The sequence below is a fragment of the Xyrauchen texanus genome, chromosome 23, assembly GCF_025860055.1.
Source record: "Xyrauchen texanus isolate HMW12.3.18 chromosome 23, RBS_HiC_50CHRs, whole genome shotgun sequence".
Classification (NCBI taxonomy): Eukaryota; Metazoa; Chordata; class Actinopteri; order Cypriniformes; family Catostomidae; genus Xyrauchen; species Xyrauchen texanus.
Window position 1 is genome coordinate 41700591 of NC_068298.1, and position 72089 is coordinate 41772679.

At 38.2% G+C, this 72089-nt stretch overlaps 1 protein-coding gene across 1 annotated transcript; it reads left to right on the plus strand.

Moving 5' to 3' along the window:
- The first annotated feature begins 3499 nt into the window (after positions 1–3499).
- Positions 3500–58842, plus strand: LOC127662984 (ribosomal protein S6 kinase alpha-6-like). The gene is made up of 22 exons (XM_052154344.1): positions 3500–3713; positions 17030–17086; positions 19251–19367; positions 19902–19983; positions 22134–22214; positions 22424–22503; positions 30098–30204; positions 30538–30575; positions 37042–37184; positions 43007–43077; positions 43288–43376; positions 43499–43563; positions 44112–44214; positions 44344–44468; positions 48087–48209; positions 48291–48380; positions 48467–48625; positions 49104–49265; positions 54257–54333; positions 54435–54552; positions 54751–54891; positions 56726–58842. The coding sequence occupies exons 1-22, from the start codon at positions 3648–3650 to the stop codon at positions 56852–56854; spliced, it is 2223 nt and encodes a 740-aa protein (XP_052010304.1). The 5' UTR covers positions 3500–3647; the 3' UTR covers positions 56855–58842.
- The last annotated feature ends 13247 nt before the right edge of the window (positions 58843–72089 follow it).

Consider the following 72089-nt stretch of genomic DNA (forward strand, 5'->3'; position numbering starts at 1 on the left):
CGCTACACCTGCCGACGTGCTGCTGAGGTCTATTTACCAGCGACGCGTCAAGCGGTGAGGCGGAGCACTGCAGGGGACCGGAGTCTTCTCGCTGCCTGATGATTCCGTCCACTGGCTCATGTGTGTTGACGACTTGAAACCTCGAGGACTTAGAGACTAGAGATGAATGCTGTCTTGAAGGAAGAAATTCTGAGGAATTGGTATCAGTGCACCTGTTTTTATAGCGGTCAGTTTCGTGCCAAAAAGAATTGGGGCTCAAACACCATAGCCAATATTAGAATATTGCCATTATTGAGAGGTTTCAAATAGGTTGTGTATGAAGGCACTCACCATATGCATTAATAAATGCAATGTCAAGTGGACTGAGTCGTAAGGGAAAGAGACTTTCCTTGTTTGATTCCTGACTGTTATTTCTCGATTTTCCTAGAATATTCACTCAGCTACTTCAAAGTTATATTTTGAAACTACTACACTTATACCTACCTGCATTGAGAAACATGTTATGTTCAGTTTTCCATTTCAGTTGTGGGCAAAAAGAGTTTCTACCTAGCATGAGTATGTATATCTGTTTGAGTTTCATTCCTCATTTGAGATTTTCGTTATCCCTGCTTTTGAAGAAATTTGATGCTTACCAGTGATACTAACCTGTCCTGAGTTCTGTTCTAATCCAAGGAGATGTTGATGATACGAGCCAGTGAATACTTACCTGTCATGAGTTTTGGTTTGTCTTCACCCACTGGTTCCTGAAATTACCTTGAATGCTGAGTTGACTTTTGAGAATCTCCTGTGGACATGCCTATGTTAAACTTCTGAACCATTCTAAAGACTGTATCCTGTTTGCCCAGTTTCCCTGCACTCTTTGAATAAAGCTCCCGCACCTGTGTTCATACCTAATACCCTGTCTATAGTATCGTTACAGCCTGATAGTATTTTGCCATCCTATTTCTACTGTTAAGTAATAAAAAAAAAATTTCCTTAAACAGGTCCTTTGGAAGTTACTGACTGTTCCTTTATCACTGACATTATGAAATAATTATTTCGGTGCCACTGCTGAAACTGACAGTGATACCATCCAGTGAGTCTGGAAGCCATCTGTTTATATTCTAGAGTACATTTTTTTTATTTATTTTTTTGATATTTCAATGTATGTTTTGAAGTCACATGCTCACATGGGTCTTCAAGAGCCTTAAATGTAGTCCCCTGGTATATTTGCCATAGTTTGCCTTTTTGGGTCTGCTGCTTTGTCACCATCTAAATCCAGTATTACTTGGAGTAAGCTATTTAAAGGAAGAATAGTAGCTTATATCTCTTTGATATATAACTTTGGACTGAATTGTTTTTTTTTTATATTATTTTTCAACACAAAAGCCGGTTCTTTTATGTAAGCCTGTTTTTAATAAATAGTGTATATAGTTATGCATATTATGATCAAATAAATATATTGTAGCCTATAGTAGTGGGGACCCCCCATAAGACTTGATTCAATTCAAGCACTGTGAGAGTGCATGTCTGCATCCAGACTGTGGACAAATACAGGTGAAAACTCGAAAAATTAGAATATCGTGCAAAAGTTCATTAATTTCAGTAATTCAACTTAAAAGGTGAAACTAATATATTATATAGACGCATTACAAGCAAAGTAAGATATTTCAAGCCTTTATTTGATATAATTTTGATGATTATGGCTTACAGCTTATGAAAACCCCAAATTCAGAATCTCAGAAAATTAGAATATTGTGAAAAGGTTCAGTATTGTAGGCTCAAAGTGTCACACTCTAATCAGCTAAACACCTACAAAGGGTTCCTGAGCCTATAAATGGTCTCTCGGTCTGGTTCAGTTGAATTCACAATCATGGGGAAGACTGCTGACCTGACAGTTGTGCAGAAAACCATCATTGACACCCTCCACAAGGAGGGAAAGCCTCAAAAGGTAATTGCAAAAGAAGTTGGATGTTCTCAAAGTGCTGTATCAAAGCACATTAATAGAAAGTTAAGTGGAAGGGAAAAGTGTGGAAGAAAAAGGTGCACAAGCAGCAGGGATGACCGTAGCCTGGAGAGGATTGTCAGGAAAAGGCCATTCAGATGTGTGGGGGAGCTTCACAAGGAGTGGACTGAGGCTGGAGTTACTGCATCAAGAGCCACCACACACAGACGGGTCCTGGACATGGGCTTCAAATGTCAAACGCCTTACCTGGGCTAAAGAAAAAAGAACTGGTCTGTTGCTCAGTGGTCCAAAGTCCTCTTTTCTGATGAGAGCAAATTTTGCATCTCATTTGGAAACCAAGGTCCCACAGTCTGGAGGAAGAATGGAGAGGCACACAATCCAAGATGCTTGAAGTCCAGTGTGAAGTTTCCACAGTCTGTGTTGGTTTGGGGAGCCATGTCATCGGCTGGTGTTGGTCCACTGTGCTTTATTAAGTCCAGAGTCAACGCAGCCATCTACCGGACATTTTAGAGCACTTCATGCTTCCTTCAGCAGACAAGCTTTATGGAGATGCTGACTTCATTTTCCAGCAGGACTTGGCACCTGCCCACACTGCCAAAAGTACCAAAACCTGGTTCAATGGCCGTGGTATTACTGTGCTTGATTGGCCAGCAAACTCGCTTGACCTGAACCCCATAGAGAATCTATGGGGCATTGCCAAGAGAAAGATGAGAGACATGAGACCAAACAATGCAGAAGAGCTGAAGGCCGCTATTGAAGCATCTTGGTCTTCCATAACACCTCAGCAGTGCCACAGGCTGATAGCATCCATGCCACGCCGCATTGAGGCAGTAATTAATGCAAAAGGGGCCCAAACCAAGTACTGAGTACATATGCATGATTATACTTTTCAGAGGGCCGACATTTCTGTATTTAAAATCCTTTTTTTGATTGATTTCATGTAATATTCTAATTTTCTGAGATTCTGAATTTGGAGTTTTCATAAGCTGTAAGCCATAATCATCAAAATTATATCAAATAAAGGCTTGAAATATCTTACTTTGCTTGTAATGAGTCTATATAATATATTAGTTTCACCTTTTAAGTTGAATTACTGAAATTAATGAACTTTTGCACGATATTCTAATTTTTCGAGTTTCACCTGTAGATTAAACTCTGCACAAACTCTTTTCACAACCTGCCTTCAAAATACAGCACACTGAATCACTAAAGCCTCAGGGCTGGAGAAGGGGCTTAGAGCATCCTTGTTTGGGTCAGTACAGACAGGATGAGCCATAAGCCTCTTAATTCACTTTTGCAGGAGGATTTCAGGCCGCCTGGATTTTAAAATACTCACTGGCAACCCAGTACCACGATTGATTTGCAATAATGAGTCAAAGTATTCTTTCTAGAGTTAGGTCTATGAAAGTATGCGTGAATTTCGCCCTAAAGGTGTCCGTGTTGTAATTATTCTTATGCGGCGGTCAATGATCGTGCCCTCCGATGGGGAAATCCTTCACTGAATTGCGTCACAGTGACGTAAGCGCTGTCGTCTTCAACTCGCGCGGACAGAGGCGGCCATATTTGTGTTAATACGCGAGGGGAACGGGTGGTTCGTATGGTCCGGTCAGTTACGTCGCGCGCGTCACCTGATTCTCACGCGCGTTAAACGGTCACACATGGCTGAGAAATGCCCCACGGAGTACCCCTCTAGTTGAACCATATGATATCTTTTGCCCCCGCGCAGGAGTCCTCGCTCAAAATGGAGGCGGAGAGCGTCAGCGGTGAGGTAAGACGCGTTTATGAGCGAATTGATTGATCAGTATTGATTATTAGAGACGTTCGCGATCAGCTTTGGGTGTTTATGTTGATGTGCGTGTTTGCGTGTGTCGTGCGCGCACGCCGTGTGGAGACTCGCGTGACGACAGCAGCGCTAGCTCGAGCTGTTAGCATGTTCATAAAGATGTCCCTTAATCGATCATGGCATTAGTGAATGTGACGCTCCATCACATTACGCCATCCCTGCGTTTGTGAAGAATGAAAAACACGACACATAAGTGTGAGTTGAATTTATGCTGAGGTTGATGATGGCGATGAATGTTAGCCAGAACTAGATTCACCATAGGACTGGAAACTGAAACAAACAGACTATATATACACATATTAACATATGAACTATATACCGCCACTGCTCTCTGTAGTGTCATCTGTACTCTATTGTGATATCTGTCAGTGAAAGTCACTGACTGAATTCTGTTTACTGCTGCAAGACACATTTCAGTACAGCATGTCTGTTTGTCTCGGTATCGAAAGGAAAAGCATTGATTCGGTGCCGAATCAGTCTGTGTAAATGCACCTTTTCATGGCATCGGCCTATATTCAGTTTGTGTGCCGCTTTTGCAGTGTAAAGGGATGACACGTTATCTATCAATCCATTATAGATGTTCATGTTTTCTGTACTGTTATTTGGGATGTGCGTCTCTTATACCTCAACATATCATGCACTTTAAACAGGGGAAGATTCAAATATTCAGCATATTGTTTTTAAGTAGGTTACATAACTGCCGTCATGTTGTTTGTTTAATGTGTTTCAGTGTATCTTCCTATAGAATGATATCAGCACGGAGGGATTTAACAGTACAGTTTTGTATAGTGTCCATTAGGTACTAAAACGAAAGGTTTTTCGTTTCGTTCTGAGCAAAAACAGTATTTTTTTCATTCTGGTTCAGAAGTTCTGCAGCCTTCTTTCCAAAAGGTTACCAGTTAGAACAAAATAAAAGAACTGTTAATTACATTCTTCATAAAATGACAGTACTGTGCTAAGATGTGGTGAAATGTCAATTGCGAAGTTGCCAGATCTCACAAAAGAAATGATCAAGCTGGTGTTGACAAACAAGCCCAAAATAAATAAATTGCTTCACCAAAATAAGCAATTCATATTTTTCCTGTGTGCAGGATTTATCAGCATAGAAATCATAAGCAGTTAAGTATAATTTTATTTAAATTCATATTCAAAGCATCAAATCTGTATTAATGCATAATATCTAACAATTATTCAGTGTGGACTTGGAAACAACTGAGAAATGTACTTTTTACCTCTAGTAATGTTTTTCTTGTATCTGTATTAGCTGTGCATGTACACAGCAATTGGCCAGTGCACATTTTACACTTTTCTGGTGTTTATATGAGTCCAAACCTTTCAAAATTGTTGAATTAAAATTATATAATATATATTATTTTACATCAAGAGAGTAAACATATAATTTAGTGTGATATATTACTCTAATTCAATGTTTAATTTTACACTGATGGGGTATATATACACTCCCTAGCACTAGGCCTAAGTCAAACATCTTCTGACCTGTAGCCAAGGCAGTGGAGATGTGTACTTGTTCTAACATGAGTGCCCCATAACATGTAACATCAATAATTGTTTATTAGTTAAACTCTGGGATCAATATAGGTCTATGCCTTTTTCAAAGTCAAACAAAATGCATAAAACAATTCCAAATGTTCCTTTTGGCCTATCCAGGTTTCATAATTTTCACTGTGCATACTACGGACCAAACAAATTATTTAAGTTCCCATATTAAAATGAATAGCTGTAGGATAAAAAAATAGACTACAATTAATGTACTACAATGTATTCTAATACGTTGACGTGCGCACAGCATAAAAGATAGAAAATAGCCTTCTTAATCAGCAGATTAAAAATATTGCCTAAACAGTCATTTTCTAGGTTACTTATTCAAAAGCATACCTTTTTTGATGAGCATAATTAACATGTCAACATTGTCCAGTGAAAGACGGAACTTGACTCACCTGTGGCGGCTTTCCTGCTCTTGAAAAAGCCAGCTCATGGGAAAATAACTTTAACAAGCAAGCACAGATTTAAAGAAGATTCAAATGTGAAAACATCCATAGCGACATGCAAGCCAGTGTTTTGGAAATCCGCTTCCCACACCACCACCAAAGTGATTTCATAGCTACTTTGCTGAGTTTGCTTGTCTAGTGAGAGGACATTTACAAAATTAAACTTTGTAACTGCTCCACAAATCCTCTTTTTTTTTTTAAATATATTTGTAATAATATTTGTAAAATGTGTAACATTCATATGAAAGTAAATTAAATGCAGCCTTTGTATAAACATAAAGCCAAACGTAAATGTGTAACAATGTTGAACATTTATAATGGGGAAAAAAATATCAGACTAGTAATTCCTGTGTTGACTAGCAGCATAAGAGCTGTTTAGCCTCGCACGTTCCTAGTAATCGCTAATCCATCTTGTGAGTCCCAGACAGCAGTGAAGCACCACCCCTCACTTTTCAATTTACCTCTGGCCTAAAACAAGAGTTTAAACTTTGCCATTTACGAGCAGCTTTTAAAGGAAATAACCGTCTGATTGTACATTGTGTCTGATATGAACAAGCAGTGACAAATTTGAAGCGCAGTTAAAGCAGGTACTGCACTCAAACAACAGAGACTGCTCGTAATGTTGCGTTTACGCTTAGATAAAATTTCAGCTGCAACTGGGTTAGTTTTATTTGTGATTTCTTTGACTTTTTTGCAGTTTATTGTCATGCAGTAACACAATGACAGTGATTGATGTATGTGGTCATGAAATCACAGGAGACGCATGGTAATGCCAGGTGTAAACGGGGTCCATGAGTTCTTTCTGGTCATCTACAGGAGCTCAGTCTGATCCAAGCATAAGCATCATCTCTTTGTGGAAGCTTTAGAAAAGAAGCATGTGATAACTTAATACTCATATCTTTTAGGGATGTCCCGATACCATTTTTTTGAGAATGCGTACAAGTACTGTTTTTTTTTTTAGTACTTGCCGATACAGAGTCAGATACCTGTTGTTGTTTTTTTTTCTGTACTCAGTTTCAGCAGTTTATTTCAATTTTATTATCAAATTTGTGTTTAAATAAATTAAAACTTTAATCATACGAAAGTATAACAATGAATTTTCAACATGAAATTGTATTATTTTGATCAAATAAATTGATTTTATAAAGAACCTCACAGCACAATCCTAAATATAACATTGGAGTTAAAATAAAGTGCTGCATAATTGAGCATCACAGATGTGAGATATTGCTTGAATTACAGTTACTGTTGATATATTATTATTATTAGTATAACAGTGAATATTACACTACTATACAGTAATGATCTATTTATGTCATACTTTCGTTTAAATTGAGCTTTTACTTTGAAGTGTTTCTGTGTTGCTAGACCAAGGAGCTCTGATCTAATCAGAGCTCCCAATCCAGAAAAGCTGGTTGCTATGTGAATCACTGATTTATTAAAGAGCATAAGGCTACTATTCAAATAAATACATATTTTGTCTGTATATGACTCATGCTAAATTGTGAATTAACACTCTGCCTGCTTGTCATCTGCTACAAACAGAACATGCGATGCTCATAAGTGTTTTCCATGTATGAGCCAAGGATCACTAAAGGTATGAGCGGTTTGTGTCTTTATGCCTAAGCTACACTCACATTTAAGAGCAAAGTATCTATCTCATTAAATTGCAGCTTATGCTGTTAAATAATCCCACTAGGACATGACATGATTTTAATCGGTGCGCTGCATGTTGGTATCGGTTTTTGGTATCGGGGCATTTTTACGAGTATGTGTACAAATATGGTATCCTGTATCCCTATTTTTATTGAATGTTACAGATATGATTTCGTTTTTTCAACAGTTCCAGTCCTGTAGTCTAGTTGGACAAGTGGTGTTGCAAGAGTTATAATATTTAGCATAACATCTCTAGAATGTTTTACTGGAAGTGGTATTAGGGAGGCCAGCAGGGGTTGCTCACCCTGCGGTCTGTGTGGGTCCTAATGCGCCAGTTTAGTGACGGGAACACTATACTGTTAAAAAGCCTTTCAGTTGAGATGTTAAACCAAGGTCCTGACTCTCTATGGTCATTTGAAGTCCCAGGGCACATCTTGAAATGAGTAGGGGTATAACACGTATGTCCTGGCCAAATTTATTCCATTTGCCCTTATCTATCATGGCCCCGTAATAATCTCCATCCCGGAATTGGCAACATCACTCTACTCTCCACCAATAGCTAGTGTGTGGTGGGCGTTCGGGTTCTATGGCTGCCATTGCATTAGGGTTGCAGCGGTATACCAGTTTCAGGGTATACCACGGTTTGAAAATTCACGGTTATCATACCATGTACAATGGAGAAAATGTCTGAGAGAGGTGAGGGGGTCTGACATGAGTGTGTTAAATCAGTGTTTCTCAACTGGTCTATTTGGACTGGGCCGCGGACAGCAGGGAAAGAGCAATACCATGGTTCTCCCATTGAAGATATTTCGGTGGACGCCCAAGTGATGGATTATTTAAGACTGCCAACTCAGATTTAATGATAATCTCGCAAACAGCTAAAGCAGACATTGGCAACATACGGCCCGCGGGCTGGATTAGGCTAATTTATCGTAAAAGCGTTTTTATTTTTCATTGGATATTTCAGTTAACTTGCATTGGGACGTAACGCGTCTCCACAAGCTTATAACATGCTCAAGGTTGCCAGATAAGAGACGAAACACCCATAGTTTGAGATTTATACTTGCGCAAATTGGAAATATTCTGCCTAATGTTATACTTATTTTGTGCAATCTGGCAACCATGCACGTCTCGCTTTCCCCTTTGAACTAATTTAGCGATCTGTAGTGCAATATTCTGCTCAAGGAAAAGTGTTCTACTGCTACTCCGTGTCCATTCTTGAGGCTGCTTGTGATGTTTGGTGCTACTAATTTTGCAGAAAGTAAGCCAGAGACGAATATGTAAATGTACTTTTTATTTGTGCAATTTAGAAATGTTTAAGTCCCTTCGCGCCTGTATGTTAATTAACTCTTGCAGTAATCATTTATCATATTCATGCAGTTGTGTTATTCAGTTGTGTACTGAAAATTAATCCATCGAGGTGACCCGCATCATGACTCTTAGCATGTAAACGGGTAATGTTTCAAGATGTGTTTCAGCCAGTATTTTTTTTTCATAAATACATTAATTTATTATTTTTATTATTACTATTATTTAAGACTAGCACACTGATCTAACCATGGTAATGAGGAGCCTTTCCTTCTGTGTAATATGTGTATAAATATGTAATATTAGGTAACAAACGGGATAATAAAGTAAATATGCTCTTCAGTTTTTAAAAGGGGGAGAGACAACTTCCTGTAGATTATGTTGTCGACATCAACAAAAATAATGTCACTTGATGCATGTCCTTGTACTGGAAAACCATGAACAAATCTATGCAACACAAAAGAAAATGCGACCCAGGATACATTAAATACAGGCTTTGTTTTAATCTATGGCATGTCGACACTTGAATTCCAATGTAAAATCTGTCCTGAAGCAAAACCAGTTGAGAACCACTGAGTTAAAGGTACAGACAGGAGCAGTCTGGCCTCACTGTCGCGCACCTGCAGTATATATTAACTGTTAATAATCATAGGACATTACTTGAAAAGCTCACATAACTGATGTTATTTTTCATTTAGTAGTTCATTTAACATGTAAACTAACATGTTATAGTTACATGATATTTATTATCATTGTAAGGGGGTTAAGATGGGCAAGGAGGCGGCGAGATATAAATCATAATTTAATGAAAAATGAAATTAAAAGCACAAACATAAACACACACACACGATGGACATGCCTGTAATTCTCTCTCTCTCTCTCGAACCATCTTCACCGGCCGCCTTTATCCGTCGCGTGCCCCTTCAGGCCGATTGGGGACCGGACGTGCAACATTCTAGCCCGGCCCCACCCCCCTCCGCTCCACACTCCTCCCGATGTTACCTCAGGCCGGGGTGTCTTGACCTACCCCCTTCCCTTTGGAGGGGCGTGCTTTGTGCCCCGTCAGGTCATCCCCGCCTTTCTCGACCTGGGAGGAGACAGGAGGGGAAAACCACAACACAAAAAAATAGGCGAGGGAAAAGGCCAACACGGTGCGACAGAGAGGTTCTCTGATGTACCGTTGCGTTGTCCTCGAACACTACGCCACACTCTCCGGCGGACGACAGCCACTCCTTTCCTGGCGAACCGGAGTCAAATCTCCGACCCCCAGTGGACAGAACGCCCTTCCGCTTTTCTGGCGGCACCTGGGGACATTCCTCCGCCCCTGGCAGCGTCCCTACCGCTCCAGGCGATCGGGGAGTTACTTCCCTCCTCCCCTCGCGGATGGCGGTCTTCCCTCAACCCCTCTGTGTTTCTAGGGGACGGCAGGGCACTCCTCCGCCCCTGGCAGTGGCTCCATCGCTCCAGGAGGTCGGGGAATCCAGTCCCCACTCGCCCCGTGGACGGCGGCCGTTCCCCGCGTCCGGGAGGTCTGGCTACGCCGTCACGCGGCAGATGGTAGCGGCGCTCCCCTGGGTGGATGGTAGTGTCGAGGACTCTGCAACGGGCATCCCTCCTCCTTCCTGGGTTTCGGCACCAATGTAAGGGGGTTAAGATGGGCAAGGAGGAGGCGAGAACCGGCTTGTCAATATAAATCATAATTTAATGAAAACTTAAACCCAAAGCACAAACATAAACACGCACACACATGACGGACATGCCCGTATTTCTCTCTGTCTCAAACCGTCGTCACCGGCCGCCTTTATCCCTCGCGCGCACCATCAGGCCGATTGGGGACCGGGCGTGCGACATTCTAGCCTGGCACCGCCCCCCTCCGCTCCACAATCATGTTTATATTTGTGTTCATTATAATTCTTTTAGCTTTCTTATTTTTTCTATTTATTTATTTTTAAAAGGGAGACTTTTTTTTTTACACACATGTACCAAGAGTAGACACCACATCATTCTTAAAAGTGTAACACATACTTCAATAAAATAAATGGTTTCAAGTTTCAATTATAATGAAGTATTTGCTCAAATACAATTAATAAAATAACCCTTCTGTTTTCACTAATAATAGTAATTGTGTAATACCGTACACCGTGAAACGTGATATTTTCGGAGACGTTATCATACCGTGAAAATCTCATATCTTTGCAACCCTACGTTGCAGAAATAATTGTGATGAACGATATTGTCATTTTAAGACCATTTTATGCCTCTGATGTAATAATAATAATGTAATGGCATCATAATGCAAGTACACCCTTTCAAAGAACAGTGAACACTTAATTCTTAATAATATATAAACATTGGCATTGGAATGTAAAAAATAAGCAGGAAGAGCCCTCTCCATGTCCAACTGCGGGTTTTGTTCCCAGTACGGAAAACTGGATGGGTTGGTTATGTTTTAGATAAGCTTTTATGTTAGTTGTATTGCCACTTTCATTGCCACTGTTTTAAAACAAAAGTCGGCATACCGGCTCATTCATGGTAATGGGCTCTCCTCTCTCATTCGGCTTAAAAGAATGGTTCACCCAAAAATTGTATTTTCATGATAATTTACTCACCCTCAGGCCATCCAAGATGTATCTCTCAGTTTTTTTCTTCATCACAACAGAATTTAAGACTTTTAGGATTTCATCTCAGGCCTCCTCTAAACAATGCAAGTGAATGTAATCCATTTTTTGATAGTCCAAAATGCATATTTAGGGTGCACCAAAATAACACACACTTTCTTCTGAACCCAAACGATTTATTTATTTTTTAGAAACAAAACAATACTTTTGACAATATAATATACAATAAACAATATACTTTTTAACTACAAATGTTCACTTCCGTACATCTCTGACACGCACGCGCTCATGAGAGGGATGACGTAAACAGTGAAGCAGAATGATTAAAATTGTGCTCAAATTGAGTTATTGAGATTTTAATGCAGCTACTTGTCTGGTCAGGGAAGTAAAATTATCTTTAACTAGCCCGTTCAAAATTTATTAAAACGCCTATTAGCCTCGAGTAACACTTAATCTTCGTATATGCGTGTGGATGATTCTCACGAAATCCAGATTTAGAAGGTGTCCAGCATCAGAATTTTTAAAATGCCCTTAAAGCCAATTTTCTTTTTGCACATATAAGATTAAGGTCTGAACTTACTATAACCATTATTTTTACAAGATTTAAAAAAATATTTCCTAATATAATTATTTACATTTTTAGATGAAGTCCATAAAAATTTATCATCACCGCAACATGACATTACATTAAATACATGGTTAAAAATTTGTATTTTTGGCTAATGTTAAAGTAGACTCTTATTACTCGTGCTCAAAGCTATGTAAAACTCTGGAGAGATTACTTTTTCATATTTATTATTTTTTGTAATTTCCTTATTTTCTCTCATTACCGAAACATACGTGATGATTTACAATTTCTTTTATTTAATTGTTTTACTAAAAGATAACATACACATTTGTTATGTAGCAGACCTTAAATAAGTAGTGTTGTGTAATATGTATATACATTTTAAAACAAAATATGATTATCTAATTATTACTTAATTTGTAAAATAGATACATGTTGCGGTAATGAAACTGCCATTTCAGTAATGAGGATCAATGTTTCGGAAATGAGATTTAGCTCACACATCAACTGTTGACAAAGGGGTTTGATGCCTAACCCTATTTTACATATTTAAAACGCATACAATTTTTAAAATAATATTTATTTCATGAACAGAGTTTCATTTTCTCATTTATCGTAATCATCACAGTACCATGCCTTGTGTTAACAAGTGTTGTGTATATAAGTTACAATGTTATGCTCATAAAGAATCATGTCATGTAGCCTACACTGTAGTACTAACAAATATGGGTGATTCTCACGAAATTAGACATATGAGGTGTCATGAAACATTTTGATGATAAAAGTAAATGCTATCAAAATAAGAAGGATACAGTTATAAACATCTCTTCATGTACTATTTTGCACATGATTTCAAATGACAACATAAATACCAATTTTGTTGTTTTTTCCACATTTAAGGGGAAATTTTCATTACCGCAACGTGTCCATGACTGGATTTGTGTTCTTTGAGATGGAAATAATTATAATTAAAAAATATAAAAAATAAAATGCTTCAGTACATGTTATACTATAAACATTTACAGTAAAGAAACATGTGGTATTTGGTGATCATTGGTAAATGTAGTGACAATAATAAGGAATATAAATGTGTCCAAGACTAATTTTCTCATCCTCCGCAACAATTTTCAATCATTGTTTAAGTCCTCAAGGAACTAACATTTTCAAGAAATTTTGTTGGAAGGGACATAATTGACTGTGACACTCAAGATGGCTACCAGGTAAGCAGTTCTTATTTTTTCTCTCCAAATAAAAGTTAAAATTTTGTTTGTCATAGTACCTACACAACTTTTTAGTTCTCATTACTGAAACATGAGTTTGTGAAGTTTTAAAAAATGTTGCCGTTTTAATTTTTTGATTACTGATATACCCCATTATGGTCTAAATATTAAAAGAGAGGGAAAGTTTAGCTAACCCTCATTTAGCTTCCACAGTTAGCAAGAATGTTTAAGGTCGCTCATCCTCCATAACACCATTATCATTCACCGCAACAATTGAAGGCCTGTTGCGGTGGAGATACTCAATGTTTCGGTAATGAGAAACAGACTTATGAAGGAGGGACATGCACTATAACTCTTGCTCATTTCAATATAACTTGATATTTGCCTTAAACACTTCTTGAACAAATTGCGTAAACCTTGCAGAAATGTCACCTCCTCTGCTAGACATTTCTGCATTTTACCTGACATATGGGCAAAACATAAAAAACGCTCATGAATGAGTTACAGTTGGGGGAAAACGTGATTGGTACAAAGTAGAGATGCACCGATTGCAATTTTCTTGGCTGATTTCGATTTCCGATTTTTTGTGTGACCTGCCGATACCGATTTTTTTCCGATTTTCTTTCTAAGAACTATTATTGACCACATATACAAACAAAATCTACCTTGCTTCAATGCTAAATTTTATTTTCATAATAAAATAAATTATTAAACATTACAATTTCCCCCAAACTGCACTAAGTTACAGGATCTTCTCTCACTTAAACAACTCTCAAAATAAAGTGATCTGTGACTGGAAGGGGGTAGAAATAACAATTAACTGCAAATTAGTTGCTTTATATAACAGATGTCATTGTCCACTATTTTTATAAATGGACCTTTTTCACTTTATTACTCGTCTAACAAAACAATTCCAAAGATCTGAAAAACTGAAGTGTCCAATACGCTCAACTTACATTAGATGTACAAATATCAGTTGTAAAACAGAGCACTGCTTCAGGAATGGCTTGCATACCTGTCAACACTCCCGTTTTTCCCGGGAGTCTCCCGTTTTGTTATTTCTCCCAAAAAAACTCCCGTAATTTGTATGGCCCAAACCACGTTATATGAATAATCACATCAATATATTATTCCAAGGTGGTCCAGTTGCCAGATCTTGAATGAAACGCATCCTACTCACACAATCGACACATCATACAAATTACAAATCATGTATGACCTCAATCTGGCAACCTAAAACCCAATTGCACTGTTGATATCTGCGCAGGTAGTAGACGCGGGATGTTAAATCAAGCATCACTGGTAGATGGGAGGAGAAGAATCAGCTGGTGCTCCGGTGAAAAAACTAAATATACACGTAAATTTAACAACAGCTGGATGGAAGAATTGAATTTCATATCCCGAAGCCATATCGACAATGCCCACGCCTTTTGTAATGTGTGTCGCACTGATTTTAATATCGGACACGATGGGAAAAATTACGTTAAATCACAACGGCACAATTTGTATAGTATTTAGCCTGCCTCTGCCATCCAGCACCCCCCTTCCCCTCTCCCGGATTTGTGTACCCAAATGTTGACAGATAACAACAGGCTGCGTGTGTGGCATGACACGAGATTAAACAACTCGGGCAACGCGACGTCGGAAAGTACCTCATACTCTGTATCGAGGAAATTTATCAGATTTCTGAACCCTTTGTCCTCAACTATGGAGAACAGCTGGTCATCCAGGGCCATGAATTCCATAATTTTCCTTGAAATTGCTTTGGTCTTTTCGCTGCTCATTCCAAGGAATGATAGGAGAGGCTGCTGACTTGTGGCTGGCTCTGAGCCCTGGCTAGCTTTAGCCGCTTTCACTTTTTAGCTTCTTTTTAAAATGGGCATTTTCAGCTGGGTGATGGTGTTATAAGTGTCTAATTAGGTTTGTTGTTCCGAAAGTTATTGTGGTGGTTCCCCCACGGTTTACTTTGGCCTTACAATTATTACACATTTCAAACTTTATATATACTTCACTCACACGGTGAAGATCTCCCACGCCAATGACATGTTTACATGCGGCTGTGACGTTATTGCCTGCGCCACTGGCAACAAAACGGACCGGCTTGGAATCAGTAAGACGTGAGGCTGACCGGCCGGTTACCGGTCCGGGCCGAGCATGCGGAAAATCGGCTAATTCCGGTCCCTGGCCAGTTGATCGGTGCATCTCTAGTACAAAGCAGTCGTTCCAGTTGTTTGTTTTAGTTGTTTGACCAACTCATAAATAGAGTTGCTGCTATTCAAGTTCTTCACATGAAATTATTCTCAGAAAAAGGCTGTGTGGTTGAATGTCAGGACCAAAGTGTTTTAGCTAAACTAAAATCTTTTTACAAGAGCACATGATGCTGTTACATTTAAATGTTTCTCAGGACCACATGATAATATGTTACATTGAAGAAGTTCTCATGACACATGATTACATATTATACTAGAATGATAATATTTATTCTAATGGTTGTGCGCGTGTGTGTGCGCGTGTGTGGGGCTGCCTGAGCCCGACCTCTGACAAAGAAATTAGCAGACGACTGCAGATGCAGAGCTGCTGGCTAAAATGTTGGTGACATGAATTCTTATGTAAACAAACACACATACAATCACAATGGGCAATATCGAGGTCAGCAAGAAGGATCGAGGTCATGTCCATATCGTACATTAAGTCGATAACGTAATTATCATGACAGGCCTACAGCCATCCCATCTGATGTTCATTCATGTGTTTTTTTCTCTTGTTGTAATTTGTAATTACGAGCAGTGCTGATCGGAGGAGAGACACTGTGCTTCCGTTTGAATTGACAGCAGCTGAATTGATTTGACACAACATATTAAAGTGCATAAAAACAACATTTCTAGTTTGAATTTCATGATAACATTGACATGAGTTGAAAGCTGAGACTTTGTTTGATTAAAAACTAGGGATATGTCCTGATCAGCTTTTTTGACTCCTGATCTTGATATTTAAATATGAAATATCTGCTGATACCGAGTCCCTATCCGATACTTGTATTTGCCTTGATAATCGAGCTGCAGACTGTTTTTTTTTGTTTGTTTACAAAAATAACTAAGAAAACAAAGTAACTAAAAGATATCCAGCTTAACGCATTTTCATAAAACTCGCATATAAAATCAACTTAGAATGGTGTAATGGCTTATTTTAACTTTTATTTTTCTGCCTGAATATTAATCACAAATCCACTGAGTTCTGTATGGATAAATAGAAATCTTACATACACTTACAAATGGTGTAAACAGCTTGACAAAAAAAATTATTCTATAAAAACGTATTATAAATTTCGCAATTCCACTTAAAAGTGGCGTAAACAGTTACACTTGAACAGGCCCAAGTTCAACAGTAATGAAACAGTTGTTAATAGTTCTGTTGTCAATATAAAAATGCCAATGTGACATACTGACAACCAGTAAAAACCATGAAAGCATCACACACCGCAGAGATGCATTCAAAAATTAGACAAATATATTCATAACAAGTGTATGTGTGATTGCCTGCACGCTGCAAATAAGATCGGCCTTAAATCTAGGCACGATTGACCAATCACAGATTTAAGACGAATATCGGCAGATTTTGATCGGCGGGACATCTCTATTAAAAACAATAAAAAATCACGTTTTTCACGTGTGATTTGTGTTAGAAGTGTAACACATCTCAGCTGGGTTGAATTTATGACATTAGAGATCTTCATGTGGTTTGAGTTTCACGTCAGGTTTATCACTTATGAGCTTCTGTTGTCATGCTGTGACAGAATGATTCTGTGTTGGTTTATTGTAATGACCAGCTCATGTCTACAGTGAAAGTTTTGACTGTGTTTCAGATGAATGGGCATCAGATGATGGATGAGCCGATGGAGGAGGAGTCCTACACACACTGTGTGAGTAAGAGAGTATGTGTGTGTGTCTCTGTCTGACACCTCAATGTTCATTTACCCCCATAGCACGCTCACTGTGACTATAAAAAATGAGGGTTGTCATCAGGGGCGGTACTAGGGTCATTGGACATTCTGTGCTTAGCCCAGACCTCTGTTGATATGGGGCAATACTTTGATGTAATATCAGAATATAATACACTTTATAATAAAAATATGTATACATCAATGTGTCATTTATATAGTAAACTAATAAGTCTCATTAACTTTTGTCTCGGCCTTCGATACGCTCGAAGATTGCTTTAAAAACTATACTTTAACAAGTGATTTAAAAAAAATATATATATATTTTGTCCATTTCGGCTTTCCGTATTTTTACACGGATTGTGTACGGCTGTATACAGTTTTCATTGATTCGTCGGGTACTTAAGTTAATGTGCAAGAAAGCAGGTTGTAGATAGGCTTAATAGGTTCTAGTAGGTGTGGGCGATATGACCAAAATCCTATATCACAATATCAGTAATTTTATATAAAATTTTCTGAAAAATCTATAAAATTCTTTTATATATTAAGCCATCTTGCAATGTGTAATTGAGTAATCCAGTCAATAAATTAAAACTTCATCTTATATAATGTTGAACTTGACAAACATAGTCAAAGTAAAAAAATAAAAAATTATAACTGCCACATTTCAGTCTGATGATGTGCACCATTTTCCTTCTTTTTCTTTTTATTATTATTGTTGTTATTATTATAATTATAAAAGTTACATGAGAGCTGGGAAGCAGCTGTTGCCAAGACAGCTCGTGTGTACTGAATTGAGTCTGTATTTGGTGTTATCAATACTGTAGAAAGACAGGAATCATTCATTTAGATACAGAATATTACCCTAACTTTAAAATGTAATACTAAAATAATAAAATGTAATATGTTTTCATATCAGCTTGATACCCAAGCACTGGTAATTATGATGTCACTACAAAAAGATGATCGAAACATTCGGGGCTTAAGCCCCGATAGCCCAGCCCTGGATCTGCCCATGGTTGTCATGATGATACCAAAATTTTGTAGTCCGACTACTAGATTAAAAATGCGTCTTTAAAGAAAATTTAAATTCTCTCATAATTTTCTCACCCTCATGCCATTCCAGATGTGTATGACTTTCTTTCATCTGCAGAACACAAATGAAGATTTTTAGACAAATATTTCAGCTCTGTAGGTGCATACAGTGCAAGTGGTTGGTGATCAGCACTTTAAAGCTTCAAAAAGAATAGACGTCATAGTAAAACTAATTAATACCACTCCATTTGTTAAAGGTGCACTCAGTAACATTATGTATGTTGTATTGTCCTCACACTGACTCTTAGAGGCCTGGATGCAGCATCATTCAAACATGGCAGCTTTCAGTTACTGATGTCATTGTAAAGATCACTAGTCAAAGTCAGCCATAATTAATTTAATCCTTGAGTGAAAGTGTCCAATACAGAGTGGTTAATGAGATTAAGTGAGTTCTATTCAGCTGGTCATGTGATCCTTCTTATACATGCGCTTATACAACTTCTTCAGGTGTAAATCTCTTTAATGAGTAAAAAATTAGTGAGTGCACCTTTAATGCTTTGGGTGAGAAACAGATCAATATTTATGTATCATTTTCACTATAATTGTTTGTTTCCAGTCGCTGTCCAGTGCGTGCCAATGAGGGGAATCAGTTCCCGCTGCCTCTCTCATGACATCAAGTCATTTTAATTATATAGCGCTTTTTACAACACACATCGTTTCAAAACATTTTTACGGAAAATCAAGCTGCAACAGAAAATGAAATTGTAATATCTATAAAGTCTTGGAGTCATCATTGTGTAGAAAACGTGCTGGCATCTTAACATGCCAACGCACTTGCGTCATGCGAGAACAATTGTGTTATCTCATGGACTGGTCGCTCAGATGCGGGACAGAATATTCAGCTGCAAAACACCAAATGTCTCTGTGATTAAACTTGTTTAAAACCATATTAAACAGCACTGATAAAGAAAACGGGAATAAATGCTGTTACACACAGACATAAATTAGTAGGCTTTTCAATCCACACATCACAAATGAAAATTAGCCAATTATCAGGATGTGTTTGTTCAGTTAAGTGCATTAATGTGTATGTGTGTTTGTATGTGTGCAGGATGAGGGGCCTTATAAAGAGATCCCCATCACTCATCATGTGAAGGAGGGCTGTGAGAAGGCAGAGCCAAGCCAGTTTGAGCTGCTCAAGGTTTTGGGGCAAGGCTCCTTTGGAAAGGTCTCCGATTCTTTTGCATTTGTTTAAATTCAATTGAGAAATAAGGTGGGGGCAGTGGTGGCTCAGTGGTTGAGGCTCATGGTTACTGACCAGAAGGTTGGGGGTTCAAGCCCCAGCACCACCAAGATGCCACTGTTGGGCCCTTGAGCAAGGCACTTAACTCCAGGTTGCTCCGGGGGGATTGTCCCTGTAATAAGTGCACTGTAAGTCGCTTTGGATAAAAGCGTCTGCCAAAATGCATAAATGAGAAATCTACATTAGTTTTTTTTTACTTTTATTCATCCTCTTTTTCAGTCTTAGTACTTCGCTACTGGCTGATGTCACAACAAAATATGAACAAGAACACAGATTGAAATGTAGATGTCACATTATTAATTTATGATATACATTCAAAAAGCGCCTGATGATCTGATTCAGTTTCTTGAAAATTTTTAAATATTGTGTGAACTATCACATTCCGTGTTCATTTATTGTGATATTGGGGGCACGAAGTATGTGGAGTGAGAGGTGACCTGTGACATGTCTTGACCTCAGGTGTTTCTGGTGCGGAAGTTAATGGGTCCAGACGCTGGTCAGCTGTATGCAATGAAAGTGCTCAAAAAGGCATCTTTAAAAGGTGAGTGTTCAGCGCCTTATGCACTGACAGTGATTTGATCTCTGGAGCTAGTCGCTGTACCGTTGGTCACTATTAAGCAGTCATGCTTATTACTGCTGTCCGCTAGAGCATTATTGGTGGCCTGGACAACTGCCTATAGCTCTGTCCTTGTCATTTTACAAAGGAATTGGTTTTCTTGCTGCTGAAAATGAACTTCCTTGAGGGAAAAATTGTTGAATATAAAGTGCAGCAGTCATAAACAAAACAAATGATTATTCATGCATGAATCAAACGCTGACAATTTCTGACATTGTTCTTTATCTCTTTGACTGACTATTTGAGATAACCGATATATTTTGTGCTTCAAATTAATTTTAGTGTCCAAATAAAGGGAACATCATGTTTTTTTCTTGTCACATTTTCCTGCGTTTTTGCATTGAGCACTTCAAATAAACTCTTAGCGTGACATGTCATTGCCGGTTCACATACAGTGTCATGGTTTTTCCTGCATTGAGAATTTTTAGGCTGCTGCCCAAGCTAAAGCAAGTGTAATGAGATTCATCTTGCATTCTGCGCTTTACACGCTAAATATACTTCTCATTGAAGTGGTTCGCTCTGCTCTATGCTATGGACACAGTTCTCCTGCTGTTTCATATACAGTTTGTTCTGTTTAAGTTATGTTTAATATTAGGAAATAAACTGCCTTCAGGTATTCCTTAAAACTGATCATAGAGCCGATAAAAGGAAAAGGATGTCTGTTTTGGAGAAGTGGTCTACTCTGAATGTTATAACTTGTCCTATAGAAAACATGTTTAGTTGGAATTCACAATGCATCTTAAAGGAATAGTTCACCCAAAAAATGTAAATGCTCTCATTTACTCACCCTCATGCCATCCTAGATGTGTATGACTTTCACTCTGCAGAACACACATTAAGGTTTTTAGAATAATATTTCAGCTCTGTAGGTCCATACAATGCGAGTGAATGATGTCTAGAATTTTGAAGCTCCAAAACTCACACAAAGAAAGCATAAAAGTAATCCATACGACTGCAGTGGTTTAATCAGTGTTTTTGGTTTTGGGTGAGAACTGTCCAAAATATAACTCTTTTTCACTGTGTATCTTGCCATTGCAGTCTCTAGACACGATCATGATTTCAAGCTCGAAACACTTCCTAGTGCTTGACGCATGCAAAGAGCGTTAGATGGCACTATAAGAAGGAGACTGCTGTCAAGACTTGTAGTGAAAACGTAGTTATATTTTGGTCCGTATTCACCCAATTCCAATTAGTTCACTTCAGAAGACATTGACTAAACCACTGAAGTCATATGGAGTACATTTGAGCTTCTTTTGACTTTTTGGGGTTTTGGTCACCGTTCACTTGCATTGTGATGACTGACAGAGCTGACATTTTTGTCTAAAATCTACATTTGTGTTCTGAAGAAGTCAGAAATTAATTTTCATTTGGGATGCCATGAGGATGAGTAAATGATGAGAGAATTAAAATGTTTGGGTGAACTATCCCTTTAAAGTAGAAATATGTGTCAAATTTGAAAGGTTCCAGATGCTCAGATGATAAAAAATAATTCCTATTCAATGTAAACATAAAATGCAATTAATAACAAATAATTGCATTAATAAACTTGTAATAAGCATGTGGATGACCATTTACGTCAGCCACCACCGAATAGGATTTTTGACACTGGAAAAAACCCTGAGTGTTAATGACCACTATTAATGGCTATTGCTGTGGAGATGTGAAAACATATTAAAAACATGTATTGAATGCAAGCATACATTAAGTATACACAAAGTTCTTTCCTGAAAGTGAAGAATTTAAAACAGAAATATATTTCAGATAATATATAATTGAATGTAAAAATTAAAGATTATAAAAAAATACAGTCTGAATTTAAAGTTGACCAAAAAAAGAGAGATTTACAAGTATATTTTCATGTATTTTTCATGCAATTTTTTATGTTACTGTTCTTTATTGTGAAGCGTCCTTGTGCTCTGGAAAGGCGCTATATAAATTTAAACTTATTATATAGAACAGTGAAATCGCTCACAGTTACCCCTCCATCTTGCTGACACTCAATCTCTCACTGTAGATTTGTGCTCCACTTTGCTGCTGTCCAGTGTGATGAGTTGCATGTTTACACTGTGTTGCAGTGAGGGACAGAGTTCGCACGAAGATGGAAAGAGATATTCTGGTGGAGGTCAATCATCCTTTCATTGTGAAGTTGCACTATGGTAAGACTCGTGTGAACAACCCTCTATCTCAGGGGCATGACATGAGAATAAGCTGTTTGTTTTTGTATTCCTGTCCCTGTGTACTGAGCTCTTGTTGACACAGAATGTTTGACCTGACGTAGGTTTTTGTCAGTTTGTAAAGTGGATTCAGCCATAATAAGATTGACATCAACGTGTGTGTCTAAAACAGTTTTTCCTCTTATTTGCAGCCTTTCAGACAGAAGGGAAACTCTATTTAATTCTGGATTTTCTCAGGGGCGGGGATGTATTTACACGTTTATCCAAAGAGGTAAGCATTTCTAGCTTGTTCTGCTTGAACTTAAAAAAGCTTTCTCTGCCTGATTTAATGTATCTAAGACACAAACTAAACTAAAGTCTTGTGGTATCTTTTTTTTTTTTCTCCAGACCATAATATCTCAAACAATTGATTGCTTTTAATGAATGTCCATATGTATTATAACAAAGTCTAATGACTTTTGCCCCTCATTGATTTTGTTCAATTATAAATGTGAGGCCTATTCACATGATGAGCAATGTGACAAAATGGCAAAATGATTAGTTGACAATTATTCCTTTCTTAAATCACAGATTTATCTGCACCAAAAATATTCAGACTGATGCAAATTTTCTGCAGTCACCGAGAAAATGTACATACCTGAAGAACAGTGACGCACACTCCAGTTATTCACATACTTTTATCCAAAATACAGTCCATCGTTAACATATGGCTGGGTGATATGGCAAAAAAAAATTTTTTATCAGACTTATGGACTATACACGATTAGATTTTAGTTTTTTAACTTTTTTTGAATATGTATTCCAACATGATTCAACTCATTTTGTAAAAAAAAAAAAAAACAGCTTTTATTTTCAGCAAACTTAACATGTGTAAATATTTTTATGAACATAAAAAGAATCAAAACTAAACAAGGTTCACAGATATTTGACTAACAGAAATGGAAAGTGTCCCTGAATAAAGGGGGGGACAAAATGGAAAGTAACAGTCAGTAGTATCTGGTGTGGCCACCAGCTGTATTAAGTACTGCAGTGGATCTCCTCCTCATGGATTACACCAGATTTGCAAGTTCTTGCTGTGATATGTTACCCCAATCTTCCACTTGCAAGTTCCTGGACATTTCTGGGGGGAATGGCCCAGCCCTCACCCTCCGATCCAACAGGTCCCAGATGTGCTCAATGGGATTGAGATCCGGGCTCTCCGCTAGCTGTAGCGGAACACTGACATTCCTGTCCTGCAGGAAATCACGCACATAACGAGCAGTATGGCTGCTGGCATTTTCATGCTGGAGCGTCATGTCAGGATGAGAGGAGGATGAGGGAGGAGGATGTCTTCCCTGTAACACACAGCGTTGAGATTGCCTGCAATGACAGCAAGCTCAGTCCGATGATGCTGTGACACACCGCCCCAGACCATGACAGACCCTCCACCACCAAATCGATACCGCTCCAGAGTACAGGCCTCGGTGTAACGCTCATTCCTTCCACGATAAACGGTAGTTCGACCATCACCCCTGGTGAGACAAAACCGTGACTCATCAGTGAAGAGCACTTTTTGCCAGTCCTGTCTGGTCCAGCGAAGGTGGGTTTTTGTTCATAGGCGCGTTGTTGCAGGTGATGTCAAGTGGTTTTTATTGTCATTCATCCATATACAGTTAGTACAGTACACAATGAAACGAGACAACGTTCCTCTAGGACCATGGTGCTACATAAAACAACATTGGACAAACACAGAATCACATGAGACTATACAGACTAAATAACACCCATATAAAGTGCACTTGCAAACGTGTGCAAAAAGTACTTGACAGTACAATAAATTACTAAAAATTAACAGGACACAGTGAGAGACAGTGCAGCGCCGACCACTACATTGTAGTGCAAAAAGATGACAGTTTCTAAAAATGCCAAATGTGAACATAACCTACTATGAGATAGTGTTCTATGCACATAGCCGTTATTGAGGTAGCAGCCAGGTATAAAGTGACAATAATTAAAGTGCAACTCAGGACATGTGTGTGTCAGTCCTGTCTCTGAGTATTGAGGAGTCTGATGGCTTTGGGGAAGAAGCTGTTACACTGTCTGGCCACGAGGGCCCGAATGCTTCGGTACCTTTTGCCAGACGGCAGGAGGTTGAAGAGTTTGTGTGAGGGGTTTGTGGGGTCATCCACAATGCTGGTTCCTTTGCGGATGCAGTGTTTTTTGTAAATGTCTATGATGGAGGGAAGAGAGACCCCGATGATCTTCTCAGCTGTCCTCACTATCCTCTGCAGGGCTTTGCGGTCCAAAACGGTGCAAGTCCCAAACCAGGCAGTGATGCAGATGCTCTCAATAGTCCCTTTATAGAATGTAGTGAGGATGATCGGTGGGAGATATGCTTTCCTCAGCCTTCGAAGAAAGTAGAGAAGCTGCTGGGCTTTCTTGGTAATAGAGCTGGTGTTGAGGGACCAGGTGAGGTTCTCCGCAAGGTGAACACCAAGGAATTTGGTGCTCTTGACAATCTCCACAGAGGAGCCGTCGATGTTCAGCGGAGAGTGGTCACTCTGTGCTCTCCTAAGAGTCAACAACCATCTCTTTTGTTTTGTCCACATTCAGGGACAGGTTGTTGGCTCTACACCAGTCCGTTTGCCGCTGCACCTCCTCTCTGTATGCTGACTCGGCATTCTTGCTGATGAGACCCACCACGGTGGCGTCATCGGCGAACTTAATGATGTGGTTCAAGCTTTGCATTGCTGCACAGTCGTGAGTCAGCAGAGTGAACAGCAGTAGACTAGGCACACAGCCCTGGGGGGCCCCAGTGCTCAGTGTGGTGGTGGTGGTGAAGATGCAGTCCTCATGCCTCTGCAGCATGCCTAAGGCACATTCACGCAGATGAGCGGGGACCCTGGGCATCTTTCTTTTGGCATCTTCCTTAATTGCATCTGTAAGTCTGTAAACTATTAGTGTCTTAACGGCCGTTCCACAGGTGCATGTTAATTAATTGTTCATGGTTCATTGAACAAACATGGAAAACATTTTGAAACCCTTTACAATAAAGATCTAAAAGATAAGAAAGTTATTTGGATTTTTAATAAATTATCTTTAAAATAGTGTCTTGAAAAAGGGACTTCTCTTTTTTTTTTTTTTTCCTGAGTTTATGTTCTTTATTAGAATGCAAGGTAAACTGGTCAGAGAAGACAAGGTCTTTACATTATAGGAAAAAATTTGTGCAAGAAAAATGTACAAATGCACCACAGGGGGAAGGTGTCAACAGTGTATATGTAAAATATATTGAAATCTGATAAACCCAATGTTCAGAAATAATCTAATAAGAAAACTGTCAAATAATTCTTAGCCAGTGTAGGTATTAATTTGATCTAAACCAAGTCTATCTAGAAAGTACCCTGGTTAGGATCACATGATATACAAAGACTATTGTATATCAAACAATTTGTAAAACCCTGCAGATAGAGACGCACACGCCCTCTAGCAGTTGACGCTGAGCAGCACAGCAATATGAAATAATTTACAATTCAACTAGCAAAGTTTGACAAACTTGCCAAATGTCACAGAACAAAGCAATAATTAGCAATCTATCTGAACCATCATGGCAAAAGGAGCAGCGAATGTTTGTTCTCCCATATATAGACTCTCCATGATTTGAAATGAAGCGCGTAACTAACACATTTTTTTATAGGTAAAAAGAAAGGAGACCATTCATCAACCTGTACACGCCAAGGCCAGTTATGGTCTTAAGCTGGTGTATACCTGCATGATGGATGAACCTGAGCTACAATCACTGTGTACAATCGTACGGGGAATATCTTTTATGTCTCATGTTGTTAACCTGTCATGTTCATTTGGGCACCACATACTAAAGCTGATCAGATCGGGAGCAGCATAAAGACAAGCGCTATTAATTCTTTTTCTCTTCCTTATATTCAGCCTTTGGTGGATTTACAAAGTATCTAACTATAGCGTTTGCTATATTTTTTTTGCCAAATCTCGGTTTCTCGATTTAAAAATAAAAATCTTATCAAAATGCAAATTCGAATGAATCGGAAAAATCTGAAAACCACCCAGCCATACGCTATGTTGGAATATACTGGCGAAAAAAAATCTAGTCATGTACTCAGGATACAGTGTATAATCAGTAATGATAATTTCAAGAATATTGACAATAATAGTGGTATATGTTAGTATACCACTATATGTTAGTAATACCAATATTATAGCTGTTGTAATGATGTGTGTACAGCATTTCACATTACCATTTTGTCATCAATTGTTTTTCTCTTGTTGTTTTATGTTCTTGTACTCTGAGACCAACAATATCAATAGCCCTGTAATACAGATTCCAGGCACGCCACCTGATTGTTTTTTTTCCAGGTTTTAATAAGTGAACAACAAAATTGCTCAATGCAGTGGTAAAAAAGATGTAGCTTCATTCCAGAGTGAATTTTAGTTGTGATTTTATTTTACCATCTTTTCACTGCAAAAATGAATGCCACATTTGAAATAGGTTTGTGCTAACCTTCTTCATCGAGTAAAGGGTTGCAACGGTATGAGATTTTCACGGTATGATAACGGTCTCAGAAAATATCACGGTTTCACGGTATCACAGTATACGGTATTACACAATTACTATTATCAGTGAAAACAGTAGGGATATTATATTAATTTATTTATATTTGAGCAAACCCTTTATTATAATTGAAACTTGAAAACATTTATTTTATTGAAGTATGTGTTACACTTTTAAGAATGATGTGGCGTCCACTCTTGGTATATATGTGTAAAAAAAGTCTCCCTTTTGAAAATAAATAAATAGAAAAAATAAGAAAGCTAACAGAATTATAATGAACAGAATTATAAACATGATTAAAAATATAATGTAACTTTAACATGTTATATAACTAAAGCATGTTAGTTTACATGTTAAATGAACTACTAAATGAAAAATAACATCAGTTATGTGAGCTTTTCAAGTAATGTCCTATGATTATTAACAGTTAATATATACTGCAGGTGCGCGACAGTGAGGCCAGACTGCTCCTGTCTGTACCTTTAACTCAGTGGTTCTCAACTGGTTTTGCTTCAGGACAGATTTTACATTGGAATTCAAGTGTCGACATGCCATAGATTAAACAAAGCCTGTATTTAATGTATCCTGGGTCGCATTTTCTTTTATGTTGCATAGATTTGTTCATGGTTTTCCAGTACAAGGACATGCATCAACTGACATTATTTTTGTTGATGTCAACAACAAAATCTACAGGAAGTTGTCTCTCCCCCTTTTAAAAATTGAAGAGCATATTTACTTATATGAGACCATTATTATCCCGTTTGTACCTAATATTACATATTTACACACATATTACACAGAAGGAAAGGCTCCTCATTACCATGGTTAGGTCAGTTTGCTAGTCTTAAATAATAGTAATAATTATAAATTAATGTATTTATGAAAAATAAATACTAGCTGAAACACATCTTAACGAAAACTGCCACTGTTGATGATAAAAAATGAGGTCTAATAGATTGTACCTTTTAGATTATTTCATATGAAACTATAACATTTTGTCAAAATATAAGTTACTTTTACTCATGTAAAATCCTGAAAAAAATTTGTAAAGGTGATGTGTGTAATTATTAATATTTTTAACTATTTTGGTATGGGGCCACATCGGGCTGTATGTAGTGCATAGGAGGCCACATTCTATTACTTTTGAGATACAATGTTCTGCATTGATTTGGTTTTTGTATCTTTTAAGCCCAGAAATAGTTGTGTACTCAATTTTCTGAAGTGTATCTGTGACTAGTGAGACTATTCTGCAATTGCCTAAAGTATTATATTGCTCTACAAAGATGGATACTTTTCTATCAGGCATTAAAAAAACTGAATAAAGGCAGAGATTATAAATGTATTTTGCCATCTCTACTACCTGTTAATTTATTATTCAGTTTTAATAATAATAAACATTTAGAACTCTTAATGTTTGTCGCAAAGCGGGCAAGTTTACTTTTTTCTTTCTAAAACTACCCGTTTACATGCTAAAAGAGTCATGATGCGGGTCTCCTCGATGGATTGTCTTTCTGCACACTGAATAACACAGGCTGCATGACTATGATAAGTGATTACTGCAAGAGTTAGATTAACCTACAGGTGCCAAAGGACTTCAACATTTCTAAATTGCACAAATAAAAAATACATTTACATATTCGTCTCTGGCTTGCTTTTGCTCGCATGTCAATGATGCCGAGATATACTTTTATATTTAATTTAATCGCTGAGAAGGTTTACCTGTAAAATTAGTAGCACCAAACATCACAAGCAGCCTCAAGAATGGACACTGAGTAGCCGTAGAACACTTTTCCTTGAGCAGAATATTGCACTACAGATCGCTAAATTAGTTCAAAGGGGAAAGCGAGACGTGCATGGTTGCCAGATTGCACAAAATAAGTATAACATTAGGCGGGATATTTCTAATTTGCGCTAGTATAAATCTCAAACTTACATTTACATTTTTTTTACATTTTTATGCATTTGGCAGACGCTTTTATCCAAAGCGACTTAGTGCAATTATTACAGGGACAATCCCCCCAGAGCAACCTGGAGTTAAGTGCCTTGCTCAAGGGCACAATGGTGGTGGCCGTGGGGTTCGAACCAACGACCTTCTGATTAACAGCCCTGTGCTTTAGCCACTACGCCACCACCACTCCATCTGGGGTGTTTCGTCTCTTATCTGGCAACCCTGAGCATGTTAAATGTTTGTGGAGATGTGTTACGTCCCAATGCATGTTAACTGAAATATCCAATGAAAAATATAAATGATTTGCAATAAATGAACCACGGGCCACATTAAACCATGTGGAGGGCCTGATCTGGCCTGCGGGCCGTATGTTGCCCATGTCTGTTTTAGCTGTTTGCGAGATTATCATTAAATCTATGTCGGCAGTCCTACATAGTCGATCACTTGGGCGGCTGCCGAATTATCTTCAATTGGAGAACCATGGTATTGTTCTTTCCCTGCTGTCTGCGACCCATTCCAAATAGACCAGTTGAGAAACACTGCTTTAACACATACTCATGTCAGACCCCCTCACCTCGCTTCTCTCAGACATTTTCTCAGCTGCGTGCGTGCGTGCGTGTGTGTTTGTGTGTGTTGCAAGTTGACGAGTTTGACAGGCAGACAACGAATAAAGGAAATGCGCACGCGCATGTGAGATTCTCCGTCTGGTTGCATTTTTTTCTCAATATTGTAAATAAGCAAATGTACATGGTATGATAACCGTCAATTTTCAAACCGTGAAACCAGTATACCGCTGCAACCCTAATCGGGTAGTGCTGTTTTTGACCTTAAAGCAATTTCCTGTATATAATGTTTGTAGATTTCTTCTTGTTTTTACTTATTCTGAATGTGTTAAGCAGGTTTGGGAAACATTACTTTTAAATGAACATTATCATGTTACTCCCAATGAAAGTAACATCATTATTTTTTTTGGAAAACAGCATGTTACTTCTACATGAAAAAGATGTGTGGGTGGACAATTTCTGGTGTTTACACAGCCGTTTTAATACTTGAAGACGTCTTTAGTCAGACTCTGTATTTACTCGTAATGTGTTACACCCCTCACTGATTGTGAACATGCCGTCAGACATCAAACAAAAAGTCTAAATGTCACTTTGCTAACCCTTCTTATTTTTTTTATTTATTTATTTGATCATTAAATTAGTCCAAAAATCATCAGCTTGACCAATTCACATTTTAGTGCAAGCATCGGTATTTTATTACATTTGGCTTCTTAATTTTTCTTTGTGGTTCTGATGATGTGCATTGTTTTGTGTGATCTTTGATGAGAGAGTAAATTTGTCCAGTTCTTACTAGGTTATGTTTACAGAGGAGGATGTGAAATTCTACCTTGCAGAGCTGGCCCTTGCATTGGATCACCTACATAACCTAGGCATTGTTTACAGAGACCTGAAGCCTGAAAAGTAAAGTATCCCCATTCACCTCCTACCTCATTTCTTTTCTTTCTCTCTCTCTCTTCAGTTGTACAAGTCCATGTAACATGGTATGTAACAGTAAGTTAATTCCTAAATGGATTTGTCCTTGACAGAGTGAAACTATTTAAAGTAGAAACCGCAGATCTCTCTCACCGTTCACCCATTCTCTAACTTTGATATTTTATGAAATAAAGATGGACATATCTGACAGAACTTATGTTCAAGATTATATTATAGTGGACTTTTGAATACTCCCTCTTATTATGTTACTGTTGTTGTATTTTTGAATATGGATTGGAGAAATGTGGTCTTAATTTTCAGCATTTTGCTTGATGAAGCTGGACATATCAAGTTAACAGGTACGTACTGTTGTGTCACCTTATTATAACACCTCTCTACCTGTTGAATTTGTGCATGTAGATTTCAAGGCAAAGTTGATGTGTATTATATCTACCATTAGGTCCAAAACATAATATACCCAAGTATGTGAATGTATCCACTTGTACTGTGTGACACATTATGCGAGAAATATGTGGCACGCTTTGACTAACTCTATATACAGGTGAAACTCGAAAAATTAGAATATCGTGCAAAAGTTCATTAATTTCAGTAATTCAATTTAAAAGGTGAAACTAATATATTATATAGACTCATTACAAGCAAAGTAAGATATTTCAAGCATTTATTTGATATAATTTTGATGATTATGGCTTACAGCTTATGAAAACCCCAAATTCAGAATCTCAGAAAATTAGAATATTACATGGAATCAATAAAAAAAAAAAAGGATTTTAAATACAGAAATGTCGGCCCTCTGAAAAGTATAATCATGCATATGTACTCAGTACTTGGTTTGGGCCCCTTTTGCATTAATTACTGCCTCAATGCGGCATGGCATGGATGCTATCAGCCTGTGGCACTGCTGAGGTGTTATGGAAGACCAAGATGCTTCAATAGCGGCCTTCAGCTCTTCTGCATTGTTTGGTCTCATGTCTCTCATCTTTCTCTTGGCAATGCCCCATAGATTCTCTATGGGGTTCAGGTCAGGCGAGTTTGCTGGCCAATCAAGCACAGTAATACCATGGTCATTGAACCAGGTTTTGGTACTTTTAGCAGTGTGGGCAGGTGCCAAGTCCTGCTGGAAAATGAAGTCAGCATCTCCATAAAGCTTGTCTGCTGAAGGAAGCATGAAGTGCTCTAAAATGTCCCGGTAGACGGCTGCGTTGACTCTGGACTTAATAAAGCACAGTGGACCAACACCAGCCGATGACATGGCTCCCCAAACCGACACAGACTGTGGAAACTTCACACTGGACTTCAAGCATCTTGGATTGTGTGCCTCTCCATTCTTCCTCCAGACTCTGGGACCTTGGTTTCCAAATGAGATGCAAAATTTGCTCTCATCAGAAAAGAGGACTTTGGACCACTGAGCAACAGACCAGTTCTTTTTGTCTTTCCAGGTAAGACGTTTGACATTTGAAGCCCATGTCCAGGACCCGTCTGTGTGGTGGCTCTTGATGCAGTAACTCCAGCCTCAGTCCACTTCTTGTGAAGCTCCCCCACACATTTGAATGGCCTTTTCCTGACAATCCTCTCCAGGCTACGGTCATCCCTGCTGCTTGTGCACCTTTTGCTTCCACACTTTTCCCTTCCACTTAACTTTCTATTAATGTGCTTTGATACAGCACTTTGAGAACATCCAACTTCTTTTGCAATTACCTTCTGAGGCTTTCCCTCCTTGTGGAGGGTGTCAATGATGGTTTTCTGCACAACTGTCAGGTCAGCAGTCTTCCCCATGATTGTGAATTCAACTGAACCAGACTGAGAGACCATTTAAAGGCTCAGGAACCCTTTGCAGGTGTTTAGCTGATTAGAGTGTGACACTTTGAGCCTACAATACTGAACCTTTTCACAATATTCTAATTTTCTGAGATTCTGAATTTGGGGTTTTCATAAGCTGTAAGCCATAATCATCAAACTTATATCAAATAAAGGCTTGAAATATCTTACTTTGCTTGTAATGAGTCTATATAATATATTAGTTTCACCTTTTAAGTTGATTTACTGAAATTAATGAACTTTTGCACGATATTCTAATTTTTCGAGTTTCACCTGTAGTGCAATAGTGCCACCCACTTTTTCAGCCATCTTTGTTCCAAACCTATTTAGTATATTTCCCATAAATGTTTTCCTTTGGTATTTCATAAAATCCTACATAAAAGCATTCAAAGCCAAGAACCAAACCAGCCAGCACAGAGGTGAATCACAGCAAACAACAAACTTCAAAAATATTGATGGTACCACAGAGTATTTAAAGGGTAACTAAACCCTAAACCAACTTTTTTTAGTTAATGATCTGTAAGCATAGGGCTTTATTAGTACTGGTCATTGATTCAAGTAATTTTTTTGACATTTGTGTATAAAGTGTTTTAATTCTACAATATATGGTGTAAAAACGTCTGAGTGGTGCCCTCTTCAGGTTGAACGGTGGCTTCTGCAGTTGAATTTTCCTATTGGCTGTTGCGGTACTTCGTGACGTAAGCGGTGACAGCTGACGTAAGCAGGTTCCAGCTCACCACGCCAGATTCATGTACATGTCGTCTTGCGACCGTGTGAGGAATAATAATAACATAGAGTCTGACAGCAGCTGTCAATTAATCCGTCACTACGAGTCTCAGGTGCCCCCCCCCGCTCAGCCCCACACTCGGTTCGTTCCCTCTATCCCCGCCGGGGTCTGCCCACTTTTCCAGCATTTTCAAATATTTCTAGTGGGTGGAGTCAGACTCTGAGCAGGTGTTTAGTTACCCTTTAATAAATTACTGTAATATTCCCAGGTAGTGTACACATACAGTTGAAGTCAGAAGTTTACATGCACCTTAGCCAAAAATTTAGCCCATTTAAACGTTTTTCAAAATTACTGACATTTAGTCTTAGAAAACATTCCCTGTCTTAGGTCTGTTAGGATCACTACTTTATTCAGAATGTGAAATGTCAGAATAATAGTAGTGAGAATTATTTATTTCAGCTTTTATTTCTGTCATCACATTCCCAGTGGGTTAGAAGTTTACATACACATTGTTAGTATTTGGTAGCATTGCCTTTTAAATAGTTTAACTTTGGTCAAACATTTTGGGTAGCCTTCCACAAGCTTCTCACAATAAGTTGCTGGAATTTTGGCCCATTCCTCCAGACAGAACTGGTGTAACTTAGTCCTTGCTTACACTTTTTCAGTTCTGCCCACATATTTTCTATCAGATTGAGGTCAGGGATTTGTGATGGCCTCTCCAATACTTTCACTTTATTTATTTTTTATTTACTTTTTTTATCCCATTTTCTCCCAATTTGGAATGCACAATTCCCACTACTTAGTAGGTCCTCGTGGTCGTGCGGTTACTCTCAATCCGTTTGGCGGAGAAGAAGACTCAGTTGCCTCCACTTCTGAGACAGTCAATCCGCGCATCTTATCACGTGGCTCATTGTGCATGACACCGTGGTGACCCCGCCGCATGTGGAGGCTCATGCTACCCTCTGCGATGCACAACTTGTCATGCGCCCCATTGAGAGCGAGAATTACTAATCACAACCATGAGGAGGTTACCCCATGTGAATCTGCCTTCCCTAGCAACCGGGCCAAATTGGTTGCTTAGGAGGCCTATACTTGACTGACTTGTTCTTAAGCCATTTTACCACAACTTTGGAGGTATGCTTTGGTTCATAGACCATTGGTAGGATCCAATTACGACCTAGCTTTAACTTCCTGGCTGATGTCTTGAGACATCGATCAATATATCCACATAACTTTCTTTCCTAATGATGCCAGTCCCCCCTACAGCAAAGCACCCCCACAAGATGCTGCCACACCCATGCTTCATGGTTGGGATGGTGTTCTTCGGCTGGCAAGCCTAACCCTTTTTCCTCCAAACATAACAATGGTCATTGTACCCAAACAGTTCAATATTTGTTTCATCAGACCAGAGGACATTTCTCCAAAAAGTAATACCTTTGTTCCCGTGTGCAAACTGTAGTCTGGCTTTTTTATGGTGGTTTTGGAGCAGTGGCTTCTTCCTTGCTGAGCAGTCTTTCAGGTTATTTCGATATAGGTCTCGTTTTTACTGTGGATATAGATACTTGTCTACCTGTTTCCTCCTGCATCTTCTCAAAATACTTTTGCTGTTGTTCTGGGATTGATTTGCACTTTTCGCACCAAAATCTCTAGGAGACCGAATGCGTCTCCTTCCTGAACGGTATGATTGCTGTGTGGTCCCATGGTATTTATACTTGCGTGTACAGATGAACATGGTACTTTCAGGTGTTTGGAAATTGTTTCCAAGGATGAACCAGACAACTTGTGGAGTTTTTCTGAGCTCTTGGCTGATTTCTTTGTTTTTCCCATGATGTCAAGCAAAGAGGCACTGAGTTTGAAGGTAGGCCTTAAAATACATCCACAGGTACACCTTCAATTGACTCCAATTAGCATTTCAGAAACTAATTGGCTAATTTCCTAAAGGCTTGACTTCATTTTCTGGAATTTTCCAAGCTACTTAAAGGTACAGTTAACTTGGTCTATGTAAAGTTTTGACCCACTGGAATTGCGATTTTATAGTAATTTAAAAGTGAAACAATCTGTCTGTAAACAATTGTTGGAAAAATGACTCAGGTCATGCACAAAGTTGATGTCCAAAATGACTTTGCAAAACTAAAGTTTGCTAATATGAAATCTGTGAAGTGGTTAAAAAATAAGTTTTAATGACTTCAACCAAAGTTCATGTAAAATTCTGACTTAAACTGCAGTTTCGGTGTTCGGTTAAACTCAGTTGTGAATCACCATTTGCAGCATAGACTCTGATGTAATGGCATGTATCTGAGCCTAGTGCTGCTTTCAACTTGACACAGCGTTTTAAAATACGTTGCTTAGGGGTCGTTGAGACCGATTAGAAAGCTTGATGCAGCGGAACAAATATAACAGCGCAGGTGTATTGAGACGCCTTTCATTTCTTTTTACCCTACACAGTGTCTAAAAACATGATGGTACGTCTGTCTTTAAAGGATTATACGTTGTTAAAAAACAATTCACGTTTGTAGAAAATGAATTGGATCTTTTCTTCTTGAACCAGACTTGCGCGCTCTTACCTTCGTGAATACTGATATCTCTTTTCTCCACTGTAATGCAAGAATGTATGTTAAGCACGTATAGCAGGACTGCACGCTTGGCAACATGTTGGCCAAGTATTTGCATTTCACTCCTGTACTTTTGTAGAGTATATTTCAGATAGTGGCTGACCGATATATCGGCAGATATTCAGAATTTTTTAATTATCGCATCGACCGATACATTTTCCCATTTGGCCCTTTGAGGGTGCTGAGAATCGCCCCCTCGATTCTCAGCACCGATTTTATTTTTTGGAAATCCCCTTTTTCTCCCCAATTTGGAATGCCCTGTTCCCACTACTTAGTAGGTCCTCATGGTAGCACGGTTACTCACCTCAATCCAGTTGGCGGAGGATTAGTCTCAGTATCCTCCACTTCTGAGACCGTCAATCCACTCATCTTTTCACGTGGCTCATTTTACATAACACTGCGGAGACTCCCAGCATGTGGAGGCTCATGCTACTCTCTACGATCCACGCACAACTTGCCACACGAGAAACACTAATCACAAACACAAGGAGGTTACCCAATGTGACTCTGCATTTGGTTGCTTGGGAGACCTGGCTGGAGTCACTCAGCAAAACTGTAACTTTTAGCTCTATTGTCTAATGATAATAAAAGACAAATATCAATAAAACGAATAGACCATCTGCAAATATATGCATATCTTGTTTAAACAGATGTAATAAACCAATCTCAACACAACTTTAGTGGATCCAGCATCATGTGGAGCGCTCATAAATCTTCCTCTTAAGCACCTATTCTAAAAGTTTCTCCTCAAAAGTTTCCTCTAACTTTTCTAATGACAAAAGGCAAATATCAATAAAACTTCTATTATATACCATCTGCAAATTTGCAGATATATAGTTTAAACGGATGTAATTCATGGATTCTCAGCGCTCATCTAATATCTTTCTCTGAAGCGCATATTCCATCAGCCAGAATCAAAAACTTCAGGATCATGATCAAAGGTTCCCCTTATTCTGAAGCCGTTTAAACTATCAGGAGATTGCTGCTTGCTGGATCCGCACAAGCGCCTGAGTGCAATTTCAAAGTAAAAGTGCTTCACGTTTGCTATAAGTACATTTCTTATTCACTATGCACTGTATGTGCAATTGGTTTGATTCAATATAAATTTGATTGATATTTTTGGTGAAAATGCAATTGCTAACGTAAACAAGCCATCCATGGTTGCTGGCCTGCTGTGTGTACTGTTATTTCCTTCTAATATATTAACAATTTCTTCATGTGCAAGTAAATCAAAAAATGTGATAACTAAACAGAAATCAGAAGAAACTGCTATCTACCATTTTAAAATCTATAATTTTTTTTAGATTCTTTTTAAAAAAGTTAAAGTTTAGTGTGAAATTGATTAAATATAATGCTAAATAAGATTTTATACATTTTTTGCAATTTTATGTTTGTTATTTACTATACTCAATTTGTGAAATGTGATATATCGGCATTGTATCAGCCTATCGGCCACCCTGCTCTCTGGATATCCGCATCGGCCATTAAAAAACCCATATTGGTCGATCACTAGTTTCAGACTTAAGTGTTTTATTCAGACTGCTGAAATGTATGACAGTTGTCATCTTTTGATGTGGCCTAATTGGGTTGTTTGCTTAGAGCTTACTTTATGCAAATATGACTAATGTGATGTTGTGTTTTTTACAGACTTTGGGCTCAGTAAAGAATCTGTAGATCAGGACAAAAAAGCATATTCTTTTTGTGGCACTGTGGAATATATGGCCCCTGAGGTGGTCAACAGAAGAGGTCACACACAGAGTGCTGATTGGTGGTCTCTCGGCGTACTGATGGTAGGAGCCCATCACACACTGACCCTTTGCGATTTTTTTTGTCCTGTAATCTATATGATGTTTGGATTGGAAATCTGTGCTGTTACGTATGTGTCTCTGAGGTACCCTCAGTCCCCTTGCATACTAAATCATTGTCAACCACAGAATTAACCAGTGTCCATTCCCGAATAGGGCTGGGCAATATATCGAATATTAACAATATAATTGAGAATTTTGCTGACTATGCAAAATTTACCTGTATCGTGAATATCGCTATGATTTTAATGTACTTTCATTTGGCCATTAAGTGTCATAAAGAGCGCATGTGTAAACTAATTTCACGATTCTTCAGGGCTGCACAATTAAACAGAATAACATCAAAATGGCAAGTTAATCGTACAGTGGCATGCAAATGTTTGGGCACCCCTGATCAAAATTTATTTTGATGTGAATAGTTAAGTGAGAAGAAGATGAACTGACCTCCAAAAGGCATACAGTTAAAGATGAAACGTTCTTTTCAAAATTGTAAGCAATATTGGTGTATTATTTTTATTTTGTACAATTTTAGAGTGAATCAAAGGATCACCATGCAAAGGTTTAGGCACCCTTAGAGATTTGAGCTCTCGGATAACTTTTACCATAGTCTCAGACCTTAATTAGCTTGTTAGGGCTATGCCTTGTTCACAATCTTCATTTGAATAGGCCAGGTGATTTAAATTTCAAAGCTTTACAAATACTCTGACTCAGACCTTGTCCCAACAATCAGCAGCCATGGGTTCCTCTAAACAGCTGCCTAGCACTCTGAAAATTAATATATTTGATGCCCACAAAGCAGGAGAAGGCTATAAGAAGATAGCAAAGCATTTTCAGGTAGCCGTTTACTTAGTTCATAATATAATTAAGAAATGGCAGTTAACAGGAACGGTGTTCAAGTTGAGGTCTGGAAGATCAAGAAAACTTTCAGAGAGAACTCCTCGTAGGATTGTTAGAAAGGCAAATCAAAACCCCTGTTTGACTGCAAAAGACCTTAACCCTCTGGGGTCTGAGGGTGTTTTGGGCCCTGGAGAAGTTTTGACATGTCTTGACATTTGTGCTTTTTTCAGTTGCTGAATATTGATTGTAATTCACACCTGAGGAGTCAAAAGACACCACGTCTGAGCCCATCACTGTGACTGAAAGAGAATGAATGTGAGGAGACTTAATGATCAAAATCAAGTTTTAAGTTAAAATAAGTAATCTGACTATACATTTTCTTTACATAAAGACTTTACTATTTTATACCTACACTACCTTTTAAAAGAAGTCTCTTCTGTTCACCAAGACTGCATTTATTTGATTCAAAATACAGTAAAATCAGTGATATTTTGAACTATTTTTACAATTTAAAAGAACCGTTTTCTATTTGAATATATCGTAAAATGCAATTTGTGATCAAAGCTGAATTTTCAGCATCATTACTGCAGTCTTCAGTGTCACATGATCCTTAAGAAATCATTATAAGATGGTGATTTTCTAATAAGGGCATATTTAAAGTGCATTTTACCTGAATACATATTTGCAAGCACAAGCATTGTTGATGATAATGAGGCAGCATAAACACTAGATAAAATATAATCTAAACATTCATATTATTTTTATGTCATATTACATATCATATTTATATCATACAGCATACAATTTAAATACCTGCTTTAGACAAAACAACATTTACATGTAACTAAAACTTGCTTATTAGGAGTCATGTTTCAAATGTCAATACTCTGAATCCTGGCTGCCAACTAAATGACTTACTCGTCCGAAATTGTATTCTCGGCTGGATCAAATGCATAAATGTAAGTCTCTCTTCAAAATACAAACATTCATCGTTCTGCTCTTCTGAGGAAAATTGTAACTCTTCGTCACTATCCAGGAGTTTTCTCACTTGTGTATCGTGATGTCTTTCAAACGCACAGAAAAATGAACTAACTTGTTGTTTTTAAGACTGAGTTAGGGGGGTGCACCATTTGCATTGATCGTCTCATAACATTAGCATATGAATAGCACGCTCTGCTGGTGGGAGTGATCACATTAGAGATAATTCGCTGAGCCAGGAGAAACTGTACATCACTTTGTTTCATACAGATTACATTGCAGGAGAATATTTGTTTTAAATTTGAATTGTTTTATTTAAAAGTAGACATTTTAAGCTTTCTTTAGACATGCGTTTCATGTTTGTGTGATAAGTATTTGCGTTGTTTAAGTTCATTTTTGTGATGCTTTTCAGAAATGTGCTTGTGAACACAGAGACTGCTGAAAGCTCAATCTTTTTATTTTCTTTATTTTACAAAAACACAAGGTTTTGTTATTGTGAGTGAAAAATAAATTTGACAAATAAAAGTAGACCCTTTATAGTCTCTAATGATGTCTTACACTTATCTGTATGCCCCAAAGTGACAGAGAATTTTATGTTGTTTCCGCTGTAATGACGAAAAAATTCCAGCAGGACGCGACGGGGCGTCCGTCGACCCCAGAGGGTTGAGGAAGATTTAGTTGACTCTGGAGCACTGTTCTACTGTGCAGCGACAACTGCACAGATATGACCTTCATGGAAGAGTCGTGAGAAGAAAATCTTACCTGCGTCCTCACCACATCAGAAGTTTGCAAATAAACATCTAAACAAACCTAATGCATTTTAGAAACAAGTCCTGCGGACTGATGAAGTTCAAATATAACTTTTGTCCACAATAAAAAGGTATGCTTGGAGAAAGTGTTCAGAATTTCATGAAAAGAACACTTCTTCAAATGTTAAGCACAGGGGTGGATCGATTGGACTTGTGTTGATGCCAGTGGCACAGGGGAACATTTCTCTGTTAGAGGAAAGATTGAATTAAATTAAATACCAGCAAATTCTGGAGGCAAACATCACACCATCTGTAAAAAAGCTGAAGCTGAAGATGAAGAGGATTGCTTCTACAACAGGATAATGATCCTAAACTCATCTCATAATCCACAATGGACTACCTCAAGAGGCGCAAGCTGAAGGTTTTGCCCTCACAGTCCCCTGACCTAAACATCATAGAAAATCTGTGGATAGACCTGAAAAGATCAAGACGGCCCAAGAATCTCACAGAACTAGATGCCTTTTGCAAGGAAGAATGAGCAAAAATCCCACAAACAAGAATTGAAAGACATTTAGCTTAATAAAAAAAGTTTTTAAAAGCTTGGATACTTGCCAGAAGTACTGATCATTCAGGGTGCTCTAACTTTTGCTTCGGGACCTTTTCCTTGTTTGTTATTTTGAAACTGTAAAAGATGGATATAAAAAAGTGAAATTGCTTTAACTTTATGCCTTTTGGAAATCAGGCCATCTTTTGCTCGCTTAGCTATTCACAGGAACAGAAATTTTTATCAGGGGTGCCCAAACTTTTGCATGCCACTGTATTTGATTCTTAATAAACGATAGGCAGTGATTTAAAGACAGATAAACATGGTCTGTGTGTGATTCATAACAAACCAGTGACGCGCTGATCGGTGCATTGTGAAAAAGTAATGCAGATTCAAGCATTTGTGCAATTCCAAACATTAGTAACAGTTATAAGTAATACAAATCTACAAACGCGGCACAGAATAAAAGCAGCTGGAGATTACAGCATTTCAGGAAATGTGTAACATTGTAAACTGTCAAATACACAATGCCTTTTCTGTGTCTAAATAAAAGCTCCTTGTGAAGGAAAAAGGACAGAAATGTATTACTTTTATATAACGCAAATCTAATAATCAGAATAATAATGATAATTCTGAATGACAACATAATCATCAACCTGATGTGTCCCACAGTAATAATTTTGTATTATGCAGTGATCAACTGGGGTTTTAGAAATAAGTCAGTGAAGTAGCTTTGCACAGTAAAACATTTGAAGGTAAATAATGCTGGCAGGCCATCCCCGCCTTCCTGAATCTGGGAGATGACCGGGGGAGGGAAACAACAATAATTAAAAACACAGGGGGTACTCCCTGTAACAATGCAGTACCCCCTAAAAACCAAAGTGAAATTTAAAAGAGCGGGAAAGGCCAATGCGTAGCGGGGGAGAGAGAGAGAGAGAGAGAGAGAGAGAATAAAAAAATTTTACTCACTGGTTCTCTGATACGCTGTAGCTTGGTCCTCGGCCACTCCTCCACCCTCTAGCGGACAACAGCCGCGCCTCCCCGGGTGGGTCAGAGGCAGTCCCCTCTGATGCACAGATGCTCTGTGTTGTCAGGTGCATGTTCTGCACATTTAAGAGATGATGCTGGTATCTGGATCAAAGTGATGCTGTACAGTCCTGGCAGAGTATGTCAAATATGGTTGTCTGCAGCATCCTCTGCTATATAGCACTCTGATTTTGACCGTAAGATCAGAATTGGCTGTGCAAACTGCTTTTAGCAGCGATTTTTGTGGTTGCATCTGTGCCGTTGTTGATCTGCATAATTTCATTACTGAATTGGATGCAAAACCAGCACAGGGGTTTTCTGAATCAGAGGTGGTATCATCCATGTGCAAGTTCTTGGTATTAACAATGAAAAAAACATAACTGGTTATCAGAAGGTCGCTAGTTCGATCCCCACAGTCAACACCATTGTGTCCTTGAGTAAGGCACTTAACTCCAGGTTGCTCCGGGGGGATTGTCCCTGTAATAAGGGCTCTGTAAGTCGCTTTGGATAAAAGCGTCTGCCAAATGCATAAATTTAAATGTAAAAACAGAGTACAAGTATCCATCTTGCACACCACCTTGAGACACTGCATTTGCTCTGCCTAGCTAGCACCGGGCTCTACTTCCATATCAATCTCTAGTAAAGTAAAGACTAATACTGGGAATAACCAGTGGGCATAGTGAGCAGAGGGGCAGTTTATTCCAACACAGTCTGCTCAAGAATTTCCTCGACGTGACACTTGTTGTTCGAGAGTTGACCATCTGAGCTGGCGATAAGTTGCACAAACTGCATCAAGGCTCTGTGGTTATGTATCAAGCCAAAGCAGACTGATCGTGCTTCATGATTATTTTTATCGTAATGAGTCAAGCGCAAAGTATACTTCCTTTTTGACGTGAAAGCTTAGCATCTGTGTTAAACCTTTCAATCTATGCGTGCTATGAGACACTGGACTATTACTCTTCAGGAGTTAGACCCATAAAGATGTCTTTTATATTCCTTCAGACTCAAGTTATACAAATGCAGGTATCTCCTGACCTCCTCACCCACATGCTCCTCTTCTAGCACTTCTTTGTGACGGCAACTGCTTAACTGTTTTACAACAATGTTGACCAACTAAGCAGTGCAAATAATTCCAGACGCATGCTGCTCGTTCAGAGTACGCACTGTTACAATAAATTGGGGCACACTTGTTCAGTGCTTGAGCACTCTGCTGATGATAAAATTTGTGTCACACACTGACGCCTAGTGTTTGCATTTGACAGAAGTATACTTTGGGCTTGAACCATGAGGTGAAGCCGCCCCTAGCCCCTCTTAAACCCGGCCATGCTTTTCTTCCTCCTTCCTCAATCCATTAACCAACAAGACCTGGAAAGTAATGGTTCCAATTTAAGATATTGTTCAACTAACTAAAAAGTAATCAACAGCTGAATTGAACACATGCATTATGGCTAGCCTGTACAGAGCTAATCTGTATGCTAGCTCTATCTAATGTTTGTCAAAGCATAGGAAGTAAATGTTTGTTGATGGTAAATGTGTTATTCATTACCACTGTCATTTGCCAACCATCAGTAGGTGTGAAATCTAGTGCTATCTGCAATGCTGTGATAATTCATCCAGGTAAATGCAACTTGCTATTGCATATGATGGTTATTTCTTTCTCCCCCCCCTCCCAGTTTGAAATGCTGACTGGAACGTTACCGTTTCAAGGAAAAGACAGGAATGAGACCATGAACATGATTCTCAAGTAAGTGTTGCTGTTCAAACATTCCAGTGATGCTTAATTTGTCAAATGTTTTATGAGGGTGCCAGATTGAAAAAGTGAATTGACTGGTAAACTGACGAACCAAAATGGAATTTTACCACTCAAGCAAAGATAATTTTTTGCTGGCCATGATGACCATCATAAAATTCTGGTAACATTGCTTTTATTTTTTTGTGCCCTTTTTTACATCAGAGCAAAGCTGGGAATGCCACAGTTTTTAAGTTTGGAAGCACAAAGTCTTTTACGAATGCTCTTCAAAAGAAATCCATCAAATCGTTTAGGTAAGTCACCTGCATTCAGTCAAAAAAAAGACCAATGCTTGTAGAACTTGGAAAAAATTTTGTTTGATATAAGTGATACAACCATTAGTCGTCACCGTAATCTGACTGTTGGTGTGTTTCAGGGGCGGGTCCTGACGGAGTGGAGGAGATTAAACGACATGCATTTTTCTCCACCATAGACTGGAATGTAAGGATCAGTTATCCCACCGTTACATAAGCTAAACTGCACTTATGATCATGCCCTGTTCTCCATCGCTTGTGTGTGTGTGTGTGTGTGTGTGTGTGTGTGTGTGTGTGGCAGACAGCCAGGCAGAGTGCCAGATCTTGCTGTGTTTGTCTAATGACCAGCAGTGTTCCATTGACCTTGAAGGGGAGAAGAGACCCTTCCTAGAGAGAGTGTCATCCAGTTCACATCAATTACAGATTACATTTAAAATCAACATGAAATGACATTTTTTACCCTATTTGCTTTCTTAATGCACATTTCTGTTCTTGTTGTGCATGATTTGTCAGTGCAGATTATTTCAAAGAAAAAACATTTTGTTTACCCTAACCTTATTGTAATGTTCTGTTAGTGTATTATATGTTGAATGTCCTGTTTCACTCAGAAATACTAAAATTATTAATAACATTTTTAAATGAAATAATTTCAATCTTTACCTCTAAATGGGTAGAACACGGTTTCTTGTTGGTGTTTATTGTGCCTGTGTATGTTTTTTTTTTTTTTTTTTGCAGAAATTGTACCGGAGAGAACTTCAGCCTCCGTTCAAACCTGCCGCAGGGAAACCAGACGACACATTCTGCTTTGACCCAGAATTCACCGCCAAAACTCCCAAAGGTACCAACTCCCAAGTGATGATGACATTATCAGCTGTCTCATGCCCTGCCAAAGACAAGATGATTCTGCTCAGTTTGTTTTTTCACAGGTACTTGTATTTTGTTTTTGTGTGTGTGTTTCTATGAACAGACTCACCAGGCATTCCTCCCAGTGCTAACGCTCACCAGCTCTTCAAAGGCTTCAGTTTTGTAGCTCCAGCATCATTGGATGAAAGCAAAAACACCCCACTAGTCAGCATCCTCCCCATAGTTCAGGTAAACCACTAACCTTGGTACAACTATGATAACATTTCATTTATAGGCCTTTATATACAGTACACTATCAGTCAAAAGGATGGGCACAACTCATTCATATCATCATTGTTGTTGCTCAGGTATGCAAACTGCTCACCTTTCAGCGAAATTCCCGGTTTGTAACCAAAATGGATCACCTAATGGAAATAAAATCTAAATTGCGATTATCAAAACACGAGGGCTGTGATTTATTACAAAATAAATAAATAATTCTGAATGTGTTATCCGCTGTGCTGCTTTTCTGGGCACAGTTAAGTGCATGTAAATGGGAGTCAGTGTATTACACATACTCTAAGCTAGTGATGTCAAGGGTATCGGTGCTTCGGTACCAAGTCGATGCTAAAATAAAAATGCTGTAGCAATACCAGTGTTTCTGCAGTGTTTGTAGGACTGAGTGTTATGGGGCTTTTCCACTGCACGGGAACAGCTCGACTCTGCTTGCTATTTGGGGGTTTTCTACTGTGGATACTACCTGGTACTTTTTTAGTACCACCTCGGGCGAGGTTCCAAGGGAGCCGAGCCGATACTAAATGTGACATCAAAACCCTGCAGATCACTGATTGGTCAGAGAGAATAAGCAGTATAATTTTTTCAGGCGACTTTTGAATTGAAAAAAAAAATTGCTATGCACAAAACCACTCTTTGGTCAATAAACGAGGTGCAGACGTTCCTCTCGTTAGTGAAGAATGAAATGACAAAAAAGTATTTCACGAAGTGTCTCAGCTGTTGGCCACACATGGCTACCACCAGACCTAACAACAGTGTAGGAAAAAGTAAAAAAAAAAAAAAAACTACTAGAAAGCTTGCTTCTAAAACAACCAGGACAATTTAACTGTTACACTTGTGTAAAATCACCATGCAACAATTGCTTTATAAAATTGCTGACAATTGCTGAGAGTAGCATGAGCCTCCTCATGCTGTGAGTATCCGCAGTGTCATGTAAAACTAGTCACGTGATAAGATGCACGGATTGACCGTCTCAGAGGCGGAGGCAACTGAGACTTGTCCTCCGCCACCCGGATTGCGTTGAGTATCCACGCCACCACGAGGACCTACCAAGTTTGGTTCAGTGTACTGATATGTGCTGAACTCTCCAGATTAAATTTAATTGCACATTTGCATAATTCGACCTATGTTTGGCCGCTACAAGATACTGAAGTGGTGGCCAAAAATATTGGCACCCTTGGTAAATATGAAAAAAGAAGGCTTTGAAAATAAATCAGCATTGTTTATCCTTTTGATCTTTCAATTAAAAGGTTCAATTTTTGTGAATTTTTAAAATGAAGTAAAACAATTGAAAGTGGGGAAATATCTCATTATTAAATCGTTTTCTCCAAAACACGTTTTCCACAATTATTGGCACCCCTAGAAATTATTACAAGTAAAATATATCTGAAGTATATTCCCATTCATATCCCACCTACATCACCACAAGTTGTTTTGGAGGGTTTCAAGAAAAAAAGCCTCTGCTCTCGTCCAACGACAAACTAAAGCATTTTCAGTTTGCCAGACACTACTTGGAAATTCAAACAAAAAAAGGAGCTTTTTGGCAGCAAACAGCAGAGATGGGTTTGGCACACACAGAGATGAAGAAGTACCCAATGCCCACAGTTAAATATGGTGCTGGATCTTTAATGTTGTGGGGCTGTTTTTCTGCCAGAGGTCCTGGGCATCTTTTTTGGATAAATGGCATCACGGGACTCCACGGGACAAATACCAACAGATGAAAAAGCCAGAAAGCTTTGGTTGGATCTTCCAGCAGGACAATGATCCAAAACAAACATCAAAATCAGCACAAAAATGGTTCACTGGCCACAAAGTCAAGGTTCTGCCATGTCCATCCCAGTTCCCTGACCTGAACCCCATAGAAAACCTGTGGGGTGAACTGAAGAAGAGAGTCCACCTGCATGTACCTCTGAATTTGAAGGATCTGGAGAGTTTCTGTATGGACTAATGGTCTCAGATCCCTTACAATTTGTTATCTAACCTCATTTTGCTTTATAAGAGAAGACTCAGAGCGGTTATCATGGCAAAGAGAAGTTGCAAAAAGTATTAAATAAAAAGGTGCCAATAATTATGGCCAGTTCGTTTTGTAGAACAATATTTATTTCATTAGATATTTCAATTGTTTTTCTTCAATTAAAGGTTTGATTTTTGTAAATTTTTTGAATGAAAGATCAAAAGGATAAACAATGCAGATTTTTTTCACAGAGTTCTTTACTCATATTTACCAAGGGTGACAATATTTTTGGCCAAAACGGTATGCATAGCAATGCAATATGCAAGTTAAAAAATTATCGCAGAAATACTGTACATTACTATTGAATAATAATAATTGTAAAATAAAACATGTTCTGCTCATCTGGAGGTAAACCCTGATAATATTTCATGTAAACATTTCTATAACCAATGTTAGTATTTCTGAGTGACACAGGACATTCAACACTAACTAAACATTTAAAATAAGGTTAGGGTTAACAAAGTAAATAAAATTACAACGATAACTTAGATTTAAGGTATTACAGAAAACATGCTTTTTTTTTTTTTTTTTTAAATCATTCAGCTCTATATAAAGGTGTAAAAGTGTCATTACAATGACATAAGTATGTTACTGAAACCCATAATGATTATTATTGGACTATTATTGCTGTTTTTTTTTATTTTTTAATATCAAAGTCAGGCTAAGCATTTAGGAGGAAAATGATAGATAAGATTTGTTTAAACACTCCAATAAAGTGTCTTGGTAGATTTGTTGACAGGAATAAATAAAACGGACAAGCTTGTTTTTGGTTGTCCCAGTTGAACGACTCAGTGTTTTAACATTCATTTGAATTAGAATGATTAAGTGACTCACTCAAAGCACATAAGATTCTCATCAATCATATTTTTGCTGTGGTATCGAAATTGGTATTGAGAACCTTGAAATTTCAACGGTTATTGGTACGACTACTGAAATTTTGGTACTGTGACAACACAAAACTTGGTGAACAATTTCAAGAGACTTGAGGCAGAATTCCCACTAATAAAAGATACTGTACACACAAGCCGATATAAAATATAATATTGTACAAAGTTGTCATAATTTTAGTTTATTAAATGTTTCTTCTTTTTTTTTTTTAAAAGACTAGCTTGTGCTCTCTCGTTTGTTTTTATGTTTGGTTTTAAGATGCATGCCTTTAATTCTAATTCTGTAAAACTGCAGTTAATTTGCCATTCTTGATCATTAAAACTCCCTTGATAAGGGTGTTTAAGGTTATTCGGTTAATTCATGGACCTGTGTTAGTCTCATTTTTTTTGTCCCTCCATGAGTTTGCATCCCTGATTGCTTAACTATAAAGTTTTCCACATTTTATAATAATAGGAAATTGGTCAAAGCGATAAGTATGTTGTGAAAAAAATCTTATACTTCAATATTTTAAGGGATAATGGTCTGAATATTTAATTGATCACATTTACACTTTCATTTTCTTACCTATAAAATATTTTAAACTACATTTATATTAAATATGTTTTTGAAAATAAATATAATATTTTTATTATTTTATAAGCTGTGTGTAAGTCAGTTGTTTGTTGAGTCAGATGCACGGCGGCTCAGCTCAGTTCTCTGATGTGTACGAGTTGAAGGAGGATATCGGTGTGGGCTCGTACTCCATCTGCAAACGCTGCATTCACAGAGTGACCGCCATGGAGTTCGCTGTCAAGGTGAGACACACGGCATCTCACGCCAGTCATTTCTCCTGTTCCAGAAGAGTCTGTACGTTAAACATAAACATGTTCTGCCAGATTATTGACAAAAGCAAGCGAGACCCTTCAGAGGAGATTGAGATACTGATGCGGTACGGACAACATCCCAACATCATCACGCTAAAGGACGTGAGTCAAACACACTCTCTCACACAACACACCGTGTTTAGATGCTGGGTTCGAGTAACTGAAGTCTCAGTTGTGTGTGATTTCAGGTGTATGACGAGGGTCGTTTGGTGTATCTGGTGACGGAGCTGATGAAGGGTGGAGAGCTGCTGGATAAGATACTCCGGCAGAATTTCTTCTCGGAGCGGGAGGCCAGCGCTGTGCTCTACACCATAACCAAAACTGTGGACTACCTGCACTGCCAGGGGGTGAGACTCAAAATCATTGTCATGTGACCTACTGCAGCCACAGCATGTTTATTTACTGCAGCTGCAGAAGAAATGTGTCATTCTGCTGCACTTAATCTTTCAAGTTTTGTGAACTCTGACCTGCAAATCCGAATGACGAGAGCACGTGTAACCAAATGTAGAACTAAATGTCACTCACTGACTATTTGGCTCAATACATAGAATGCATAGTTCAAAGCTGTGTGATTTTATTGTTCAGTGAATAGATTGTATATGTTAACATTTTGAATATAATATTTGTGACTCTGTTTGGTCAACTGCTGTTGTAATTTTCTCAAGATGACTGGACCATTTTTATTTGCAGGTCCATATATGGTTTGATTTTTGTACAGTTTGATTAAATATGTGTTTTATAAAGTCCAATAGCACTTGTGTTCGAGCTGGTTACCTGTGCAGATACTTGAGGAGTGTTGACGATCTTATAATGTTTCTCATGCAGGTGGTGCACAGAGACCTGAAGCCCAGTAACATCCTCTACATGGATGATTCAGGAAACGCCGACTCCATCCGCATCTGTGACTTTGGCTTTGCTAAACAGCTGAGAGGAGACAACGGGCTGCTGCTCACTCCCTGTTACACAGCTAATTTTGTGGCTCCTGAGGTGAGACTCCCACTGCAAAACACAATCCGATCATCCGATCATCAGCCTGTGAGATATGATACCAGATATGATCACATGGTCATGATAAAACTAAAGAACACCGGTATTACCGCTGGTTGGACGCTAGGTTGTACTTTGGGGTAATTTTCTTTAAGCAGGGTTTGGGTTTAGCCTACACAATAAAGCAAGACACTTCGATTTCAAACTTTGAACTTTATTTTTATTTATTTTAACAAAAAATAGAGAAAAATAAATGCAATTAAAATGTGTGTTGTTGAACTTTTTGAAAGATTGTTTTACAACAGTTGTAAACATCTCTCTGACAAAGAACCTACTTCATCTGTGCATTCTCAACTGGTCAGATATTTAATTGTCCGGGAAAATACATCATGTGTGTGAATACATTTGTTTTGTTCCCTCCTTCACATTATATCCAATTCCAGCAACCCCCAGGCTGAGGGACTAGTGAATATTCTTGCTTTAGTGAATTTTGCATTGAAAATGTATTTATATAAAAAACGAAAAACTTAAACTCCAAATGAATAAAAATTAGCAATTAAAATAAAGTGATCAAAACAATAATATATACAGTGCATCTGGAAAGTATTCACAGCGCTTCACTTTTTCTACATTTTGTTATGTTACAGCCTTATTCCAAAATGGGATATGTGCCTTTTACTGAGGAGTGGCTTCCGTCTGGCCACTCTAACATACAGGCCTGATTGGTGGAGTGCTGCAGAGATGGTTGTTCTTCTGGTAGGTTCTCCTCTCTCCACAGAGAAATGCTGGAGCTCTGTCAGAGTGACCATCGGGTTCTTGGTCACCTCCCTGACTAAGGCCCTTCTCCCCCAATCGCTCAGTTTGGCCGGGCAGCCAGCTCTAGGAAGAGTCCTGGTGGTTCCAAACTACTTCCATTTACAGATGATGGAGGCCACTGTGCTCATTGGGACCTTCAATGCTGCAGAAATGTTTCTGTACCCTTCCCCACATCTGTGCCTCGATACAATCCTGTCTAGAAGGTCTACAGACAATTCCTTGGACTTCATGGCTTGATTTGTTCTCTGACATGCACTGTTAACTGTGGGACCTTATATAGACAGGTGTGTGCCTTTCCAAATCATGTCCAATCAACTGAATTTACCACAGGTGGACTCCAGTCAAGTTGTAGAAACACCTCAAGGATGATCAGTGGAAACAGGATGCACCTGAGCTCAATTTTGAGTGTCATGGCAAAGGCTGTGAATACTAATGTACATGTGATTTTATCATTTTTATTTTTTATAAATTTGCAAAGATTTCAAACAATCTTCTTTCACATTGTCTTTATGGGGTATTGTTTGTATAATTTTGAGGAAAATAATGAATTTAATCCATTTTGGAATAAGGCTGTAACATAGAAGTGAAGCGCTGTGAATACTTTCCAGATGCACTGTATCGATATATATATAAGTAACCACCTTTCCATTTACCGCCAGGCAAGTATCTGTCTATGACAAAAATAACAATTATGAATGTTAAAATAATTATAATGATGATAATAATCACTGAAATATAAATCATGGTTCGAGGTGAACGTGTTTTTGTATTATTTTATATATTATGTATTCATTAACAGGCTGCAGAGTTGCATTCACAATAAACTGCTTTGTGGAAAAAAAGTGAACTGAACTAAAAACACCTCCTGAGCTGAGATGTCTGAGGTCATTTGCAGCACTCGTATTCAGAATTTTCAGAAGACTGAAACAAAGAGTGAGAACCTTTTACATGCGTGTGTTCCATGAGACTGCACACCTCCGTACAAACAGCGTTTCATACATGCGCATAGACGCTTTTCTTGCATCTGGTCTTAATATAGTAAAGTGTGTATCTTCAAGCACATGTCTGTGTGTCTTGGGGCAAATAATAAAAATTGTTTTATACATTAATAGCAAAATGAGCCAAATATTGTCATCAGCTATTGGCAATAACTCTGATCATCATCCATCGGCACAACCCTTCAGCAGCTTGCTCGTGTATCTCACACTCCTGGTTCACCGCTCACGGGTGAAGTCCCTATTCTCTGTATAGTAAATCTGCTCCTGTGTTTATTATGCCTGGGGTATGCGTTGCGGGCAGTGAACAAGCGTGCACTGCTTCATACAATCAGTTTCTGTGCAAGGATGTGCAGTTGAGTCAAGCGAGTTCCAGTTTTAGCCACAGAAAGTGGGGAAAAAACATTAGTGAAGTTTTGACAATTGTACAAGGTTCTGGGTTTGTTCCTGTCAGGTAGCAGATGTCTAAACCCGCCCCCACCCTAATCTGAGCCTGTAAAGCTGAGTAGCCTACTAAGAACAACTCAGGACACCTTTCTCCTATTGTGTGATGTTTCCAGAATGAAAAAAAATGGACTGCATTAACTGTTAATTATTTAACAAAAAATTTATAAAAACAATTGTCTAAGCCCTAAAAATCCAAGCACTAATCTAATGCATTAATTCATGCATTTTTTTTATTTGTATCTAGGACTCCATTTACACCTGGTATGAAGATGTTTTTGGTGATCTGATCACATGTGGTCAGTGCTAAAAACAGTTTTTACAGTCAAATTGGGTCTAAAACGTTTTGTGATAGGATCACAAAAACCACACAAACTCTAATCCATCCTGAATGCGTCCCTGACAGTAGTGAAGCACCAACCTTCACCTGTCGATCAACTACTGCACTTAAATAAGAGTTTAAAAGTTGCCAATTACAAGCACTTTTAAAAGAGAATAACTGTCTGATTGAAAAAAAAAAAAAATCATGGATCTTCTTCAGGGTGCCTAAAATCAACATGCAGGGACATTTATGAGATGCATCAACATCTGCAGCTCAGGTTAATAATGGACATTTCTGCTCAATGTTGATTTTGTGCTTCGATTAAATTTCAGATGCATCTGGGAGAAACAGCATGCCATTTTTTTGTGCTTGCTTTGCCTTTTCTGACTTTATTGCAGTTTATTATAATGCAGGAACACACTGATAAATGGACTGATGTACTTTGTCATCATGAAAGTGAGTCCCTTCCCTATAAATCCAAACACAAGTGGTCACAGGAGACTCATTTGAGCGACCGGGTGTAAACAATCGCTTGATGTCTCACCTGACATGTGATCGGATCACTCGAGACGCATCTTAAAACCAGGTGGAAATGGGGTCTAGTAGCTCCTAATAAACATGCACAAAAACAAAAACTTAAAAATGTGTCCTCATATGTGGACAGATGGAATAAGTTGTGAAATGTTAAATAATGCCAAGCTATAGAAAGTCTTTTTTTTTTATCAAATTGTTTTAAGTTTCCAGGAGTGTTGGTTATTCACGTTACAGACATTACAGCTGATTTTCTGTAAAGGTGCTTTGGAAGAGTGTGTATTAGGAAAAGCACAAATAAAAAACTATATATACAAGTCATTTGACTAGATTTGACTTTTATATTACAATGAGATTTTGTTGCCAATTTAGAAAAAAAACACCATGTTTTCTCTTTGCACTGTCAAACAAACAAGTGTTAGCCTGTGCTGAAGCATTTTACCGATCCGAAATGAGCACAATTAATTCTGGTCACACAATGTCTGCGGAGGACGCAGGGTTACACGAGGTTTAACCTAAATAATTAATATCTTAACATATTAACTTTGACAGCCAAAAAAATATTATTGCTACCCTCAAAATTTTTGTTTTTACTTGCCAGACTTTTGACAACATGTAAGCGTAATGACATTGAAATCTAAAAACGATATTACATAAATTAAGAAGGGGCATCTTCACATATCTATAGTAAGAACAGTATAGTAAGTGGGATTGTACGGAGCATTTTATTTTATGACACTTTACAACATTTTAATCTATTTCTTTTTAAATTATAAATTTGATATTCTATCACTTCCTGTGTCATGATATTGCATTATTAAATAATGATATAAGCTGTTGTCTCTGAAATCTCATACACATTTTAACAAAATATTTGTGTTTATTCGTTTATAAGGTTTTAACCTAATAATGATATGCAATTACACATATAATGATTATATTCTGATAAAAATTATAATTTCATTGCTACTATATCAAAACTACTTTGCAAAAAAATTATAATAAAAGACCAAACACTTGCATAGATGCGGCACAAGCCTATTTGTTAAATTATTTAATTGTACAGTGTTTTCTGTTGTTTGTCATAATGTATGATTGTGCTGTTTAAATATTTATGTATTTACACATTTATTACACATTACATTAATACATTTTGTTGAATTCTTTTAAATGCACTTGTGTGATTTACATTGATATGAATAACAAGCGCAAAAGCACAAGTGTTAGCTATGCTGGAAAACGGAGCATGTTGTGAAAACAGTCCAGGGAAAAGTTCAGCCAAATAAAGTCAATTTCCTTCAGTGCACACTCCTGAGGCACAACGCGCTGTTAAAGACGAGGCTGAATCCAGATTCTTAATCACCAGTTTCTTATTCAGTAAAAGGATGTTGGTGCTTTGCCACAAGGACAACTCAATCACTAGTGAGGGAAATCTGAATATTTAGTAGCCAGTGGCCCTAAATAAAAATTACTTATTTTAACCAAACAGTTCAGCATTTTTAACATTGATTTCAAAAACTAGACATAACACAGTCAAGTTTTTGTTGTCGTTTAAAGCTAGACGTTATAACCTGCTTTTCAGTGGACGAGAGAGTTTGACTGATTGTTTAAAAAGCACTGCACCAATCAAGTGATTTAACAACCCTTTACACACACATTGGAGAAACAATTACCATTGGCTAGGAATTTTTTGGTTTTACCTGCCAGATTTTGACATAGCTGAAGTGTGTAATTTCTGTCACTAGTGCCACCAAACAGATTTGCAAAACTCAACTTTGTTTTTGACTTTGATTAATTGTGTTGACTGCATTATGTTGACCTGTCTGGAATGTAAAGTATAGTCCATCATACATGAATGAGGTCTAATGCTTGCTGTGTTGTAGGTACTGATGCGGCAGGGTTATGATGCCGCCTGTGATATCTGGAGTCTGGGCGTTCTCCTCTACACCATGTTGGCAGGGTCAGTGTCACGTTAATGATGAGACTTTACATTGTTTATTTGTGTGATTGAAAATATCTTTGATGACAGAATAAGTAATTGATTCATTCATGTTTGTGTAGGTACACACCATTCGCCAACGGACCCAATGACACACCAGAGGAGATTCTGTTACGCATCGGCAGTGGAAAATTCTCTCTTAATGGAGGCAACTGGGATTCAGTGTCAGACTCCTCAAAGGTAGCAGAGTTTTATGGGTTTGGAATGACATGATGACAGAATCTTTTTGTGTGGAGTGAATGGTTTGTCATTCAACTGTGTCTTTTCATGAGCACACCAAACACATTTATAAGAAACACCAATTAAAACCCATTGTTTGTCCAAAAGCTCAGTGCTTTCAAAACAAATGATTGTGAGAAAATGTGTGTTTATTTGCAGGATCTGTTGTCTCATATGCTGCATGTGGACCCTCATCAGAGATACTCCGCAGAACAGGTACTGAAACACTCGTGGATCTCCTGCCGGGAGCAGAACCCTCACTTTCAGCTCACCCGCCATGAAGCGCTGCATTTAGTCAAGGTACAGCACACGTCTATTGATTTGGATCAGGGGTGTCCAACTCCTTTTAAGCGGCCGTGTTCTAACCAGTGAAGAGTGCTTTCTTCCATGTTGTTGTCCTAACAGACCACGATAGGACATGCTATCAGTGGCTTTGTTTTTATTTCTGTGGCCACAATAAAATGTCATAGCTCTAAGATCCTGCTCCACTTCAATACAGTGAAGTTAAGTGTTTCACAGCAGTAAAATTTCAGTTACTGATACCAGTAACAGTAAAAAAATCTCATGATCCTCTGTACCGATTTTGATATTACATAAAAAATGAACACTGATTTCTTTATAAAGGAAACATTGTTTTTATTTCTGCAGCAATTATACAAGACAAGTAGTAAATTAAAAACAATGAAACAAATAAAGACAGAACAAACATACACGTCTAGTATTAAAGCTAGCGGTACTTCAGAAACACTTTATAATTGTAGTATTGACTAAGTGCTATAGATTCAATCTCGCATATCTTCTGATTGGCTGATTGAAGAGAAACACACTCAGCTGTTGGCTGGATAACTTAATTAGCTTTGTTATCTAAAGCTACAGCTTATTTTAATGACAGGCCTGTTTTCATCAAGCTCAAAGATAGCATCGTGATAAATATTTCTTAAACTCATTTCAGTGGAGACTTGGCAACTTTTGCTAAATGTTTTCTTTGTATTTGTCCATATTGTAGTTATTGCCGTGAGAGACTTGCAGTACAAACCCCTCACAGTGTGAAAATGAGTTGTGGGAAAGTTGTGCCCTTCAGATGCAGTTTCAGATGAAAAAAATCTTTTTTTGTAATATTGGGCCTCATTCATGAAACTTTCAGAAATATTTAAGAAAATAAAGAGTCATTTGCTTTCAAATGTACCTTGCCGAAGCTTTCCACTGGATTCACAAAACACTGCAAATACCGAATGTGGTGTGTATGATTTCTTGCGCTCACGTGTGAACTCTTTCACAATAATCATAATCAGTGCTGTAAGCAGGGCATCAGACTCGCTACCTAAATGTGAACAGAAATGAAAGGCGTTTTAAAATGAAGTGCATTCAAATAGTAAAATTTCGAATTTAGCTGGTGTGTCCAGTCTCGGAGAAAGTGAGGAACTGACTGTCATTGCTGGTTCTTTTAATGAATCGAACAGTTCAAGAGGTCAATAAAACAGATTTGACTGGAAGGTTCAGTTGAGCCCATCGCCAGCATCATGGGAGAAACGTCTCTGATAAATCTGGATGATAACCGTGACAAAACCAATTCAATTGGAAGATTTTTGAGGAAAGTCTAAAGTAGTAAAAATAAATACGGTCTTTTGTAATCTAATAAAGATTTGTGGGGCTTTTTCTGTTTTTTCAGTGTATTGTGTACGAACCTGCCCGCAACACATTTATTTTATGACTTGAACAGCATTAATTGATGCCCATACTGATTTACTGAAACAAAGCACTTCTGCTGGAATAGCAAGACAAAATGTCTTGAGGGCATGAACTACTATGAAGTCAATTTTAAGCATCAATGAAACTTATAAAGAATATCTTAAAAAGAAAATCACGTTTTTGCCTCTAATTGGTGCCATTAAGGTTAATTTCATATAAATCTAATTCAGTTAATAGTTTTCTTCATGATTTCAAAATATTCAGATGCATTTTACCCACAATTTACATAGGAGCAGCTGAAAATGTAGAAAAAACGAAAACATTGCATTAATATGAACATTTCTTTGGGAAAGGCTTTAAGAACAATTCACATTAAAAGTCATTCTGCTGGTGTTTTGTGAATGAGGCCCACTGCACAGAGTACTCATTGTGACATATCTCATAGGGAGCGATGGCTGCCACATATTCGGCCCTAAACCACAAGACCTGTAAACCAGTTCTGGAACCTGTGGCGGCCTCGAGTCTGGCTCAGCGCAGGAACATGAAGAAGCTGACATCTACAGACATGTCCTGAACAGAAACGTGTCAAGATCACTGTGTCCCCCTCCACACATCCCCTCACTGAGCACTCCCCTCTCGAGTCCTCACACACAATGCTGCAGGGAGGAAACAGTCTCTCTATAACAGCACCAGCTCTTCTCTCATTTCACAACTGCTGGATCTGAAGGTTCACTGAGCAAGTCTAATGTTCTTACTTTTAGGAATTCTCCTGTTTCCTGAGAATTAATCTCTGCTTGGGTGAATCTCGTGAAAACGTGCAGGTTATATTTCAACCCACAATTGAAATAATAATGAAAATAAATCACGTTTTCTATTGTGGATAAAGAAAAAGAAACCCATTTTTAAAATATTTTTTGTTGTTGTTGCATTGTGACATCTACATATAATGCAAGAAAAGTTTTTTTTTTTTTTTTTTTACAGTAATTATAGTGATCCTGTTCAAACACATTCAAATCAGGAAAACAATTATGTGTAACAAACAACACCATGATGTATAAAACTTTTTTCATAAAATAAAAAATGATTTTTGTCACAATAGGAGGGTTTGAATGTGCTTAATTATAATTGAATTATTGTCACAATGCAAAAAATAACAATTTGTTTGTGCAAAATATTAGTATACATCTGAAAAAAATATATATTTTTGGGGTGCGACTTTTAAAAAAAAAACAACAAAAAAACATTTAATCCCCTTTTCTCCCAATTTGGAATGCCCAATTCCCAATACTTAGCAGGTCCTCGTGGTGGCGCAGTTACTCTCCTCAATCCGGGTGGTGGAGGACAAGTCAAGAGACCGTCAATCTGCGCGTTTTATCATGCGACTCGTTGTGCATGACCCCGCAGAGACTCACAGCACGTGGAGGCTCATGCTACTCTCCACGATCCACGCACAACTTGCCAGACACCCCATTGAGAGTGAGAACCACTAATCGTGACCACGAGTAGGTTACCCCATGTGACTCTACCCTCCCTAGCAACTGGGCCAATTTGGTTGCTTAGGAGACCTGACTGGAGTCACTGGATTTGAACTTGTGACTCCAGGGGTGATAGTCAGCGTCAATACTAGATGAGCTACAAAGGCCCCCTGAGGTGCGATATTCTTGACCATTTTTGTGTGATTTACCCATTTTGGATGGATTAACCACTTTGTGTCCTGTCAGAGGTATCATGTTAGTGTTGTTGGGCGGATGCCTGATGTGTGAATCATGTGACGTTACCTCAAGCAGCCAGTGTTACACGTTTCTTTAGCTTGATGTATATAAAGTGTCATTCGTCATGAACATGTTTGTGTGAATCCTTGAGCACATTTGCACTGAGACTCGGCAGGTCGTCGCTTCTGCGAGATGTTTCCTCTCCCTCCATCCGTTCCTCTGTCTCAGACCGCTCTCTGCCTTTTGTTGAATTAGATGTACATGAGCAAAAGGTGAAGAAATAATTCTATATTTATAAATCTGAAGCGGTGAATGAATCCATGAAGAGAGCTGGACGGGGAGAGATCTCTGCTCCAGATGGAGGAAAATATTCAGTAAACCTCTTTAAAGACCGTGGAAATTGTATCATATTGTATTTATTTTGTTTATTTTAAAAATCTTATTTTTTCTTTCAGGCTATGTACATATTGACATTAAAGAACATTATTGACATGATTTCTCATGTGTGATTTAATTTCAAGCTTTTAATAAACAAGATCATTATCAAACTGGTATGATGGAAGGATAGTGTCTGTAGCTACAAACGCACTAAAAGCTGCCAGGTCAGCATATTTTAGTAAACTCATAGAAAATAACCACAACAATCCTAGATGTTTATTCAGTACTGTGGCTAAATTGGTTAGGAATAAAGCCTCAACCGAACCAGATATTACGTCACACCTCAAGAGTAATGACTTCATGAATTTCTTTACAGATAAAATTGAAATAATCAGAAATAAAATTGGAATTATGCAATCATCTGTCATAGCACCTCAGAAATCAGAGTCGACTAATTTCCCTCATGTGCATCTTCAATCCTTCAGCTATCATAGGTCATGAAGAGCTAACAAAACTTATCGAAACATCAAAAGCCACAACTTGTTTGTTAGATCCAATACCAACTAAGCTCTTAAAAGAGGTATCTCCTGTAATATCAGAACCTCTTCTTAATATCATTAACTCCTCGCTATGCTTAGGACATGTCCCAAGAAACTTTAAAATGGCAATTATCAAACCGCTAATTAAGAAGCCACAACTTGATTCTGGAGAACTTGCTAATTATAGACCGATTTCAAATCTCCCGTTTATGTCAAAAATACTAGAAAGGGTAGTATCCTCCCAAATATGTTCATTTCTACAGAAAAATAGTATATATGAAGAATTTCAATCTGGATTTAGGCCTCATCACAGTACAGAGACTGCACTTATCAGAGTTACAAATGACTTGCTCTTATCATCTGATCGCGGCAGCATTTCTCTTCTAGTGCTTTTAGATCTTAGTGCTGCATTCGACACGATAGATCACGACATTCTCTTGAATAGGCTGGAGAATTATGTTGGAATTTGTGGAGTGGCATTAGCATGGTTTAGGTCATATTTAGCAGACCGTTACCACTTTGTCTATGTAAATGAGGAATTGTCAAACCAAACAAAAGTAAAATATGGAGTGCCACAGGGATCAGTTTTAGGGCCTCTGCTTTTCTCCATGTATATGCTTCCCCTGGGAGATATTATCAGGAATCGTGGAATAAGTTTCCACTGCTATGCTGACGATACACAACTTTATATTTCTTCAAAACCTGATGAGATTTCACAATTATCAAAATTAACAGAGTGTATCAATGAAATAAAAGATTGGATGGCCAGAAATTTCCTTCTACTCAATTCTGACAAAACAGAGGTTCTAATTATTGGACCAAAAAGCTCTAAAAATAAGCCACTAAAATATAATTTGACTCTAGATGGATGTACCGTTACATCATCTTCAACAGCAAAGAACTTAGGTGTTATATTTGATACAAATCTGTCCTTTGAAAATCAAATTACAAATGTTTGTAGAACAGCATTCTTCCACCTAAGAAATATTGCTAAATTAAGGCACATGCTCTCGGTTGCTGATGCCGAAAAACTAATTCATGCGTTCATGACCTCAAGACTAGATTATTGTAATGCATTACTGGGAGGATGTCCAGCAAGATCAATAAATAAACTTCAATTGGTTCAAAATGCAGCAGCCAGAGTGCTGGCGAGAACCAAGAAATATGATCATATTAGCCCCATTTTATCATCGCTACATTGGCTACCTGTTAAATTTCAGTATTGATTTTAAAATTCTGTTATCTACGTACAAAGCTTTGAATGGTCTAGCTCCGCAGTACTTAAGTGATCTTCTAACACGCTATATTCCAACACGTTCATTAAGATCGCAAAATTCTGGCCTATTAATAGTTCCTAGAATATCAAAATCCACAAAAGGAGGAAGATCCTTTTCATATTTGGCTCCTAAACTATGGAATAATCTCCCAAACACTGTTCGAGATGCAGACACACTCTCTCAGTTTAAGTCTAGACTAAAGACTCATCTATTTAGCCAGGCATACACCTAATTTATCCCACACTTAGGCTGCTTTAGTTGAGTCTGCGGAACTAGAAACATTGAGCATGATCTCAAACTCTGCAATAAATTGAATGGCATCTACGCTTACATCTTTTTATTTGTTTCCCTGTCTCAACCTCGGGACTCCTATCCTGAGGTCACCAGAACCGGCTGGATCCAGCACCATTCCTGCTTCATGTTGGACTCCACTGCTACATGTCGCTGAATGATGATGACTAAATGCGGTCGATTGATGGACTACGATCGTGAAATGGAATGCATAGACTAACTATTGCCCACAAAAGCCTTCGTCGGCCAATTGACAGGGACACTTGCATCTATGTGAACCTCTACAATTAATCTAGATGGACTTCAAAGACTTTGGTCATTAATCTTACAGTTCAAACACAATCGATTTTTACTCACTGACACCTTAACACTTAGTTTAATGATTTTAAAACATGATTTTACCTATACATAATTAATATTTACATTACATTCATAATGTTAGCCAGAGGGAACTGGCCCCCACAGTGAGTCTGGTTTCTCCCAAGGTTATTTTTCTCCATTAATCTACATCTTATGGAGTTTTGTGTTCCTTGCCACAGTCGCCTACGGCTTGCTCACTGGGGTTATTAACTCTTTCCCCGCCAGCGTTTTTAAAAAAAAAAGTTGCCAGCCACCGCCAGGGTTTTTGACGATTTTCGCAAAACTTTAATGGCCCATAGAATATTTAATTCCATGAATATATGAAGATGCTATATATCAAAATAAAGATCTGAGCCTCTGCTTTTAGGCAAATAAAAAACGATTTTATTTGATCTTCATTTGTTATTTTTAATGCCATTAAGGCATTAAAGGTAGGCTTTGTCAAAAACAACATTTCGGACAAAAAGCTGAGAAAAAGGCATTTCTGTCTACATTTTGAGCTACATTCTCAAAACTCCACTTACGTTTAAGACGATCGCAGTCTGTTTCTTTGATCAAAGAGTTGCGTACTCTTTCAAAACATGCGTGCGGGTCTTTCTTACCGTATTCCACCTAAAACTCGGATACCAGGAAAATTCCGTGTTTGGCGGGAAGCTTTTTTCATAAAACCCGGAAAATTCCGTGTTTGGAAGGGAAAGAGTTAATATAATTATCATTTAATTATTTTTAAACCATTAAAATCAAATTTTGTCTAAATTACACAATGATGATTAATCGACTTTATGGACGTTGCAGTTTTTGTCGTCTGTTAATGCTGATGTTCTGTGAAGCTGCTTTGAAACGATGTGTGTTGTGAAAGGCGCTATACAAATAAAATTGAATTGAATTGAATTGAATTGATGAAGTGAGTGTTGGTTTTCACAATTTGATAATTCCTGTAGGCTTGTAGTGAAACATTTCCCCAGGAGATGGTGCTGTTTCACAACATTATTGGCCTGTGTACTCCATATAAAATTATTTTAAATATCAGTTTAAACATCTTTTTGTAATTTGTATAATTATTGTACATGCTGGTTTCATGACCTTATGTTAATTGAGATTGCATGGAATAATTGTACATTTAAGAAGCAATTTGTCACACCACAGGACTATTTAAAGCAGGGGTGTGAAACAGTCCAGCAGAGTTTAGCTTCAACCCTTATTAAACACACCTGAAGCAGCTAATCAAGGTCTTCAGGAGTGCTTGAAGATTACAAGGAGGCATTTTGGAGCAGGGCTGGAACTAAACTCTGCAGGGCTGTGGCCCTCCAGGAACAGAGTTTGATACCCCTGATTTACAGGCATAGTTCACCCAAAAATGAAAATTTTCTTCTTTTTTTTTTTTTACTCACCCTCATGATATCTTAGGGGTGTATGACTTTCTTTCTTCACTAGAACACATTTGAAGAAAAATATATTAGCTCAGTAGGTCCTTAAAATGCAAGTGAATGGAGATTTCTGTTTTGAAGCTCCAAATATGACAGCCAGCCACCATAAACGTCATCCATACGATACCAACAGGGCCGATTCTTGGAGCCCTATGGTCCAGGGGGCCCCACAACAAATTTTAAACTTTTTTTATTTTTTTTATAGGAAATAGGCCCAGTGCAAAAAACAGTCAGGGGTCCCATGCTTTTGGTGCAAAAGAGATCAATATTGAAGTACTTTTTAATTATAATCCAACTCTTCACTTTAGGGTGGAGTCCAAGTGGTGACATATTTGTGTTGCCATTTCAGGGATTTTTATTTTATTTATTTGCTACACAAATTTGAAACATTTTAATATCTCAAAATCAATTGCGATGACTACATGGAACAGGAAAATGCTGACTGTGGCTCAACTTTATTTTTCCAGCTGGCCCAACTATATGCAGAATTTCAGTATATTAAGAAATCAGTATACATGTTAAAGTAGAAGGGAAACTCTTTGTACATGTGAGGGAAGTCCCAGGGTATATGTTGTGCAAACATCCATAAATGTGCACATAAACTTATAATGCTATTGTTTGAATAAAATGTAGCTCTGAATATTAAAGTACCATTACTGAAGTCACAGCCATTCTTAATGTACAGTATCTCATAAAAGTGAGTACACCCCTCACATTTTTGTAAATATTTGATTATATCTTTTCATGTGACAACACTGAAGAAATGACACTTTGCTATAATGTAAAGTAGTGAGAGTACAGCTTGTATAACTGTAAATTTGCTGTCCCCTCAAAATAACTCCTACATCTGATATATCACAATGTATTTAAAAGTTATTAAACCAAGTCAAATTAAAAGCTTATTTTTATACACTGGCAGCCAAAAGTTTAGAATAATGTGCAGATTTTGCTCTTTTGGAAAGAAATTGGTACTTTCATTCACCAAAGTGGCATTCAGCTGAGTATAGTCAGGACATTAATAACATGAGAAATTACTATTATAATTTGACAAAAATGTTCAGAACTTCTTAAACTACTTTAAAGAGTTCTCGTCAAAAAATCCTCCACATGCAGCAATGATTGCTTTACAGATCCTTGGCATTCCAGATACTCAGGTGACATTTCACCCCACACTTCCTGTAGCACTTGACATAGATGTGCCTGTCTTGTCGGGAACTTCTCAAGATCCATAACAGTTTTTTCCAATTATCTGTTGTCCAATGTCTGTGTTTCTTTGCCCACTCTAAACTTTTCTTTTTGTTTTTCTGTTTCAAAAGTGACTTTTTCTTTGCAATACTTCCCATAAGGCACCCCTGAGTCTTCTCTTTACTGTTGTACATGAAACTGATGTTGAGCGTGTAGAATTCAATGAAGCTGTCAGCTGAGGACGTGAGGCGTCTATTTAATAATAATAATAATACATTTTATTTGTAATGCGCCTTTCTCAGACTCAAAGCGCTACAGCATGTACAGAACAAAATAATCAAACATGTGAATAAAAATATATATAGAAGTATCAAAAAAAAAGAAAAAATACATAAAATGTAATACAATTATAAATTGAAAACTTGACTAAAAAGATCCAATCCACAGAAGCAGCATCCCTAATAGATGAGGGTAGTGTGTTCCATAACTTAGGCGCGTTATAGGAAAAGGCCCTTCCCCCCATGGTTTTTAATTTACAATGAGGCTGACACAGAGAGAGAGAGAGCCAGCAGAGCGGAGAGAGAGCGAACAGGAATGGATGGAGTAACCAAATCACAGATGTAATCTGGAGCCAACCCATGTACTGCTTTATAGGTTAAAATCAGAATTTTGTAATCAATACGTGGCTGAACTGGAAGCCAATGCAGTTGCTGGAGCACGGGTGTAATGTGATGGTATGAGGATGTATGAGTCAAAACACGTGCGGCAGAGTTCTGTATATATTGCAACGTCCTAATAGAATTTGCTGGTAAACCCGCAAAAAGAGAGTTACAATAATCAAGCCTTGATGTAATGAAGGCATGGATTAGCTTCTCTGCATCAGGCCTAGAGAGAAATGGTCTAATACGTGCAATGTTCCTCAGATGAAAAAAGCAACCTTTGTTATGTTTTTAAAATGTGAGTTAAAAGTTAGCTGGGCATCAAAAATCACGCCCAAATTACGCACCTGGCCAGAAGGGGGCAATTGGGTATTGTCTACTGAAATTTTAAAATCCTTACATTTACTGACATTAATTGGAGTACCAATTAATAAGATTTCAGTTTTGGAGCAGTTTAGTTTTAGAAAGTTGAGTTTCATCCACGCTTTAATTTCCAACAAACAGTCTGATCTGCCCAAGAGGCAGCATATAAACACTAAATAAAACAGGACCCAAAACTGACCCCTGAGGGACACCCTGACACAGAGGCACAGTCGGAGATCTGTTAGAACCCAGGTAGACAAATTGGGAACGATCTGATAGGTAAGATCTAAACCAATTTAACACAATTCCAGACAGACCGGTCCACCTATGCAATCTATCCAATAATATGCCGTGACATATGGTGTCGAATTAAGATCTAACAAAACCAAAATGCCACAAGCCCCAGAGTCAGCTATAACGAGGAGGTCATTCAGGATCCTGACCAGAGCAGTCTCTGTACTATGTCCAGATCTAAACCTGGATTGAAAATTTTCAAGTAGGCTATACTGAGATGAGTATGAAGTTGGCCAACAACTACACGCTCAAGCACTTTTGCCAGGAAAGGTAAATTAGAGATGGGTAGATAATTTGACATATCGGTGATATCACTCCCAGGCTTTTTAAGAACTGGGGTAACTGCAGCCATTTTTAGAGCAGAAGAGACATTCCCTGAAGTGAGTGAAGCATTTACAATAGCAGTGATGTGGGGAACAATGACAGGCAGACAGTTTTTCAAAACAGTCGTAGGTAGTGGATCAAGTATGCAAGTAGTAGAATTCATTGACAAAACAAGTTTAGAAATAAAATCAAAATCAACAGTATTGAAACTTGAAAAAGCAAGACCAGAGAGATTAGGAGAATGCACCTCAACAAACTCAGAAGCATCCTCACAGGCAATGGCGTTATAAATATTCTCAATCTTAGATGAAAAATAATTGAGAAATGCATTACACTGCTCAATGGTAGAACAGTTCAAGCTACTGGGAGATTTAATTAGATTATTAACAGTTCTAAACAGAACTCTGGGATTTGAGATGTTACTACTAATAATAGTAGAATAATATGCCACTTTTGCAGCTTTGAGAACTGTGTGATACTCAATCTAATGCTGATCAAACATTGATCTATGAACTGTTAGGCCAGATTTTTTATATTTCCGTTCCAACTGCCTGACTATCGCCTTCAATTTGCGCAACTCAGATGTATACCAAGGAGATGATCTCTTAAAAGAAACAACACATTTTTTCAAAGGGGCAAACTCATCCAGAATAGATGTAAGAGCTGCATTATACTGGTCAATAGAGGCTGCAACTGGTAAATCACCCATAGTATGACTAAGAAGATCAAGATCAATATCACTGATTTTCCTAAAACAGATAACACGTTCTTTCACTATCTGCAAAGGAGGAGTTAGATTGAACGTGAGGAGCTTATGATCACTTATACATACATCAGTACACTCAAGTTGTTCAATAAGTACTCCTGAGGTGCAAACCAGATCTAATATATGTCCGTGTTTGTGTGTCGGAAAATTAACATGCTGAGTGAAGTTAAAACATTCTAGTTTAGCCATATTGTCAACATGAATATTAAAATCACCAGTTAAAAGAACTCTGCATTTTTTCAGAAAAAAATGCAGAGTTAGGTTTGGTAGAACGACAGATATTTAACACAATAACTGATGAGAGAACATTCAGCTTAAAGGCCAAACATTCAAATGATGAAAAGCACGGCAATGAAACCTCAGTTACTGCAACATCAGATCTATAAATGACAGCAAGACTGCCACCACTACCGGTGGAGCGGGGCTGGTCAAGATAAGTGTAGCCAGGCAGAGCACACATATTTAGATTAAAATAGTCATTTGGCTTATGCCACGTTTCACAAAGGCAGAAAAAGTCCAGTTTTTTGTCCAAAACAATGTCACAAAGAAAAGCCGCTTTGTTGTTTATAGAGCGAGTGTTCAAATGTGCAAACCTGATTGTGTCAAGACGGACACCCCAGATAGATGGAGTAGACTTCTGAAAGTAGAAGTTAGCAGGGCAGACACGACGCAAAGGTAAATGGCCGCGATACAAACGCCTTTGCGACCAAACTGAGTTTATACCGGCTCCGCTTGAATGCAGATTCTGGCGGGAGCCACGATGAACGTATTTTGGCCGGCGGAGAAGTTGTAGCGATCGCAGTTTTCCCCAAACACCAGTCGCAGTGGGCGCAAGATGACGCTGTAAAAGTTCATGGCAGTGTATTTCAGCATAGTGCAATCCGGGAGGTCGAAATAAATCTTGCCGTAAACTCCAAATAATGCCAGTATAAAAACAAATCAAATCCAGCAAGGCCGCATATTAGCAGCAGTTAACATCAGCCGATATAAAACCAGTCAACAGCACCATAAAATAAACAATTTAACGCGCTGATGGAGAAGCGGCAGCCACAATTGCGCCAGCGTCCTCTCCGACCATATCATATTTGTCAAACTAGAGACTCTGATGTACTTATCCTCTTGTTTAGTTGTACATCTGGCCTTCCAGATCTCTTTGTCTTTGAAGACTGTAGTAATCTTCAGTTGTTTGGCAATTTCAAGTATTATGTAGCCTTCATTCCTCAATACAATGATTCTATGTTTCTAGTTTCTAGAGAAAGATGTTTCTTTTTTGTAATATTTTACTTAATATTGACCTTACGACATGCCAGTCTATTGCATACTGTGGCAACTCAAAAACAAACACAAAGACAATGTTAAGCTTCATTTAATGAACCAAATAGCTTTCAACTGTGTTTGATATAATGGCAAGTGATCTTCTAGATCCAATTTAGCATGATTACTCAAGGATAAGGTGTTGGAATGATGGTTGCTGGAAATGGGGTCTTTCTAGATTTGATCAGAAATGACTTTTTTCAAATAGTGATGGTGCTGTTTTTTACATCAGTAATGTCCTGACTATACTTTGTGATCAGATTAATGCCACTTTGATGAATTAAAGTACCAATTTCCTTCCAAATCAGTGAAATCTGTACATTATTCCAAACTTTTGGCAGCTAGTGAACGTTCTAATATTTAAAACATCAAAACTTGCAATTATACAGCAATATGCACATTCAAGTATCTATTAGTGATCGACCGATAACGTTTTTTTTTTAATGGCCGATGCCAATATCCAGAGAGCAGGGTGCCGTCAGGCCTGTACAATGTCGATATAACAATCAAATATAATAAATAACTTAAACATAAAATAGTAAAAAAAAAAGAATAAACTCTTATTTAGCACTATATTTACTTAATTTCACACTAAACTTTAACTTTGTAAAAAAGAATCCAAAGAAAATATGTTTCTAAAAAATGTCTGATTTCTGTTAGTTATCAAATTGTAGTAATTTATTTGCACATGAAGAAATTGTTAATATATTAGGAAGAAGGAAATAACAGTAGTCCAGCAACCATGGATAGCTTGTCCACGTTAGCAAGCGCATCTTCTCAAAAAATACTGAATCAAACCAATTGTACATGCAGTGCATATTGAATATGCACTAATGCCTCCTACACACTACATGACTTTCAAAGACGTCGGATCATGGTACTGTTCATATTACACAACTGTTTGTCTTGTCACTGAAGTCGTAGCATTTTCAAATTACTCGACGAATCGTCAACAAGGGTGAACACATTACAAAACATTTCACTATTGACGAATCCCTGACGACTCTGCCTGGACTCCAAATTACATTTCTGCGGATGGTGGTGCGAGAGAGAGAGATCGTTTACGACAGCTGACGATTCAGTTTTACATTAAAACTAGGGCTGGGCGATAAAACGAAATCAATATTTATCTCGATAAAAAAACTCCATGATATTGACGATATGCTTTTGAGTAATTTTCAATATTTAGCCTGTGTTCTACATCTAGACATGCATGTTGCTAAAAATGCTAGCAGTTTGGCTTTATTATCGTATGTTTCCACTGGTGCGTAGTGAGCGAATGTGAGCAAGTGCTTTCAATTCCATCCTATGGAAGCCGAGCGTCAAGCTCGAGAGGTGGATTGTAAAATCGACAGCAGCGCAGGGCAAGCAGTTCCCTAGCGTTGGGACTGACTTTGTGCGGATTTCTTCCACTTCAGTGGAAATGCAGCCTCAGACTGTATGAAGTTGCTATAGCCCCCGCTATGCAAGTCACCGCAGTCCGGATCCCAGATTGATTCCATCTTGACTGCAAGACATCATGACGACGGTTACGCCCTCTCATCGTTTCTAGTGAGCAGCGCGACAAAACAACAGTGCTGGTTACATCATATCTGATCTATCTGCGCTGTATTCTTGAATATTTTTCTCTAGCATTGAAACACTTCACTGATGCCCTGTCCCAGTCCACACCCACTTCCTCTTTTCCCCAAGTGTGAGTAAACATGAGGTGCGTGTTTCCAGAGCGCCTTTAGACCATAATGTTTTTCTTTCTAAATTTTGTTATATTAATCAGCATGTTCCAAGCCTTTAATAATAAACAAATACATTTCTGTTCTAATTTTGTGAAACTATTCAGATTTCATCATCTCTGACAAGGATGAAAGGCAAAACAATTACTAGTTTGTAGCTTAGTCTTTCTCAATTTAATGAAAATAGAAAAATGGCCCTTCAGACTTTTACATTTTCAGAAGTTTCTCTCTGGAGATACCCCTCAGTCATCAAGGGCTTCTATGCCCCCATACTTGGATATCTGTATGTAAAGAAATATGAAAATAATTTTAATGTAAAAAAAAAACAAATATATATATATTTAGACTGTTTAGGATTTAGTTTTCTCTTCTTTTTTTGGAAAGTCAAAAAAATGTGCAATGTGCAAATGTGATATCAATATCGAATGATATGAAAAAGAATATTGTGATAATATTTTTTGCCATTTCGCCCAGCCCTAATTAAAACTATTATTTATATTGTCAAGCTGGTTCTCACCTCCTCCTTTCCATTAATCCCTTTTACACTGGTGCCGGAACCCAGGAAGGAGGAGGGATACGCTGTAGTAGAGTTCTCTCCACTACCATCCACCCCAATGGTGCAGCTGCGGTCGTCTACTGGGTGACTGAAGAACTGAGGGAGAAATGTGATGGTGGAGGGCGGGGCCGGGTCGTGATTATACACACCCGGTCCCTTAGGCTAATTAAGCATCCGAGAGGGATAAAGGCTGACTGTGGATGGTGGTGCGAGAGAGAGAGAGAAATCATTTACGGCAGCTGACCGTCCTGTGTGTGTGCGTTTGTGTCTTTTTGTTCAGATTAATATTAAAACTATTATTTATATTGTCAAGCCGGTTCTCGCCTCCTTTCCATTAATCCCCTTTACACTGACTGTACAAGAGAATTGACAATTACTCTCCACCCAGTTGTGGTACAGTTCAGATGAAACATCAAATAGCCACTGGTGCTCCTGCCAATGTTCCTCCATTTCTTCGGTCCAATGAGACTTTCTTGATACCGCAGCCATGCTAGTTGATGTTCTGTTGCGGGTACATCAGGACTCCTCCCTCTGAAACTTCCCGTGCCCCATTTCTTGCTCTCTCATTGGCTGTAGGTCAACACTGCAGTTGTATTCAGTCAAAACTTATTTCACATTGCACGATTTGGAATCGCAGAGATATGAGACATTTCCTTATTCCATTTTTTATGTTATTTTATCGCATTGCCATGGCAACACCGTCCGATATATAAAAAAATCCTTTCACATTGCATTTTTCACACAATCCAAAATGGCAAACTTCCTTTTGGGCAGAGCTTATGACTGTCAGTACGAAAGTTGTCCGGCTTGATGAGATCTATATGTGTACAAAGTTTGGTGACTATAGCTCAAAAGGGATGTGCTAAAGAGCCCCCTGAACAGGCCCATGTTCTAGGTGGTGCCACAGAGCACCATTCTGATTAAATTCTAGAGACTGTTTCGTATGAATATCACAGGAGATCAGCAGTTACACAACTACTCAAACCATCCTGTCTGGCACCAACAATCATCCATGCGATTATCTAATCTGCCAATCACGTGGCAGCAGTGCAGTGCATAAAATCATGCAGATACGGGTTATGAGCTTCAGTTACTGTTCACCTCAACTATCAGAATGGGGAAGAAATGTGATCTCAGTTATTTTGACCGTGGCATGATTGGTGGTGCCAGATAGGCTTTTTTTCTCCCCTTTTCTCCCCAATTTGGAATACCCAATTCCCAATGCGCTCCAAGTCCTCGTAGTGTTGTAGTGACTCAATCCGGGTGATGGAGGATGAATCTCAGTTGCCTCTGCATCTGAGACTGTCAATCTGCGCATCTTATCAAATGGCTTGTTGAGTGCGTTACCGTAGAGATATAGCGTGTGTGGAGGCCCACGCTATTCTCAGTGGCATCAACGCACAACTTACCACACGCCCCACCGAGAGCAAGAACCACACATTATAGCATCCACGAGGAGGTTACTCCATGTGACTCTACCCTCCCTAGCAACCGGGCCAATTTGGTTGCTTAGGAGACCTGACTGGAGTCACTCAGCACACCCTGGATTCGAACTCCCGACTCCAGGGGTGGAAGTCAGCTTCTTTCCTCGCTGAGCTACCCAGGCCTTCTTCTTTTTTATCTTTTCCCCACAACCCTGTGAGTCCCCTGTTGTAAATCTGTAGTAATTAAATGTAATTACACTCTTCATGTTTTACAGCACAAGAATACAGCAGACGTAAATCTACAGCAAGTCTCCGGCAAATATATGTTTTCAGTGAAAAAATGCAACTCTGCTTTACAGTAATTGTACTTTTTACAGTTGTCAAGCTGATGAGTATTGATGTATTATTTATTTATGGTATTAAGATTAGTGCTGTCAGTCCATTAAAATATTTAATTGTGATTAATCGATCTTTCATTGTTAAATGTGATTAATCACAGATTTTTGAAAGTGCTTGTGATTCACCACAGATGTTTACCAGAAGTTTGCAGCTCTTCAACGATAATGGTGAAAATGTAGTACATTTTTGGCTACAATGGAAAATTGGGACAAGTTAGCTGCAAATCTAATTTGTGTATGAATATTATCAGTGGCGAATTTGAGGCAAGTTTGCAACAAATATACAATGAACTCTCGATATTTGTAAGGGCTGTCATAAATAACTTATTTATGGGGGCGTTGTCTCAAGTTCCATTGTTACAAACATAGTTCAAGGATTTGGTGCTAGAAGCCTAGTTCATTGTTATTGTACTTTGTGGACATCATTTGACTTGCTGAGACTTCTATACATTATCTTTCATTCCATATACTGTATATCTTTTGTTCTGTCAACACTTTGACCACGTTTACATGCATTTAAGAAGATTATTTATTCCAGGGTTTTGCAGAAAGCAGCTTTCTAAAACGTCATGTAAACACAAATGTAGCCGTTAATGGGATTAAAGACTGTTAAGAGAAAGTGTTTTATCATGTGTTTCACACACAGATTCTGTTTGAGAACACCGCTTTAATGTGTTACTGCATAAGTGGCAGTTATGTTTTTGAAGAGTGCGTATATGCATATGTGCTGAAGTGCGTCGGGGGAACCTCAAAGTCCGATGTAGAGGGAAACCCCACTCTTCAGGATATGTATCTGTTGCATTACACATTGC

Bases quoted from the DNA above. Each gene is read 5' to 3' on its own strand.
- LOC127662984 (XM_052154344.1), top strand. From the start codon at position 3,648: ATGATATCTTTTGCCCCCGCGCAGGAGTCCTCGCTCAAAATGGAGGCG. The intron at 17,087-19,250 runs GTGAGTAAGAGA...GTATGTGTGCAG, and splicing joins AGGAGTCCTACACACACTGT to GATGAGGGGCCTTATAAAGA. The intron at 30,205-30,537 runs GTAAAGTATCCC...CTTAATTTTCAG, and splicing joins AGAGACCTGAAGCCTGAAAA to CATTTTGCTTGATGAAGCTG.